The sequence below is a fragment of the Hemibagrus wyckioides genome, linkage group LG18 (genome assembly GCF_019097595.1).
Source record: "Hemibagrus wyckioides isolate EC202008001 linkage group LG18, SWU_Hwy_1.0, whole genome shotgun sequence".
Taxonomy (NCBI): domain Eukaryota; kingdom Metazoa; phylum Chordata; class Actinopteri; order Siluriformes; family Bagridae; genus Hemibagrus; species Hemibagrus wyckioides.
Genome location: NC_080727.1, coordinates 16,538,114 through 16,605,000, shown reverse-complemented (window position 1 = coordinate 16,605,000; position 66,887 = coordinate 16,538,114). Strand labels below are relative to the sequence as shown.

Genomic DNA, 66,887 nt, shown 5'->3' with positions numbered 1-66,887 from the left:
ACACATACTGTATACCCCCCATACACTGTATAAACACACACACACACACACACACACATACTGTATACCCCCCCATACACTGTATAAACACACACACACACACACACACGTACTGTATACACCCCCATACACTGTATAAACACACACACACACATATTGTATACCCCCCCATACACTGTATAAACACACACACACACACACACACACATACTGTATACCCCCATACACTGTATAAACACACACACACACACATACTGTATACCCCCATACACTGTATAAACACACACCCACACACACACACATACTGTATACCCCCCCATACACTGTATAAACACACACACACACACACACATACTGTATACCCCCATACACTGTATAAACACACACCCACACACATACTGCATACCCCCATACACGGAATAAACACACTCACAAACTGTATACCCCCCATACACTGTATAAACACACACACACATACTGTATACCCCCCATACACTGTATAAACACACACACACATACTGTATACCCCCCCATACACTGTATAAACACACGCACACATACTGTATACCCCCCATACACTGTATAAACACACACACACACAGGGGACACACACACACATACTGTATACCCCCCCATACACTATATAAACACACACACACACAGGCACACACACACACACATACTGTATACCCCCCCATACACTATATAAACACACACACACACATACTGTATACCCTCCATACACTGTATAAACACACACACACATACTGTATACCCCCCATACACTGTATAAACACACACACACACGCACACATACTGTATACCCCCCATACACTGTATAAACACACACACACACACATACTATATACCCCCCCATACACTATATAAACACATACACACACACACACACACACACACGCACACACACACATACTGTATACCCCCCATACACTGTATAAACACACACACACACACACATACTGTATACCCCCCCATACACTGTATAAACACACACACACACACATACTGTATACACCCCCATACATGGTATAAACACACATACACACACTCACATACTGTATACCCCCATACACTGTATAAACACACACACACACACACATACTGTATACCCCCATACACTGTATAAACACACACACACACACACATACTGTATACCCCCCATACACTGTATAAACACACACACACACAGGCACACACACACACATACTGTATACCCCCCCATACACTATATAAACACACACACACACAGGCACACACACACACATACTGTATACCCCCCCATACACTATATAAACACACACACACACATACTGTATACCCCCCATACACTGTATAAACACACACACACACACAGATACTATATACCCCCCCATACACTATATAAACACACACACACACACACATACTGTATACCCCCCCATACACTGTATAAACACACACACACACACATACTATATACCCCCCCATACACTATATAAACACATACACACACACACACACACACGCACACACACACATACTGTATACCCCCCCATACACTGTATAAACACACACACACACACACACACATACTGTATACCCCCCCATACACTGTATAAACACACACACACACACACATACTGTATACCCCCATACACTGTATAAACACACACACACACACACATACTGTATACCCCCCATACACTGTATAAACACACACACACACACACATACTGTATACCCCCCATACACTGTATAAACACACACACACATATTGTATACCCCCCCATACACTATATAAACACACACACACATACACACACACACGCACACACACACACACACATACTGTAAACCCCTCATACACTGTATAAACACACACACACATACTGTATACCCCCCCATACACTATATAAACACACACACACACACACATACTGTATACCCCCCCATACACGGTATAAACACACACACACACACACACATACTGTAAACCCCTCATACACTGTATAAACACACACACACATACTGTATACCCCCCCATACACTATATAAACACACACACACACACACACACATACTGTATACCCCCCATACACTGTATAAACACACACACACACATACTGTATACCCCCATACACGGTATAAACACACACACACACACACATACTGTAAACCCCTCATACACTGTATAAACACACACACACATACTGTATACCCCCCCATACACTATATAAACACACACACACACACACACATACTGTATACCCCCCATACACTGTATAAACACACACACACACACACACATACTGTAAACCCCTCATACACTGTATAAACACACACACACATACTGTATACCCCCCATACACTGTATAAACACACACACACATACTGTATACCCCCCATACACGGTATAAACACACACACACACACATACTGTAAACCCCTCATACACTGTATAAACACACACACACACATACTGTATACCCCCCATACACGGTATAAACACACACACACACACATACTGTAAACCCCCCATACACTGTATAAACACACACACACATAATGTATACCCCCCCATACACTATATAAACACACACACACACATACTGTATACCCTCCATACACTGTATAAACACACACACACACACACACACACACACACTGAATAAACACAGGTTTCTGTTATTTTCTTCTTTATTACAGTTGATTGACAGGTCTGCAGGTCGGCTTCATCTTATCGCTACTGAAGAACCTGTTGTTGGAGGAAGAGGTTATGAGGTTCTAGGGTTCGATCCTCAGCCTGTGCTTTTGTGCATAATGATTATGGATATATGAAAGATTCCTGTCACACATACGTGGGTGAGATCTGGCCACCAATTTACATTCTGATCGGAATTACTGAGAAAAACAAGATAAAGTTAAAGATGTGATGCTTCATTTGATCTTTCACCCCTTTACCAATTATCACATTAGTGTATGGCTCTCTTAGATGTACACTCTCTGTCCAGTTTAATAGAAACAGCTGTACACCTGCTCATTACCCATGCAGTTATCTAATCAGCCAATCAGGTGGCAGCAGCAGCAGCACAATGTATATTATCTTGCAGAGGCAAGTCAAGAGCTTCAGTTCTAACTGATGAGAAATACCTTGAGGAGAATGAACAGTCTTGTCTGAGCTGACAGGAACAATAAAGTAACATGAATAATCACATTTTGTAATCATGGCGAACAGAAACGCATCTCATATCGACACATTAAACCCAGAGGCTTCAGAAGACCATAATATAAAGTGTATATTGAGTAAAGTTTGTATTTCCTCATTAGGGAAGATCAACAACATGAAGAATAATTGATTCTGGTCAGTAAATGAGTAATAATCAGTATTAAAAAGTCGCATTAAATATCCACAGAAGAGAGCTCTGTATTAAATTAACCTCTGATTCTCTCTTCATGTTCGGCACATGATCCTTGATGATTTCCAGTGTAATTGTTATGTAATAATAATAATTATGTAATCATTATTTAGATGATATAAAATCGCCATAGAAACCGTAAGTGTGAGTAATCCACAGCTGCCATGTGATGCGTTATCAGTTCTGCATTTAGCATCTGAAGTTATTCATCCATGATCCCGACTCCATCTTCATCAGCCGAATCAGACAAGCAGAAGCAGACAAGCCCGATCTGTCCATCAGCCGGACACATCGGACTCTCACCAGCAGTCCCTGACCTCTGAGGACTGTTTTCTATTTCTGCAGTCTGAGCGGAGGAGAGGAGATTAGATAAGAGTGTTTGAGAAATGCTCATGTTCCTACAGGACTCCAGACGATCAGCCTTGTGGGAAAACCAGCCTTCCTTTTCCTCTTCCTCTTCCTCTCCAGCTTGAGGGCTTCAGCTTCAACAGTTCAGTACAAACAGAGCAGGGCTTTTCATCCACCTTCCTGTTACACTACATACTCCAGTCCAATCCAGTCTAATCCATAAAATGTTTAGAATAGCAGCATGGAGAGTTGGGAGAGTCATACTGCAAAAACCCGTTTGTGTTGGTCTGTAATGTGGTTTGCATGCAATCCTTTTTTTTTTTTTATCATGAAAATATCGATTTCAAATATGTATGTGTTTGTATTTATATGCATCAGCTATCATGCTAGGCTAGTTAACAAAAAGCAGACATATTAGGCTTTTTTTAATCTTTATTATAACACAGAAGTCGAGTGATCAGGTTGCAGCATTTATTTATTTAGTGTGTGTTCAGTGTATTTATTTATTTTGTTTAGTGTGGATTTCTATGTTTGACAGAACACACAGAAACTGAGATATAGCATGATAAACTGTTTGTTTTGCTTGTGAAACTGTGGACATGACAGCTTTTAGAGTTTATATTAAAGATCTTGGGCATTTTGACTCGTGAAACAAACAAATGGGTTCATTGTGTTGATCTTGTAAATACTTGAGAAGTGAAAAGTGATATCAGGTCATAGTTGTGCTGAACAATAGATACCAGTCACATGAATTTAATCAAAAAAAATAAAAAATAGCTGCAGGGCCCCAAAGGATTAATGGTGTAATATCCAGAGTTCTGTGGGCTAAAGGGTTTTAAGTGTGCAGGAGGTGAAGCAGGAGTCTGAGACCTTCTTCCAGATAATGTCTCCAGAATGGTGAGGATCCTGCACTGTGATGAGTTTTCACATTAATCTACTCTTTGGTCTGGTGTTTCAGGCCAAAGCTGAGGAACTTTCATGATGTTGTCCACCTGAGGTCATTACCAACCAGCATTAGCCACCATTTTGAAAGGAAAAAACAGACAATGGCAATCAATATGGACTTATGTCTTTTAAGCTCTCCCTGACACACATTTATCTCTGTGATAGAAGATTTAATTGATTTCTTTATTTTCCTCACATGATGTTTGTTGTTGTGTTTGATGACACATTTTTGGATTGACATTAACAACGTGCTCATGTTGGTCATGAGGAAGAAACCTTGAGAGGAACCAGTGTGAAAAGGGAAGCCATCATCATCTGGGTGACACCAGAGACTGACATTATAAATCATTATAAACACCAGAGACTGACATTATAAATCATTATAAACACAGAGAGTGGGATTATAAATCATTATAAACACAGAGTGGGATTATAAATCATTATAAACACAGAGTGGGATTCTAAATCATTATAAACACAGAGTGGGATTCTAAATCATTATAAACACAGAGAGTGGGATTATAAATCATTATAAACACAGAGTGGGATTCTAAATCATTATAAACACAGAGTGGGATTATAAATCATTTTAAACACAGAGAGTTGGATTATAAATCATTATAAACACAGAGAGTGGGATTATAAATCATTATAAACACAGAGAGTGGGATTATAAATCATTATAAACACAGAGAGTGGGATTATAAATCATTATAAACACCAGAGAGTGGGATTATAAATCATTATAAACACCAGAGAGTGGGATTATAAATCATTATAAACACCAGAGAGTGGGATTATAAATCATTATAAACACAGAGAGTGGGATTATAAATCATTATGAATATAGAGAGTGGGATTATGAATCATTATAAACACTAGAGAGTGGGATTAAAAATCATTAAAAACACTAGAGAGGGGATTATAAATCATTATAAACAAAGAGAGTGGGATTATAAATCATTATAAACAAAGAGAGTGGGATTATAAATCATTATAAACACAGAGTGGGATTATAAATCATTATAAACACAGAGTGGGATTATAAATCATTATAAACACAGAGAGTGGGATTATAAATCATTATAAACACAGAGAGTGGGATTATAAATCATTATAAACACAGAGTGGGATTATAAATCATTATAAACACAGAGTGGGATTCTAAATCATTATAAACACAGAGTGGGATTATAAATCATTTTAAACACAGAGAGTTGGATTATAAATCATTATAAACACAGAGAGTGGGATTATAAATCATTATAAACACAGAGAGTGGGATTATAAATCATTATAAACACAGAGAGTGGGATTATAAATCATTATAAACACCAGAGAGTGGGATTATAAATCATTATAAACACCAGAGAGTGGGATTATAAATCATTATAAACACCAGAGAGTGGGATTATAAATCATTATAAACACCAGAGAGTGGGATTATAAATCATTATAAACACAGAGAGTGGGATTATAAATCATTATGAATATAGAGAGTGGGATTATGAATCATTATAAACACTAGAGAGTGGGATTAAAAATCATTAAAAACACTAGAGAGGGGATTATAAATCATTATAAACAAAGAGAGTGGGATTATAAATCATTATAAACAAAGAGAGTGGGATTATAAATCATTATAAACAAAGAGAGTGGGATTATAAATCATTATAAACACCAGAGAGTGGGATTAAAAATCATTATGAATATAGAGAGTGGGATTATGAATCATTATGAACACAAAGAGTGGGATTATAAATCATTATAAACACCAGAGAGTGGGATTATAAATCATTATAAACACCAGAGAGTGGGATTAAAAATCATTATAAACACCAGAGAGGGATTATAAATCATTATAAACACCAGAGTGGGATTATAAATCATTATAAACACAGGGAGAGTAAGATTACTGTATACAGTCCAGAGTCATCTTTATGCTCTCTAAGTGGTTCTATCCACAGCAATCCCATGTATCTTCAAGATCCATGAAGAACATCATCATCAGCAGCAGTGAGAGACTCCAAGTGATGAGACTCCAAGCAGCAGAAGAGCATTGTGATGGATCGGGCAGATCAGAGAGCAGAAGTGGTCACTGGGGTCACTGGGAGCTCAGGAAACATCAAGAGCAGGAGTGAGAGAGAGAATAAAAGAGAGAGAATTCATATTCTGACGTTTCCAAGAATCAAGCTGTGTAGATTTTAGCCTACTGTATGAACACTTTCTAACTGGACCAGAGCGAACAGATACTAAACAAACATCCATCCATCCATTTTCTATACCCGCTTTATTCCTAATTAGGGTCACAGGGATCTGCTGGAGCCTATCCCAGCACACACTGGGTGAAAGGCAGGGGTACATCCTGGACAGGTCACCAGTCCATCACAGGGCCACACATATAGACAGACAACCACACACACACACTCACACTCACTCCTCTGGGCAATTTAGAATTACCAATCAACCTAATGTTTTTGGACTGTGGGATGAAACCGGAGTACCCGGAGTAAACCTACGCAGGCATGGGGAGAACATGCAAACTCCACACAGAAAGACCCCTGCCTGTTCGAACCCGGGATTCAAACCCAGTGCTAACCACTATACCACTGTGCTGCCCGACACTGAACATCTCCAGATAAACCAATCCTGTTCATGATGTTCGGCAGTAAAATAATGACCTAAGACTCACGCTTTGCCACTCAGGGTCTTAAGGTTCTTAAAGTTCCCCCCCGCTCTCACAGCACTGAATAAACTGCTGCCCCGGTTTAAGAGTGCTGAATGAATCCGTCTGCCTCAGAGGTCCTTTTACCTCAATACTGAATTAATCTTGTGACATGAAATCTAACACTGGAAACCAAAACGCAATTATTTGTTCCCCTGCTGTGGAGTCGGGATGTCAGTTGACTTAAGTGGAGATTTATTTGGCTTTATTCAGCTGCTGGAGCGACAGAACCGCTTCCTTTCTCTTCATGTGTTAAGTGGCTGTTAGACACCTTCAGACGAACAGGACTGCAGATTTAACATGACAATAAACTCGCAAGGTGTCGGAAATACTAAACAGCAAATGGGTTTTGTACGTCTGGGCTGTCGGCTCTGTGAAGTTTGTGGGGTTTTTTTTGAAATGCTAATGCTAAGGCTACACTTCATATTTTTCCTAAACGTTTCCGTAGATATTGAGTGACAGATGGTGGGTTATGTGTGAAATACTTTTGCCAGCGTCAGTTATTTTAAAATGGACCTGCTGTACGTTAGAACCTTTCATTACCATCTAACATCGCTGCTTGCCAAGTTTCCTGACAGATGCGTGACGATCAGAGATAACATTTGATAAATGGTTGAATTTTTAATTGGTGCCAAAGTGAAAAATGTTTCAACATTCGACTGCGTTTCTGTTTCCTTTTAAGGATATGCTGTGTGTGTGTGTGTGTGTTTTCCGTCACAACTTTAAAGACACATTACCACCCTAGCGATGTAGTAATATACCTATGCGCGGTAGATTAACTTGCTAACTAGTTGAAATTGTGTTCAAGTGAATTCAGCAGTTTTCGATATGGTAGGTGTGTTTACTGTCTCAGCGCAATAGCTGATCGAAGCTAATGGACGCTAATTAGCGCTTCACATGTTTGACCACTAGGTGCAAAAACATAACGCTATGGATCTATACGGTGCCGTGAGCACGCTAAACCACGACCCAGAAAAGCTAGCAAATCGGTAGAGCCTTGCTTCTGTCTCCTAAATTCTGGCTCAATTATTTTTATTATTATTGCATACTATAAAAACACATCTGTAGAATGGCACCATTATACCAATATGATTCCAAATATTGCTGCTGCTGGAATTCTGGACCTGATGTGAGCTGCATCACATGATGTCTACAGCCTGAGGCTTGGAGCTCACATATGGCCGAGCTGGGATGTGTTGATATTAGCGGGTCTATATAGACTAAATGCTCATAAATGATCTCCAGGACATTGAGGAGAAGGTTTATTGTTTGGTGCATCTGATGTGAGCAGCATTTGAAAATCCTCTTCCTCGAGATTTGACCAGAAAACATGAAGCGATGGCCTCGGCTTGGAGAGAAAACGCTGGTTGAGAAAAAAGCCTCTTTTATTCACTTCTCCTTCGAAACTGTCATGATATCCAGACATCAGCCGTCTCTGGGGATTTATGTAACAGACACATAAGATGCTTCGCCCATCTGCATGGTTTGGAAACGGAGCGTCGCCAATCTTCCCATTCCGATTCCGCCGTAAGGAGAAGCATCGTAGTGTCCTGCTAAATAAAATAAATAGAAAGCTGCATGTTGTTGTTGTTCTTATCACTTTAATCTTGAGAGCAGCATACTCACTCCCGGAGAGATGGTGTGAGATGGAGATAGCGCTCTCCGAAGAGCAATCACTCGTTGAGTCCAACTCCTGCTCCGATCTCGCCTCGGAGATCCGATCTAAAAACGCATCGAAACCCGCCTCTCTTTAGCGTTCCTTTGAGAATCCTTTCTTTTGAAAGATCAATGCTCTTTCCAGAATCAAGGTCATACAAGGTCATCACTGCAACCTCATCTGGAGGCCGTGGTATTGGATCGCTCCTCGAGGACCTGGTGATATTTAAACATTGATCCATTAAATGAATGGAATGCCATTATCATACTAGAAATATCAGAGACCTTTTCCTCCGTCTGGTTTTTAATGCAGAAAAACAATACCACAGCCCCTGTGAATAAACACCACCTTCTCATAGCCGAGTCCCGACTGCCAAAGTCTTTATTCAGTTTCATTTTATACATGAATACATGAATAATCTTTTAGATCATATGGTTCTGATCTCTTTATTATATAACAACATACATCTGTGACAAAACAGCAGTAGGTGCAATCCACACATTGTGCTTATCTTTATTTTCGATATATATTTTTTAAAATATCGTCACAAATCAAAGTATAAAGAATTCTCACTGGACATGCGCACTGCGTTCTGGACCTGCTCACAATCGCTCAAACCCCCGGGGGGTCAGCATCAGCATCCTTTTTGTGCAGTTTTGCGTCGACTCATGATTTATTAATCGTTATTAAACGCTGTTATGGTTTTAGAAGGAAACGTCAGTGTGGATGACGGCATCGTAAGAGGAGCGTCCAGCTTAACGGACGAGACACGCAGCAGAGAACCGCACTGGATTTAAAGCTTGTGTTTAAGGTCAGATAATAATAAGATGAGGAATGAGCTGCAGGACGAACAATATGCCGTTTCACACCGTCATCATACATCACAGGGTTTTAAAAAATATTTTCCCAACCTGAGAGAAAATAAAAGTGTCAGGTGTCAGTGATTGAGATGATGATGATGGTGGTGATGATGATGAAGAGGATTTCTCTGGGATTTGTTCAGCTCTGTTCTGTTAAACCGTTCTTTCGATCTTTCTATCAGCTTGGTTGAAAATAAACCATTTTCTGACATAAACCGGATTACTGTGTGAGTTTTAACAAGCGAGCCGAGATTAATTGCTTTCTTTATTCACATGAAGTTCAGACACCAGCTTTAAGATCCCAGACTTGGGGATTAGTTTACACTTTTACACACTTTCTCTTCAACGCTATTTGCATCGTGAAGTTAAAGTGCGTGAACGTTTATCTGAATAATTGCTCAATTCTCCCCTGGCGTTTTACACTTCGTGTCTTTATCTGCAGTTTTTTTGTCGATTGGAAACAGAGGCTATGTGAAGTAAGCCGATTTTCACTGACAGGAAGTCAGTCATCTGTCACTCAACCAACGTATAACCGATAAAATAATACGCATAACACGACGTGTCCAGGGTTTCCATGTGGTTTGGATTGGCTTTATAAATTATGTCTCTTTTTAATGTCTCATTTTTCCAGGACTGTGCAAACACCTGAGGAGTTCACTGACGTTGGTTCTCTTGCTGCTTTCAAAGAATCCAATTTTATCTTAGCAAAGTTCACAGAGTTCTCCTGGAATAATTAATGACATCTCTGTCCTGTTGTTCAAACAAACGTCACCTGACTCAGGACTCAAGCACAGGACGAGTCAGACTCACGTTACTCTGATCTTTTGTTTAATACGAAACAGAAATGGAGTTTAGTGAGAAAGAGAAATCTGGAGGTAAGACTCAGTCCATTGCGTCCTTGCTCAGGGTTCAGGTGAATGTTTTGTTGTTTAATAAATGAATTTATTTCCATTTGCAGACACAGAAACAGCAGGAATGTCAGTGGCCTTCATCCTGACCACACAAAACATGTCTCCTGATGTTGGAAACAATGCAACGATTTTACCAAATGAATTGAACTCTATATAATCACAATATTTTATAATATTTCAACCAATATTTCAAAACTTCCTGGTATTTACTGATGTTTTGTCCTGATCTAGATGACTCTCTCATATATTTATTTATTTTTTGTCGATATTATGGTGCAACTGTGAAGGAAATTTGGGCTGTTAGGACTTCTCTTTGTTTTTAATAATTACAGAGAAAATGTTGGACCCTATTAACAGGGCCTGGTGTGTGCTCTCTGTTCTCTTTTTACTATATACACTAAAGTGCAAAACACAGGACAGTGTTGAAGCAAATATTTACTAGATCTACCCTGCTAGATTTATCTTTAGTGTTTAGTTACATCTTAAAACGGTCATAAAGCCTCATAGCCAGGTTTAGTTTCAGTTCAGATTATGGGTCATTAACTCGTTACGATAAAACCTCTAATATCACACAGGAAAAATTTCTGACGTGACGTTTTCCACATCACAAAACTGACGCGATCTTCCTTTTATTAACACACCTGCTGTTAGCACACAGTAAATCCCCTTTCTCACGTGTGTAGCATTTTAGTAAATCGTATATCGATTAATAAGCGCATATATCGAATAATCTCTCCTCATAGAAATAAATGCCGTTGTGTGTAGAATGGCCACAGATTTATATTTCACAACTTTGTGCTTATTTGTACAGCGGAGTGAAATGCAGTGACGTAAAACAGTGTGAAAGGAACACAGAAGGATAAAAAAAATAAAATTTCGCTGTTGCGTTTGCGAACACGGAGACTAACAGGGCGCAGATTTTGGATGAAGGTGTGTTTAAAGTCCCACTGTGGCAGCGGATTTTTAAAAATTCCCATCACATCTCATCGCTGTTGTGCCTCTGCGACCGCTTTACTGCGGCGCTTCTTTCTGACCCTGAAAACAGCAACCGAGTGCAGAAATTTGGCTTAGACTCAAACAAATGAGCAAAGAAAAAAAAAAAGACAAAAGAAGGCAGTGTTACTGTATTTCAGCAAATTACGCTTGCTTACGCCGCACAAAATAGAGCCCTATATGTCAGATTTACATTTTATTTTGCGTTAAATAGACTTCAGTTTTGATCCATAACCTCACGGATGTTTGTCCGGAACATCATTCAGTGATGGTTCAATAACTGAAACATGAAACATTTCTCATTCTGTTATTTACATGTGATTATAGAGCGACTAGTTTACAATATTCACACACTGCAGCGTATTTAACAGTCCAGGATATTGTTTATAAACCGCTAGCATACTGAAGAAGCTAAATCCTAGTGGTGTTTAGCGGTGTTTTTCAGTCCCGCTCCTGCAGTTCTCCTGTCCTGCACTGCTTAACATTTTCTCTGGTCCAAGTTCATGTGCTTCAATTCATCTGCTAGTTAACTGGACGAGTTAAAGAAGGAAAAATCACTAAAGTCTCCAGGACCAGGGCGAAGACACGCTGCTTTATCCACAGGCTTGTTAGGCAATTTAATAATTACTGTGTTATTACATCAGTCAGTGTTAAGTCCAGTCTCAGAAATTCCTCAGCTCGCACACACACACGACTAAAGACTAAAGACCTTTCTGAGCTGATTCATGTCTTTTAGAGCACTGGAGCACTGCAAAGTTAAGAAGCTTTAGCGTTTATAAATGTTTAAGTGATTTCTCTAAAAGAAAAAGCACAACTTTAAGGTTTCCAAAGAAACTTTCTTCATCTTTTTTCTTTGTTTTTTTATTATTATTTTTTTTAGGGCGGCTCTGAGAATCGACTTCTTAGCTTTCATATTAAATACGGTCCGGTCCTCATCCTCCCCCTATTCTGGTTCTTTGGTTCAGTCCATAATGCTGTAATCCTTTGTAAATAAAAAAGATCAAATTATAAATAATAATATTCACATACATTAAACAAGAACTGGAATGAAAATGAAAATTGATTGTTATAAGATTTATAGAACCCACTAGCATTACTAGCATAACTATTTATTTATTTATTTATTTATTTATTTATTTATTTATTTATGTATGTATGTATGTCCAATGATGTTAAATGGCTGAAATACTGAAGTGATGGTGTTAGATTTCTTCTTAACAAGACTGTGTGTGACCTTCTGTTATGAAACTTGGAAAAAAGTATTTGATTATGATCCTTGTGTGTGTGTGTGTGTGTGTGTACACTGTACGTGTGACGAAGACTGTGATCAGCTAAACACCGAATCTGAACATGCTGAAAGGATTCGCCGGAAACTGTAAATCTCAGAACTGTAAACTGTCTATTTTAATAAAATGTCTAGAATTATCTTTAAATATTTCTAAAGGCAAAGTATGACCTCTAACAAGTTCAAATGCACCTTTATTAAAATGCATCACATTAAAAAAAAGAGCATTATTAATGTGATGTATATAAATAATCACATTATTAAATTATTAATGCGAAGTATAGAATGAATTTTTCACCTGGTTTACAGGTTCCACTGCCTATTACTGTTCTTTATTTAAAGATTAAATACACAGTAGGTGTCTGAGGTAAAAGGGGAAACTGCGGGGAACAAAAAATATATGTGAGCTGTTACTCGTCATCTGACCTTCGTTAAACACTTCAGGGTGAATACGGCGTCTGTACGGAGAAAATCAGATCCACGTTCCTGCGAGCGGTTCGTAATCATTTACAGGAATAAATGTGAATGAAATGTGTGTTTGAATGCGTGATAATGTTCTGAATGTAAGGCCAAGTAAACGAACAAAATTTTATTTTATTCTATTCCTAAGAATAAACAAAAATTCTACACTCGTATTCAAATAAAAGCTGTAACCCCACGATCAGGTGAATATTTCATTCTGTTCTGTTATATATTTCTTCTGTTTGTGCAAAATAAAGCATTAAATAAATAAATAAAATTCAGTTTCTATTCATATATATATATATATATATATATATATATATATATATATATATATATATATTTATATTTATATTTATATATGTAACAGTCTCATATTTGTAAATAATATTTCTGATAATTGTTTCTACTGGTAAGAATTCTGTTGTGTAGAGTCGCTCCTCTGTGAATAAATTATAAAATCTAATATTAATTGAGAGACGTCTATTACAGATATGATCCTCATCAATGTTATTGTGTGTGTGTGTGTGTGTGTGTGTGTTTCTGAACCTAAAACACTTTTGTGCTTCTATGATGAAGAAAAAAAAACCGATTCTAATAAAGAAAATCACACATTCTGTTTCTAAAATCTCAGGTTTGGATCGATGAAGCGCAGTCTGCGGTTTCACTACATTTAGAGGGAGGTGGTGTTGAGTTTCCACCCTGACGGCGTGCAACCCCTTTTATGCCGTGACTAAATCGATGCGGAGGCGTTATAAGGGGTAACGGATCGGACAGTAGCGGCGGGTCGGAAAATCCTATAGAGGGAAACGTTCAGTTCTCAAAGTGCTGAAATAAAACCTCGTGCTCAACAATACGGTGGCTATTTTTAGCAAGGACACGACAGAGACAGTATGAATTATTTATGATTCGGCTTGCACGTTCAGCGTCCGACCTCTGGACCACCTGAACACGACCGGTAACATTGTAAGGTCAAAAACAGACAGGTTTGTGCTGTACAAAAAAAAAAAAATCCACCAGTTGTGCTTTCCTAACAAAATCCTTCTGTGCTACAGAAAGGCGAGTGTTGAACAAATCCGGAGAGGAATCGTCCGTCGCACAGAAGACACGTGGGTCTGAGGCAGTAGTGAAGAATTTGTGCATCAGCACAGCTCACAGCTTTGTACTCCTCGTTTGGTCCACATTTCTAGACATTTCTGCCGTCCCTCAAAGGCGGTACTTGCGGAGAAGGTCGGACTGCCACATGTACTTGCGCTCTGGGAAGTGCTCTGGGATCTTGATCTTGCGGAAGTCCTGGATGCACTTCTTCAGCTCCTCTTCCACGCTCATTTTCTCTTTGGCCGGTCGTTTCTTGCTGCCGCTGGTGTCCCGTGAGCTGGCGGTGAGCGTGCGGAGGAGATCGCTCTTACGCCGCTGCTCAGATTGCTGCTGCTGCAGGAGGTGACTTCCTGGTCTTTCTTTCTTGGACGGCCGGTCGAGCGTCTGGACGTGCGATTGTCGGGTGACAGGTCCACGGATGACTGTACCCTGGGGGGAACTGGCTTCTGATTGGCTCTCGGAGGTTGAGGTGGAGAGCTCGTTGAAGGAGGTGCCGCTCTCGCCCTCGCCTTCGCCTTTGTGGCCCTTGCAGCAGCAGTCACACGGAGGCGAAGACCAGCGTGACGATCCACCTGAAACGGGACGACAAGAGCGAATATAACTCACGGGCAGCGTTCCTGAAAGAATAAAGATTTTAGAAGGAGACATTTCTCACAGCATTAATGATCGAGGATTATGGGTCATTTAAATTAGAGTCATTTCTGCTTCTGGTTCATTTTAAACTTATATAATAGTTTTTTCTATTCCTGTAAAGCTGTTTTGAGACAATGTACATTGCTAAAAGCACTATAAAAATACATTTAATTAATGTTTATAAATATGTTTTACTTCATTGGTTTAGAAGAAAAAACTTGAATGACTAGGATTTAAAATACAACAATTAAAAATAAAATGGAAAAAGTCTGGAACAGAAATCAGGTGAATGGTTTATGTTATAAAAATCACAGGCATTTCGTATTTCCAGCTTCATATGTGGATCATATGCCTGAAAAGGCTTCCAGGTGAGAATGTAGTAGTTCAGAATAATCAGAAAAGTTGGTGGGAACTTTATAAGAACATTGTAAGCAGTTAATATATACAGTCTGTCACATGGCAGCTCTCATGAATGAGTTTTATCTATCAGTCACATTCTGCCTCTTGAAATTGTGGCTATGTTAAAGCTCGTTATTACGGGTAGTTAAATGCAGAATAGGAAACAGGAAACTCTCAATAAATATCAACTAGTGAGAGAAAATAATCTGCAATGATTTTATTTCACACTTCAGTCCAGTTCTGTTTTATTCATTTGGTCTGTGAATCAGAGTCGAGGGATGTGGGGTTTTGTTGTTTTATTTTATTACAGCGCTGGAAATCGCCCTGCATTTATCATTACAGCACTCACATTATTATTATTCAAAACATCAATAAAGTGAACAAATAACAGCAATTCAGATCTAATAAAAATGTTCTCTGAATGAAAGGTTCGGGAATAAAAAGCACCAGTAGATGTGAATAAAGTATTATTTATTTAGCCAGTATTCCCCCAAAATCCAAAAATTTTTACCTTTTGAAACTAATCAGATTTTTCTCTTTGAATATAGTGTACATTAAAATAATAAGCCTAATATGTAAGGAGGTCATGGTTGTTTATTGAAAAGGAACAGGAAGGAATGGAAAGGAAAAGAAAGGAGAGGAAAGGAAAGGAAAGGAAAGGAAAGGAAAGGAAAGGAAAGGAAAGGAAAGGAACAGACAGGACAGGACAGGACAGGACAGGACAGGACAGGACAGGACAGGAAAGGAAAGGAAAGGAAAGGAAAGGAAAGGAAAGGAAAGGAAAGGAACAGACATGACAGGACAGGACAGGACAGGACAGGACAGGACAGGACAGGACAGGAAAGGAAAGGAAAGGAAAGGAAAGGAAAGGAAAGGAACAGACAGGACAGGACAGGACAGGAAAGGAAAGGAAAGGAAAGGAAAGGAAAGGAAAGGAAAGGAAAGGAACAGACAGGACAGGACAGGACAGGACAGGACAGGACAGGAAAGGAAAGGAAAGGAAAGGAACAGACAGGACAGGACAGGACAGGACAGGACAGGAAAGGAAAGGAAAGGAAAGGAAAGGAAAGGAAAGGAAAGGAACAGACAGGACAGGACAGGACAGGACAGGACAGGACAGGACAGGACAGGACAGGAAAGGAAAGGAAAGGAAAAGAAAGAAAGGAACAGACAGGACAGGACAGGACAGGACAGGAAAGGAAAGGAAAGGAAAGGAAAGGAAAGGAAAGGAAAGGAAAGGAAAGGAAAGGAAAGGAAAGGAACAGACAGGACAGGACAGGACAGGACAGGACAGGACAGGACAGGAAAGGAAAGGAAAGGAAAGGAAAGGAAAGGAAAGGAAAGGAAAGGAAAAGAAAGAAAGGAACAGACAGGACAGGACAGGACAGGAAAGGAAAGGAAAGGAAAGGAAAGGAAAGGAAAGGAAAGGAAAGGAAAGGAAAAGAAAGAAAGGAACAGACAGGACAGGACAGGACAGGACAGGACAGGACAGGAAAGGAAAGGAAAGGAAAGGGAAGGAAGAGACAGGAAAGGAAAGGAAAGGAACAGACAAGAAAGGAAAGGGAAGGGAAGGAAAGGAAAGGAAAGGAAAGGAAAGGAAAGGAAAGGAAAGGAAAGGAAAGGAAAGGAAAAGAAAAGAACAGACAAGAAAGGAAAGGAAAGGAACAAAAATTGGAGAGGAGAGGAGAGAAAATAAAAGAGGAGAGGAGAGGAAAGAAGAGGAGATGAGAGGAGAAGGGAGGAGAGGAGAGGAGAGCAGAGGAGATGAGAGGAGAGGAGTGGAGAGGAAAGAAGAGCAGAGGAGAGGAGAGAAAAGAAGAGAGGAGAGGAGAGGAGAGGAGAGGAGAGGAAAGAGGAGAGGAAAGGAAAGTAGAGGAGAGGAGAGGAAAGTAGAGGAGAGGAGAGGAGAGGAGAGGAGAGGAGAGGAGAGGAGAGAAACTCAGTACTCCTAAACCATCAGTTCAGGAAGTGATGTCAGATCAGAGCGGCGGCTCACAGCATCAGCAGAAACACAGCAGCTCTTCTTCTCTTTATCTGATTCCCAGTGTATTTACACACATCAGATTTAGATCCATCAGCATACAGACATGTTCACTTATTACATCATTAACACTGACTCTACACTTCACTGCTCACTTCACTCACACACTGGAATGCAGCGTTCACATTAACGAGGCGAAACAGTGAGGGTGTGTAAATTTGGAGCTCTTCCTCAGACTCTCTGAGCACTAAAGTCTTCTCGTCCTTACAGCAGACGTTTCCAGCACGTTCTAAAGGAGAGCGGTTCTGCAGCTCGCTCCGGTTATTCTCTCATTAGTTTGTTTTAGCTGCTCTGACACCATCTGAGGTGAAAGAAACCATTTCCAGACTAATTCACCCGCATGGTGTTCCTAATGAATCTGATTACACAGGCTGGCTCTGCACAGAACCGTCACTAAAGCCTCGTCTTTTTGTGCTTTGGCCTCCATCTGCACTGATCTGCACTATTTCACCACACTGATTCATGTCAGATTTTTAATTAGGCTACTTCAGATCATTTGCATGAATTATGCAAATGCTACTCGAGATGTCACAAATGATTCACGCCGTCTACGCCTGCTCTTTGTTGGAGCCGTTAATCGTCTATACGGATGTTTAAGAACTTAATCGCAGGCATGTAGTCTTAATTAAACATAGAATAAAAAGGTAATGGGGTGGGGACCGTGTTCACGTCTGGAGGATATTTTTGGAAACCACCTGGTGTGTGTGTGCGTGTGTGTGTGTGTGTGTGCATGTCTTTGACCCATAGTTCTGTACTGTAAACTGACTTAATGCAGTCACCAGAACACAACATCATTATCAGGAAGCTCAGGAGCACTGTGTGATCGAGGAACACACACTTTCTCCTGAGCTCTAAAACATTTCAGCAACTTCTAATGATTCAAAGTTCCTCTCCGAGTTCTTACTAGAACCATAAGAACCATCACCCCGAATCTTATACTGGATTTTCCAGACTCGTCTCAGAAAAACTCGGTCGCTGAATGTGAAAAATATAATCATAACATTTACATGAATTATTTCTGCACCATTAGTGATGATGAGAATCGACATCTGACACGTACCATACAAACTCGACTGCCTTAATCATAGAAATAATAACGTTTTTATGGCAGATGATTAATAAAATAAAAATTAATAAAATCTGTGCAATTACGTCACAAGATGATATGAAGGGGGAACGGGCTGGTGGACGTCTCTGTGTGCTGCCATGTTGGTCCGGTGTCAGGTGTGTGTTGGTGAGAGATTTCAGAGCTGAATGATCGCTCTGTTGCTGGAGGTCGCGTTTTTACGAGTGCTATAGATTGTAGCATTAAATCCTTGAACCCCGGCTACAGAATGGCCTTGGAAAGAACTTCGTCTCGTTTGTAAATCACTACAATGATTATGGATTAGAACAAACACACCTGTCAGGCAAAGCTGAGCACCGTGACTCTCAGGGTGAACACTACAGCATGGGGGAGTGACTGTTAGCTTTCACGCTGCTCTGAGATGGAACCAGCTGTTACTCAGAAGTGTCTGGTTTTCAGACGCCTTTAAATCGAGACAGAAAACGTTTCTGTTTTGGAGACAATCTTACACGTAAACCTGTGATTTTTAGCTCCCAGGAACAGCGCTGCACTTCAATTTCACTGCATTTTGATTTTTTTCCCCTTGTTTTTCTGCCTGCCGTTACATGCCGTTATTTAAGGATCCAAAACAGACAAAGAAAGGGAATGAAGACAAAACAGGAATCAGATGGAGAGACAAACAAGAGACGAGAAACAACGTGGCACTGAAAACAAAGAGACGAAACCTGCCATGATGAGACAACCACAGTTTTAGCATTTTTATATTAATGTTTACTCTCTCTCTCTCTCTCTCTCTCTCTCTCTGTCTCACAATCTCTCTCTCTGTCTCTCTCTCTTTCTCTTTGTCTCACAATCTCTCTCTCTCTCTTTTTCTCTGTCTCATAATCTCTCTCTCTCTCTCTCTTTGTCTCACAATCTCTCTCTCTGTCTCTCTCTTTCTCTTTGTCTCACAATCTCTCTCTCTCTCTTTTTCTCTGTCTCATAATTTCTCTCTCTCTCTCTTTGTCTCACAATCTCTCTCTCTCTCTCTCTCTCTCTCTCTCTCTCTCTCTGTGTGTCTCACAATCTCTCTCTCTGTCTCTCTCTCTTTCTCTGTGTCTCACAATCTCTCTCTCTCTCTCTCTCTCTCTCTCTCTCTCTCTCTCTCTCTCTCGGTCTCACAATCTCTCTCTGTTTCTCTCTCTCTCTCTCTCTCTCTCTTTCTCTGTGTCTCACAATCTCTCTCTCTCTCTCACTCTGCCTCTGCCTATCTCTCTCTCTCTGTCTCTCTCTCTCTCTCTCTCTCTCTCTGTGTCTCACAATCTCTCTCTCTGTCTCTCTCTCTCTCTCTCTTTGTCTCACAATCTCTCTCTCTCTCTTTTTCTCTGTGTCTCATAATCTCTCTCTCTCTCTCTCTTTCTCTGTGTCTCACAATCTCTCTCTCTCTCTCTCTCTCTCTCTCTCTCTCACTCTGCCTCTGCCTATCTCTCTCTGTCTCTCTCCCTCTCTCTCTCTCTCTCTCTCACTCTGCCTCTGCCTATCTCTCTCTGTCTCTCTCCCTGTCTCTCTCTCTCTCTCTCTCTCTTAGTAAGTGATGGGATTCAGGAGTCTATCCCGGGAATGAACCTGCACGGATCTGAGTTTTAATTCTGCTGATTAATTAGAGCTCGACTGCTTGCTGCTTGTTAAGGATTGAGTTTTGATGAGGAATAACTTCATCAGGTTAGATGAGTGTGAACTTCAGCACATTCTTATTCACAGGAAATTAAACTTTAATGAGACTCATGAACTCAGAGAACAACACCACTGTAACCAGGAAGACACTCATTCTTCACTTTTTACAATTAATATTTGAATGTTTTTTGCCTGAAATATCTTTGAATATGAACCTTGAACTTTCATTCGAAGAGAAAGGAAGTTATTAAAAAAATATTTCAGACATTTGACCTTGCTGTGACCTTTGAATCAACTGTAAAAGATCAGCTGATCAGGATAAATTCTACAAACATTCAATGGCTCGCTAATGAGAATCTCCTGAGGATGGAGGGATGACCTGAAAACACTGAGGCATACAAATAAATAAATAAATAAATAGATAAATAAATAAATAAATGAAGGAAGGAATAAATGAATAAAACCCATATTTAAGGCTCAGCAGTGTGGAATAATGATAACGCCTGTTGAATTGATGACTTTTAATTAATAAATTCAGATCATTTCACAGTAAATAAATGAAATTATTATTATTATATTTATAATTATATTATATTATATTATATTATATTATATTATATTATATTATATTATATTATATTATATTATATTATATTATATTATATTATTATTATATATAATATTATTATATTATAAATATAATATTATTATATTATTATTATTATACAGAGTTTTTCTTTTTAAATAAATATTTAGCTTTTCCTTCATAGCAAGAACAGCAAAAAAATTGCAAATAAAATCTGACATGAAAACGACATTAAAACTACTTCTTCTTCTTTCGGCTTTTCCCTTCAGGGGTGGCCACAGCGAATCATCTCTCTCCGGGTATCCCTATCTTCTGCATCCTCAACACTTGCACCCACTAGCTTCATATCCTCATTTATTCCATCCATATACCTCCTCTTTGTCCTTCCTCTTTGCCTCCTGCCTGGCAGCTCCATGTCCAACATTCTCCTACCGATATACTCACTCTCCGTCCTCTGAACATGTCCAAACCATCTTAATCTGGCCTCCCTAACTTTGTCCCCCAAACGTCGAAATGAGCTGTCGAAAACAACATTAAAACATTCATCCAAAAACAACAACAACCAGTCTGTCTGATCCAGGAGAATAACCAGAAATAAAAGATTTAATCGGTGCATTAGCATTTGGTTGTTTATCTATTTGTTAATGGCTTTTTCATATTTTAAGTCTGAATAAATGATCTGTCATAATTGTCCACACATTCCACACAGATTTAGGAAAATTTCCGAGCGCTGCATATATTCTGGGAGAGATGTGAAGTCATACTTTAAAATAAAAAGAAATGAGCAAATGATTTGTGACTTTTTCTTATGTTTCTAGCTTCTCCACAGAAGCTACAGTACAATGGTGAATAAATATATATTTATCCATTAGCAAATGATCCTACTGGCCATTACATCCATCTATCCATCGTCTATACCCGCTTTATTCCTAATTAGGGTCACAGGGTTCTGCTGGAGCCTATCCCAGCACACATTGAGCGAAAGGCAGGGGTATACTCTGGACAGGTCACCAGTCCCTCACAGGGCCACACATATAGACAGACAACCACACACACTTTGGCCATTATAGTATCTTCATATTTAAATAAGTAGACTTTCCTATTAGAAAACCTGTAGATTAGAAGTAAGCTTCCTAGTTACTCTGATCATTTCAGAAGGTGTTAAATTGCATTCTGGCATCAAAACAGAATTTTTAGAATTTGCTCTAATCACAGCACTTGTTCCTCCACAGCATAGCAAGAGCCTCAGACACAGAAATCATTGGTTGTCTTTTTCAAGAAAGAAGAGATAAGGAGCCTGGTGCAGATTTCTGGGCTTTATCCTGATACTCGGATTAACAACGCTAATCTCTCTTGTGTCAAGACAATATATTGATTTATGGATCTTCTCAAAGATGAAAAAGGGCAAATATCTAACATGGTGTTCGAGTGAATCACATGTTAGTGTAGCTGCTGAAAAGCCAGTAACAGATGAACCAAACTTCTATCTAAGATGTCGAGGCTTTTTCAGGAAACACTTGGATGACTTTCCCACTTTCCTGCTCAGTAACGCCCGAGTGTCGCGTCTCTGTTGTTTTCCTCGGCGTATCAGTCTAGCGCACTTCTCTGTCTGTCTTCCGTGCGATTTCTCTCCAGTGACTGCCAGCTCATTCCTGGAGTGAGACTAATCCTCAAAGCCAAACCCACAAAATGATCGCAACTGAGCCAAATGCAAATTCCAGACGTCTCACAGAATATAGATTAGAAACATTTCCTGCACATATTTCCTCCTGGTGTGTTAATGAGATTGTTGTGAAGGTGAATATCAGTGCTTTATGTAAGGACGAATATAAACCGCACAGAGCGGCGTGACAGTGATATGGCGGCGTGTCCTGATCTTATAACAACATCACACTTTTTCATGATTTCGTTCTCAGCTGACGTGTGTATTATTTAGGTGTGTGTTACTGAAATACAGTAAATTCCCACAAAAGGAAAGAGCTCCAGTTGAACTATTTAGAACACATGAATATTTTCTTTCTCTGGCTGTGTCCCAGTTACTATCATACGTCAGTACACCTGATAATTATCTCCTGCTATAGTAGGTCATTTACTGATCCATCACCATTCTTGAGGATGAGTAAATGAATGATGTGTGTCAGTGATGTGCAGTGTGTTACTGCACACGTGGGAAATGAGTGTGAACTCGGCTAAACAGAATCCTGGGGTTTTGTAGTCGGAGGTTCCACACTGCTCCTACTTTCTCCGGGGTTAACACTGAATCCTGGCTCTTCATAATCTGACGTTTCACACTCTACATTCCTAAACCCTGGATTCTTATTTGCATATTTGCATCTTAACAGTCCTGATTGGATAAATCCAGCATGCGGCCGCTTTCAATAACGAGTCGTCTCACGCTTTCACATCAGTGAGGAAAAAAGTTCAGGTCCGTGGCTCTGCACCCGAGCAGGTTCTGTTATCTTTCACAGCTTTATCCTCTTTTTTGCTTTTTTTAAGTTTGTCAGCCCTTCGTTTGTCGATATTCGACATGCGCTAATTTTTCAGCGTAGCGTATTTCCCCCTCACTAAGGCGCACACTTCCGTGATGTTGGATATTTTGCCGCCTGATTCTATCTACAGAGCCGTTTTTGTTCAGTGTTGTTCACCTACATCCTTGATACGAGGCTGACGAACTGTTCGGTGTCTGATTGGGTGTCTGTTGCTAAGCAACAAGCTGTAACATTTTAACAGCGCATGGTTTCACGCTGTACAGGTTCATCACTGCGATGAACACGCGTTTACACTGTAAAGGAGTATCAAAGATTTTCTTTTGTTTTTGCAAAAAATGTAGGATTGATGTCACAACAGAGCGCCACTACAATGTTGTAGAAGAATAAAGAAGCTATGATCCAAATATCAGCCGATTGCTGGGTCCGAGTCCTCATTAACACTGAAGAGAAGTGAAAAAGGATCAGATCCACATTTAAATCCACTTAAACTGTAAACACCAAAAGCAATGAGACCGAGCTTCCTTTTGTGGTTCACTCTAAAGTTTACTGCCTGTGAAACTACTCTAATAAAACTAACTAAATAACAATCTGGTGCTGAAATGATAGAAAAGTAAGTGCTGCTTTATCTGTAAGGTATTTCTTCATTTTTGACACAACACTGTGTCACAGTCTCATGACATTATCTTATACCGTGATTTTTATTCTCAAAATCTTTTATTTTTTTAAATCCAAGACCAAGACCAAGTCCAAGTAATAGTCATTGTTGATCTACAGGTTCAGAAACAGTCAGTATAAACACATCCTGAAAAAATGGAAAAGCAACAGATTATTGATTCTGTAATAAAATCTTTACACGCCTGGCCTTTATAAACAGTTCACTGAACCGATTTTTCAGGTTACGTGAATAATGAGAAACTCTTTACTCATGATTTATGAGCCACAGCGTGAAGAACTTTTTTTTTTCGCTGGTGTCAGCTAAAATTCAATCACTGACTGAGATTTTGGAGAATTCTTGTGTGATTGTGGCTTTTCTCGTTCCTACCGAGCCTCGTGTCGTTCTCCACGCTTAGCTGAAGCACGACTGACTTTACTGCTGTGCCATATGCCAGCCTTCAGAGAGCCTGCTGTGAGTTTCTGTGTGCTGAAGTCATCTTGATCAGACTGATCTATTTTACCAGCCATGAAACAGGAGCCATATTTTATGTTTGTGTCTTTGTTTATTACTTTATCCTTCTGGAAAATTCAACATGGGTACAATTAATGTCTAAGATGCTGATTTAAAATCTGAAGACGCTTGCGCTGCTGTTTGGGATGAAGATAAATGAAGACGTAATTTAGAGATATTTATTCTGCTATGACTTTTAGATCATTAAACCCATTCTCTTCTATTTGCTGCCATTTATATTTGATACGTTCACTTAAATAGAAACGAGTCATTTACTAACACAAAAATGATTCACGTTCCGACCGTGAACCGACTGACGTCTGTATTTAACTAGCCATGATGCTAACGACGATCAAACCTCACCTGAAAGTTGTGAATTTATTATTTATCATACGTTTCTTGGTGAGTGGATTAGCACAGAACTTTTGTTTCCCCCCTCCCTTCCTTTATTTTCTTGAAAAGGTGGAAGAAACCGCTGAGAAATCAATGTCATAGATCCCGAGAGACTCATTAAAAGTGACACGAGAATCCCAAACTTTCAGACAGGCTTCAAAATACGCAAATAAGTTTTATAGTAAAAAAAAAAAAAAAAAAAGTTTTTTATAATTCAAGTCTCAGCAATGAATCTGGTCAAAATTGTTGTTTGTTTTTTTTAAAAGCAGATTCCTACAATTATAAATCGAGCAGTTAAGAAACATCGGGATCTAATTTTATTGCGAATCTCTGCATACATTTGCATTCTCTATCCTCATTTACGTCTCTAAAGAGGAGAACGGTTTAAGGCAAGACTGTTGAGTTGGAATATAATGGGCTCCGTTTTTTTAAAAACGCAATTATGGCTGGAGAAATTGAAGGAGCGCCACATCCTCATGCCTGCGAGCAGCACGGACTGTTCTGCACACCCAGATAGTTTCACTAACTCAGAATATTACCGTTTCTAAAGATAATATGGTGTTTGAGAAATGAATTATTTATAGCGTTAAAGGACAAAATGTAAAACGGATAAACTCGAGTCATTTCTTACTAAAATATACTTTATTTGAGAGTCTGTGCTCGCTAAAAATACATCCCCTATAATAAGAACAGACTTGGGATATCTGCTCTCTGAGGCACGGACATTCTTGGAAACGCTGCTATTGGCACTGATCATCGGCTGCATTTCTCTCTGGACTGGAACACACAGTGTGGTAGGTCATTTAGTGCAACAGACTCTGGCTCTCCTCGAGTGCACGGACTTCCAGAAGTTCTCACAAAGCACCAAAGTGTCCGCTCAGTGTCTGACCCTTTCCTCCTTCAGCTTCACATCATTTCGCTTGTCATGATCTGGTTGCCTAAAATCTTCATCCATTCTCTCCAATCGAATCCTGATCTCGGTCACGGTGGATGCCGAGTGCGCTGTACAAGAACTCACCTGTGATGAGAAGATGAGCACACACACATTCACTCATTAGTGCAGCAGTATGTCTGCTGGCTTGTTTTGGGGGATTTAGGATGACACCCATTTAGGATGAAACCCACATGGATACGGACATTAATCTGAGCTTAGGATCGAACTCAGGAGCTGTGAGACAGCTCCTGTTATACCATCACTGTCTTCCCAACAAAAATCATCAGAGTTATCATTTTATACAATGTGCCATGTTCCTCTAATGGCTTTATGTGCAATTGTATACATCTCAGTACACACATTAACAATCACAGCATTACATTTCTGTGCAATCTTCTATATATTTTACACTGTACTCTATTTGTTTTTCTTATGCGTGTTGTGCTTAAATGTCCTTGTTGCTGTCTGTTTTCACACTAAATTTTATTATATTTTATTTACTGAAATAAAGTTTCTTACCTTATTTTATGTCTCAAGATGCAGTACAAAGTATAGACAGATCTTCTGTTATATACTTATATATGCATATGTGTGTGTACGTCGTCTTCTGCACACACTCTCTGTTCTTGATGAGTGTAGACTAGCTGGAGGTCCAATCTTGCGCCCTACAGAATAGTACGCTCTACTGAACTGTTGTTTATGTAACAGTAGACGAATCCATCAGGTTTACTGCCGTGAGATCGGCTCTTCTTTAGGTTCATATTTCTCTATTTGCAAACTGAAGCACTCCTGTAAGACTGCTCAAATCCCTGTTCAGAAGCGAACAGATGTTGCCATATGATAAATATGTGATGTTGCTCACACAGAGAGACAAAATGATCTTAGACAAATGTCACAGCTATGCTGTATTTTAGCCAGATGGAGATTTATAGCTTGGAGCTGAAACCATTTTTACTCCACAGGCACACAGACATTCTGTGGTTTCTTAACAGATCAGAATATCCAAAAGATGACCAGCAGAGTGAGAACTGAGTGAGAAGTGATTGGTAAATGGTAAAACGACAGCGTTATCTGACAGATGGTGCAGATAATAGATGGTGTGCTGAAGCTACAAGGAGCAGAACTTCGCTGCAGCACTAAGAACACACTTGGCCTTGCTTATGGCCCCACACACGCACACATAGCTCACTGCAGCTAACTCCTGAGTGAGAGTGCGTGAGGGTGAAAGAGCACCTCATAAGTAATAATCAAAACTAAATCCCACCCACCTGCTGGCCAGACACACCTTCCTCATAGTAAATTATTTCCAAATGAAGGCACAAAACTGACGGTCCTCCTGCTCCAGCACCAGGGACAGAATATCTCCCAGCCCATTGTCTGTTTCCACGGTTTCTCCACATCATCATCATCATCATCTCAGGGAGTGTTTTTCCTCCCCACCGTCGCCTCTGCCCTACTCATTAGGGATCTAATTCTGCACCTAGATTCATGTAATGCTGCTGGGTAGTGTAACGTCTATTGTTTTTCCTACCAACAAAACGAAATTAAGCCGCAAATGAACAGAGCCAAAAAGAAGAACCAGACAGAAACGTCATCAATATTCTTAAAATAGAAATAGGAATATCAGTGTGCATTAATAATTTAATGAACTTTGACACTGTTATATTGCTGGTGTTCAGCAGACTGGAACATTCCCCAAAAGCAAGAGGAGAACGTGAACGTGAGCACGAGTGGTTTACGAGAGAACTCCATTCCTCCATTCGATCGACTTCATCTCCTGACCTGGAGTAATTACTACCATCGTTCACCTCGTTCCACCAATGCCACAGTGAACAGAAGTTTTCTCACATGTTCTATTTACAATCTTCATTTGGTCTGCTTTTTCAGTTCCTTCATCACAGTTAAACATGTTCTGGGTGATCGTCTACAATACACTCGATTAACTCGAGCTTTTCTCCTTTCTCCAGAATCACACGTGGTAAACAGTTACGGAAACAGAATTAGATAATAACATTTTAGATACAACATTAAGGGTTTAGTATATTAGCGTCTTTTAGCAGTGGCTAAAAAAAGTGTCCTTCCTCAATTAATCCACCTATACCATCATTATGACGCCACCATGGGCGTCGCTAGTCCATTTTTAGGGGGGCTTTAGCCCCCTAACATTTCTACTCAGCCCTCCTAAAATTCTGCAATTCTCAATAAACTGTACACAAATTCGTGTTCGCCTCTGTCCCTTTAGATTTCATATGAAAACGGTCGCAGACTTCGGCTCTTCCCCGTCTTTCAGCACGTTCTTCAATCAGCAGAGCAAGGATCAGAGGACAAGTGTGTGTGTGTGTGTGTGTGATCAGGAAGACTCATATTTGGCTAGTTCAGTACTCAAATGTTATACACATCTATGCAATACAGTGGAATGCTGCAATAAGTTTACCATCCTACCCTGTTAGTCAAACCTTTATTTTATTTTATTAATTAATTTATTTATTTTTTACCATTATACCCTCATTGGGGGCTGAGCCCCCCCCAAATGAAAATTCTAGAACCCCTGGATGCCATGGCAATAGATATTAATCAACCGGTAAACGGTAAAAAAAATAAAAAAGTAAAAAAGAAATTAGACTACAGTATTTCACTTCTCACAAGGAATAGTCCATTTTATTACAGTTACTTTTCTCAAAAAAGACATTCTTGATGCCATATGCAGCAAACTGCAATCGGTTCGCTGCCTCTGACTACTCCAATTATCCAATCAAAGGACGGGAAATTGCTGACGTAATCGTATGCCTGCTAGATGGCCGCCAACTCGAAATCTGATTGGTTAATGTAACAATTTCATTGCCACTTATTTTAAGCTACAGGCGCCTGCACTATTGATTCTGAAGGCCTTAAGGCAGATTTCTTTCACTCTGGCAACACATGATGTCAGCCACTGGCTGAAATATGATTGGATAAATACTCTTATCATAAATATACACTACTGGAAGCAGCGCAACCAAGATAATTTAATAATTAGAATAATTTAATACACATTCATGGAAAAATATCTTAAATATATTAAAATGCAAGTCAGTGATTCTGTTCACTGCTGTTTAGGCCAGCAGAGAAGGCCTTGCTGGCCCAGATGGACCACCACTGTTTTTAGGATTCTCAACATGGTTTCTGTTTCTGCAAAAACAATAACAGTGTAAAAGTAAGACCATGTTACAGAGATAAATAATTGACGTATTTGCCATGTTATTATATTCTTATAAAATTCTTATAAAAGTTTGGATTTAAACAGGACACTATACACAAACTTATTAAGCTATTAACATTAATTTTAATGAGCAGTTCATATTCACTGCTACCATCATCCCGCATTTTCTTACACTATCACTATTAGTCATGTCCAAAAGAACGATAAAACCCCTTTAAATATATTATTTATAAGATGGATATAAAGTCCACATGCTTTTATTTCGCAGTTTTTATCTGTTTCTAAATTTTGCCGATTTGTGCCTTCAAACCTTTCAGAGCATCAAGTTTTAGACTAAACAACCAGAACGCCTTAACGTGACATCATGCTGTTTATTTAACCGTGTTATAACCTCAAGTGTCATAAACTGAGATTAGTGTCTTTAAATGACATTTACAACTTGTTTTCAATCACACAGCCGCATGAGCAGAATAACATCCACACACTGAGCGTGACCCCAGGTCCAGAGCATGAGTCTGGACCTAGACATCAAAGTCTAGGTGTGGTTATAATAGTGGCAGATGGATGAGGGCATAAATGGTGTGACATTGATGGAGAAGCTGATAATGCCCCTTAATCACGTAGTGACCCTGAGTCACATAGGCAGCGTGTTTCTAAAGGACATCTATAAATAGCTGAAAAAAATAAAGTGTACACATTTCCAAGGATCTCATTCAGGTAATGTGTCTGTCTGGTCCTTCTAATAATCTTGATGGAAACCAATTTAGCTACACTTTCTGTATATATAATTAGCTCTACATTAATTTCAGTGCGGTGAATGAGATCCAAAACAGCCTTTTCCCATCTCATTTGGTGCAGCCAAACTATTAATCAGCACAGACAAGGCAGGGATCCTGGGAAAAGATGAGCGGCTCACGTTAAGCTGAAGAGGTTCTGCAGGTGGCAGCCATTTTCACCCCGAGTTCCCATAAAGTCCAAGCTTCATTTCAACACCGGTTCATTGCACCGCATTATCTCCAGGACTGATACAAGCTTCTTTGCTTCAATGATTCAGACATGTAATATCTTCATGTTTTTAATGGGAAAGCTTTTGTTTTTTGGGGCGGGTCAATGCCTAGGCCTTTTTTCTTTGAATGCTATAATTTCTCGATTTTTATTTCCATATGCTGATGACACACTGGATGTCTTATCATTCTTACGAAGCTAAGACAAAACAAAAAAAGCTAATTGACAATATTTCTCTACCACTGGGTCAGACTCAGACTCATGTACTCAAGTAAACAGAAGTCAGACTGCTCAGGTACACAGCTGCAGTATGCTGAGCGAACTCCAGAGGCTCTTGCATGTGCTCAGGTTGGCAAGGATGTGCTAAAAAAGACAGAGAATTCTGTATTTACTCTGGGAGCCAAGACATTATACAGGAAACTGCTGTGCTGCTCATTAGCTGGAAGGCTGAGAGTTTTGCTGGCTGGAATGTTGTTAGTGTGTCAGACCCAGACCTTGGACAGGCCACTAACCAGCTCGCTCGGATAATACTGTAAGACCAGCAGATCTCTGGGTTGAGGTGACTGACTTGCCCATTAGACTGACGATGTACCCTGATGTACCCTGGTTAGATCGAGTCCTCTTTACTATTTTAGAAGCTTGACCTTCTACCTGGTAAGTGTAAAGAACTGATTCTAGCAGCAAAGGACATGCTCAATATTCTTATGTGAATGAGGAACTGGTTCTCCGTTCCCTCTAGGCTGTTCTCAAGGGATGCCTTCAAAGGCAAGGAACTCCTTGTCTACCATAACTTCATAACACGGAGTTCAGGAACAGGAAAGAGATGGGTACACCTCTCAAGATGTCTTGATGCTGTCCTTTTAATAGGAGCTTCTTCTGATCTAAAGCCCTAGATAAAGCTATAAAAGTTGGGGTGTTTTTAAATTTTTTTTTCCAATTTGGCTTCGAGTTTGCTCTCAAGGAGCTTTGATAGAACTTGACAAGCATTGTGTGTTATACTGTCAGATACAGAAGCTATAGCAAATTTGATCATTCCCAGGGAATGTAACTGTAACTAAGGTCTGGAATACAGAAAGGGTGAAGACCAGTCCAGACGTCATCACTAGGTATTTGTCAACTTGGAAAAGAACTGGGCCGCACATGCTGTACATGCTCTAGAGCCAAGGGAACTAGGGCCATTTGGTACTTATACCTGACAGTGACAGTAACCCTATAGTCTATATGTGACCTTGATGATCACATATACTTACTTGATGACCATGATCTACAATCTTTCTTCTCTGTTGAAAGTTAAAAAAGTTAAAAATTCTACAGTAAAGTGAAGATTATTACTGATGTACAGGAAATGCACCATCATCATCATCACCACACTATCTGCTATGGTGAAGATGTCACCACTGACAGCAAACACAACCTTCAGGCCATCTAGCCTTCACACCACTGATTTCTCCACAGTCTACCTCAAAACACCTGTGGCTGCAGCAGACAAGTAGCAGGCTGCTAGCAATCGTTCCTCTCTGCATGTGAGCACAACATTAGTGAGAGACAGATGGACGAAGCGAGGAAAGGAAAACGGGTATCGGCAGCGCGTGCTGGAGAAAAGGAGGGGGCAGCAAATGAAGAGGAGTGGGTGGAAATAAATAATGATAGACAGCAGGGGAGGAGGACGACCGTCAGTGCCAAATGAGGCCATGGCCGCATGTATAATTGCCTCTATTAGCGCCATCGCTCTAGCGCTTGAGTGCTGCTCCCTTTTGCTCTGCAGCTCATAAAAAAACAGGATAGCCTTGGATTTTAAAAGAATCACAGATGTGGTCCTCGTTCATCCATGATTGATCTTCTTTTGGAGTTTATGAAGTGAGGAACATGTCACCAGGCTCCAGTAACTACAATAAGAGAACACTATGCAGATTTTTGTTGTGTTATTGGTGATCCCCACCACCTCGTCTGCAATTTCTACAAAACACATCTTTAAACACTATTTCCTGACAAACACAAACAAGGTTTTGTTCATAAGTTTGTCAGTGAATTAGAGCAGGGGTCCCCAACCTGTTTTGTACCATGTACCAGCTTGATACCGGACCATTTTACCATGGCCCGGGGGTCAGGGTGGGGGGGGAGTGGGTGACATTTGTATTTGAGTCATTTTAGCGTGGGTTAGCTTTCAGACTTACTTATGTGCGGGAAAACCCCTCAAGTGAGTAAAATGCGGGAGTGTGGTGTGGTTGGAAGTGGCAATTTTTCGAAATAAATGATCCACGGCCCGGTACTGGTCTGTGGCCCGGTGGTTGGGGACCCCTCGACTAGAGGTCCTAGTGTCGCATCATCTTAGTGCTGAAAGTCTTATTGTACCTAATCTTAGTGCTTACTACGGCTGAGAGTGATATTATTACCCAGCAAAATCTTGGAATTCATCTGAACTTACAACATAATAACCAGAGTGGTCAAAAAGCCACGATGATTTATGACACACATAAAGTTCTTCCTCCTAACTGTAATGTCTGATACTAATGGCAGTTTGGGTCAATTAGGACTATATACCTGCCTCAGGTATATGTAAATGTATCTATAAATAATCTCATACATCATAAGAGGATTAAATGCAAAGCAATACACAAAAAAAGAGGAAACACAATCAAGTTACTATGAAATTCCTGGTCCAAGAACATCTACACACTGAGTGAGAGTTCTGCATCCCTTCAAGTTCATAAGTCAGTAATCACTCCTGTACTTTGATACAAGCCACGCATTCATACTCAGTATAAATAGAGTGAATCCACCCACCCAGGGATATTTGTGGTCTTCGTGGCAGATATCCTCCTCCACTGTTACCAGATCCCTTTTAGCAAAGACAGGTAGTGCCAACGTTTAAAAATACTCCTGGCTACCAGCCACTCATCAAGAGAATACTCGTACAGGTAAGTGAAAGGTATTTTATAGGAATTAGAAATGTTACACGGGACAAAGTGAAAGGCACTAATCATCCTAATCACAAATCTCCTTCCTGTTCCAATTCAGTCAGCAAAATATTCTTTTCGATGTAAATTGTCAAGAAATAAGGACAGGGAGAGAAGTATGATCATTATAAGGAAGATCTGGACTGTTCTGTCTGGCAGTCCCACCGAGAGAGCTGATATAAAGAGCTGTAACCTCCAGCGTTGGAACATTAACATTAACAGGAAATTATCTGCCCGCTTTTGTTCAGTGATCGCTCCTTCAGGAGTGTGACTCTGTGGAGCAGTAAAAAAAAAAAAAGAGGCTGGAGTGACCTGCAGAGTACAAAGAAGGTTGATGAGTTCTACCAGTCGTGTCCAGAGCTGAGTATTGATGAGTTAATAAACACCAAATATCACACAGATCTGTATTCAGACTCGAAATATGCCTGGTCCATTAATACTGAACCATTAATATAGACTTGAGCAATGGTTCGAGAGTTGAGAGCTCTGATCTAGTCATCTCCAACTTTATTATCAAATTATCTCATGTGTTGGAAGAGCAATATTTAATATGCAAATTCACATATCAGGGGCATAACACCACCATCATTTCAGCCTCTAACAATATGCACTATAACACCATACAAACCGTTACTCCCTGCAGACAAATATTTTCACAGCACATGCATAAATACAAGGCTGTTCAATAAGACTGGTTAAATCTCACTGGCTGTACAGTAACACATACAACATTTCAGTACAAAGCAGTAAGGAGTTCTAGCTTCTAACAGCCTAAGAACCACAAGAACCACAGTAACTCCTTGTTTTCCGAACTGGAAACTGCACAGAATCACATCAACATTCTCGTCAAGAGTTAGGAAACTTCTCCTATATGTACAGTAGGTTGAGTAAATTCACATTTTGTTCTAGGTTCAAGGGCCACTTGCCTTGAGCTAGTCAACAAAAACGGTTCTTATAGTCATTTCAGTCCATTTAGTAAACCATAACATTATTAAACTAACAGTAAACTGTGCAGTTAGGTGCATTATATACGACACAGAACAGACAGGAGGTGAATGTTTGACTCCAAAAGGTATCACAGAATACTGAGGAAACGAGTTGATGAAATTAATGCTGAAAAGCTGACTCCCATGAGTGTTGAGAAACTTCTCTGTAACCTTTTAAAAGAGAACTTGTTTTCTAAACACAATCATCTGGAAAGGAGTCTGGGATACTTGCACTGAATGTAAAAAAAAATAATGGAGGACAAATAGATATTTTGAGCCACAGAAAAGACAACAAGGTGCCTTCTTTAAAGTTGCAGAATTGATTTTATTTACACTTTGTCATACAGAGCTGGTGATTTAGATAAAACTGTAAAAAACAAACAAACCAAAAAAAAAACCCCAGACATTGCATTGTCTCTGCATTCTCATTTAAAGACTTTATAATTCACAGAGCTCAACTTCACCTGCACTCTTTAAACCCCAGAGACGCGATACAGGAATGTTGCTTTTTATACACGAGTGCATGTTTTCATTAATCTTCTACAGCAGAAACTAAAGTTTTCAGAACGCTCCAGAGGCCAGGACACATGGAGCTGACAGGATTAGATGTTCTGTAATTACCTCTGCTGAATTACATGCTGAATGTAAAAATTATGCTCTCGCTGAACTTCAGTGTGATGAGTCTTGTCGGTTGTCAGGTGTCAGGAACACTGTGGAGGTGGAAGACATTTCCCTTCAGCCGATTCACATCGAACACAGCGCTGATATCTCATATCGACTATATTTATATCTTATTATTATCTCATTATTATCTTATTATCTCGTTATTAACTGTACGTATAATTGCTGGATAGAAAAGGCAGTTACACTTACGGTTGGCCGAGGCTCTCTGCGTGTTAAAGAGTGTGTTAAATACATAGTAATGGATTTTATTTAGCATTAGAGATGGAAAGATTTGACTTTTTCCTTGATACTGATACTGAACCCTTCAGTATCAACCAATACCGATACCAACCCGTCTTAAAAAACGACTCAGCTATAAGAATAATCTCTTTTCTATTTTCTACTTTTAACTCTCTACTTTTAAAACATATACAATAAAAAAAGCATTTCACTACATTTCCTACTGTGAACGATTGTGTAAGTAACAAATAAAATTCTTTTATAAATATAATAAAATCAGTCCTAACAAAAGAAAAAAATGGATTTCCAAAAATACATTTCTTTTCCTAATAAATTCCACAGGATCTGGTATCCAACACGGCCATCGGGTCAGTGCCATTTCTAATTAGCATATTCACTAAACATATTTACATAGCATATTAGTTCAATTACAGACATTCCTACATTAAATAAAATCAGCTTGTTGTTACAGTTGCTTAATAAAATCCATCAGCTCAGTATTCAGGGCAGAGAAGATGATTTGTTCCATGAAAAAAGACTGTCTCGGGAATACAGAATAAATGAATGGAAATCTGAACAACGTCAGCAAAAAAATAAATAAATGTTATAAATGTGACTAACGCAGGAAAACCAGGAAGACCTGATCCACACATCTGAGGGCTTAAAGAAAAGGAGAAAGGAGTCTTTTCTTTCTATCGTGACAAATCCTCATATAAAAGCGTGAAAGAGAGCGAGGGGTAGCTCAGGACGAGTCAGGTCTGCTCTGTTGATTCTCTGACATGACGGTGATGTGTTTTAGACAGATGTTTACAGACTGTTTCATCATTCTTGATTTCTCTGAGGTCACTTTCTCGCTATCAGTTGCTTTGCCTGGTCCATGTAGGAGTCAGAGTGAGTCATCTTCGTCTTCTAGTCACGGTCCAGTTCCCTTTTACGAAAATGTAACCAGACCTGAATAAGTTGTGTCTTACTAAATAAGGTCTACATACAACCTTCAGTTGGAAACAAAACGTCATAACCTGCCATGCAAACAGTTATAACCTCACATCCGTGCAGGAGGAACCACTGCCAGGAGCTACACACACCAGAGTTTGGTACTAATGGACCAGGGTTCTGTACTAATGGACCGGGGTTTGGTACTAATGGACCAGGGTTCAGTATTAATGTACTGTACCACAATTTGATACAAATGGACCAGGGTTCCGTACAAATGCACCAGGGTTCAGTACTAATGGACCAGGGTTTGGTACTAATGGACCAGGGTTTCTTACTAATGGACCAGGGTTTCATACCAATGGACCAGGGTTCAGTACTAATGGACCAGGGTTCAGTATTAATGGAGCAGGGTTCAGTACTAATGGACCAGTGTTCGGTACTAATGGATCAGGATTCAGTACTAATGCACCAGGGTTTCTTACTAATGGACCAGGGTTCAGTACTAATGGACCAGGTTTTGGTACTAATGGACCAGGGTTTGGTACTAATGGACCAGGGTTTGGTACTAATGGACCAGGGTTTCTTACTAATGGACCAGGGTTCGGTACTAATGGACAAGGGTTCAGTACTAATGGACCAGGGTTCGGTACTAATGGACCAGGGTTTGGTACTATAGGACCAGGGTTTGGTACTAATGGACCAGGGTTTGGTACTAATGGAGCTAGTTATTATTTACTTCCAATCAAGCCCAACTGTGGTGAGTTTATTTTTTATCATAAATGTATCCGTTATCCATGTCTGTTTGGTTTAAGTGACTTTATATAAGAACACTTTTTGCACCACATTTTGCCATATTTCTAACCAATAAATAAACCTTTGCTCTGCCCCGGCCCTCCTCACAAGCCCTTTAGCAAATGTTGCCCTTTTTTCAGCTTCAATTTGTGAACTGAAGCAAAAGTTGATATTCTGTTAGTCAAATGGAAATAATAAGTGAGAAATTGTCCAAAGAATAACTGCTTCCAAGAAGAGAGCAGAAATAATGAGATACTGTTTATTTTTATAATGGAAGTGTTATGCCTTTAGGGAGCTTTTTAAAGAGTCCTCTGGTTGAAAGGTTCAGGTTCTGCCAGATTTGGATGAGGAGAAATGATACGAGAGAGCTCATGTGTGCAACCTGGTCATGGTTTTTTTTTTTTTTTTTTAACTTCATTTGAGTTATTTGAGCTCTGACAGCCACATTACAGCAGCACCATGTCCTCAAGCAATACTGTGTCTGGATGTAAAACCCTACACTTGCCCAGCATCTGAGGCATTCAAGCATGTCTACACAATCATGTCCTATTTATGCAATATGCAAATTATAATCCTCTGTGTCATTATTTCTGCTATTTTCATTATAACAACCTTTCAGTTTACTGGGTGGGTTTGCAAGAACTACAGAGACAAAGAAATCAAAAGCCTATCAGACATGAAGCGTTCACACTGACACGCCGCGACTGAACATGCTTCTTGCCTCAGGCTGCCGCAAGATACGATACGATTTAGAGTCATAAGCCGGCATTTTGATACACATCAGTGTGAAATATGATTTTTTTTTTTTTTGTTACACACCAGTCGTTTCTCATGGTTAGATAATAATCGCTTTATGATTGTTGGCTTATTAATGTCACACCAGTGTAAGAGAGCCAGTGTGATCAGTTCACCTTTCTGCTGGTCACTGCGCCTCATGAGCTGTATGAGAAATGCCACAATTACCCTCTTTCCACTGCAGTCAGAACCGTACATAAGCACACTGTATTCTCTGAAACTGAACCTCGCCTGAGATTTAAAGTTGCAAATCACAATAGGGGAAAATGCCTCAGCAGCTTCCTCCACAGACTTCCAAATGTGATTAAAATTCCATTTGAAACAGGGAAGCGGCTCTCCGCTAATGGTGTGTGGATAAGAAGATGAACTGAGTAACTCCACCAGAGCTCCACCAGATCATTGATGGACCATCAAAAGTTTTTGGCAAATCCGATTTGTTAACCCGCTCTCCTCATCAAAACAAGAATCTGTGGACATTTCAGGTAAAATAGCTATTCAAACTATCAAAAATAAATAATGCCGAGAACTCACTAGCATCCGAGGCAAACTCTGGTTTGTTATCTTGGATTACATCATGTGTTTTGGCAAGTTCATTTCTCAGTTCCAGCTGCACTATTAGCACCAAATGTACAGAGTTGTTTGCACCTGGTTTCAGGACACATCTGGTCCAAATTACCTTGAGTCTGTTAAAGCTGTACCTAATAAAGTGGACAATTATAATATGACTATTTCCAAAACTGAGTTGAACAAATTCTTCTTGGCATATCTGGAAATGAAAATGCTTCAATTATTTACAGATATCTGCATTTTCTCATTAGCCCTGCACTCTGACTGTGATTTCCTCCGTTTCACGGTGGCTTTAAAATTCTGCATTTCAAGCTGAGCGCAATTTGTAGACAATCCCACTGGCCCAACCGGCCCTCAGTGTGGTGTCTGATCTCATTTCATAAATATCATTTTAAAGACGTTCTAAAGATTTTGAGACCCTTACACAGATCTGTCCTGGATATCGTGTCGGTCCAGTTGTCCCATTTACAGCGTTTGGCAGATGCACTTAGCCAAAGCAACTATATCTCATTTTATACAACTGAGCAATTGAGGATTGAGAGCCTCACTCAAGGGCCCAGAAGTGGACACTTGGTGGACGAGTGATTTAAACTCACAACCTTCCAATCAGTAGTCCAACACCGTAACCACTAAGCTACCATATTCCCACGTCCCATATGTAGTAATATTAAAATTAAAAAAAAATGTTAGTTGCTCGTGTTACTGTAATGTGGCCCAAATACATGTAGCTATTTATAACAACTTTTTAGTAACAGACTCCATATTTCTTTCAGAGATTCTGAGTCAGGAAGCAGCGTATTGATCTAGTCAGCTAACAGATACCATGCCAGATACTAAGATGAAGCACTTTCTCATTAAATAACTCTTCCATGAAGTTTGTGCGTCTCTTCTTTTCGCTCTCTCCTTCGCCTCTCAGTAAATGAACACGGTTTCGAGAGAATACAGCAGATGGTTAAGGAAAATTCTCATAATGTTCTATACCACCACTGAGACTGCAGTATTTGCCATGTGTTAAGGATGAGGTTTCGGGGGTTAGATTGTGGATATGGATATTTTCTGAGGAGCACAGGTATTTGATGTGGGCTATAAATGACTATGTAGGACGTATTCAATTCATTTCAATAAAACTCAGTGCTTATGTGGCTGGAACTTACACATTATTTATGGTATTACTGGAGATAGAATTGGTTCTCTTTATTATATCTGGAGTGGGTGACTGCAGAACACCTGCCTGAGGGAACTGTAGAGTTTATCTTGTAGGTGAAGGATAATGAGAAGAGTCTGAGTATAATTTTAGACCTTTTCATAAACATCCTTAAGACTGAGATGTTGTCTAATGTCATAGCCCTTTTACTGAGCTGCTGATTTCAGAAATGCAGGTTGCTCTTCAGACCACGCTGCACCTGATCCACCATGTCAGGTTCTTGTCTAGGAAACTGACAGAACTCACCTGCCTAATTACCTGATATTATAGGTGAGTGGTCACCAATGATTCGTGGTCAAACATGATCTACTCTGCTCTGTGCATTAAGGACGAGAAAGAGAAATGCTCATGGTATCAGGGTCAAAGGTACCACCAGGTACCTCTTTTCTCCTAAATTTGGGACAGTGTAAAACCGAAGGGTGTGAAATACCAAGCTGAAATCAAGAAACAGCAGTGATCTTTGCAGTTCTCGTGATTGCTCAGTGTTGGTAATTAAGTTGTTGATACCTAAGGAAGGGTCTATGTTTCTGGAATTTTAAGTTGCTTAGACACATGAAACTGAATGCCTTAAGAATCATTGAGTATCTTTCTATTTTACTCTTTGTAACCATAGGGGTGGTGATAATGCCACAATGTCATGAGTAACTAATCCACATTAGGACCAAGTGGAAAGTGTTTGTTGCTGTACTATGGTACAGGACGCAGCAATAAAGGTCTGCAAAAATACCATCAGTGCAGACTTCCAGGAGCAGTATGTGGTTGCCCATGAGGCATTGCTACAGTAGGTTCTGTCTAGAGGCAGTGATTATGTCCACCCGGTGAGCCAGTGTCTCTATTTAGACAAAAGTATCCTCCATGTCTTTCCTGTCTACCACATGAACAAGTGGTCTGAGGATCAGATGGCTACTGTCTGGTTTAAATAATGCAGTACTGCAAGGTCGAGTAGTTTAAAAAAAAAGCTGTGATATGACCTTTGGGTTTAGTCAGAAGGTCAAGGTTATCTGGCCAACAAAACATGCAAGGCAAGCTTATAATCAGAGGATGCAGTTCTTTCACTGTTCCTGCTGAAAAAAGTCACCTATTTCAGAATGGTAACTCAGGTAAGCTCTGAAGGAGGAGCTTTATGGGACTCCAGCACAAAAGGTAGAGCCAACGCCTGTCTCTTGGGGAATTGTGGCGGATGGATGCTTAAGTTTGTGTAAATGGAACATGTCTAGAAGAAGATTTTGTGTTTTGAGGCTCAGGCAATGCACTGGATAAGGTCAATGAGATAAACGTCAGGAGGATGACAAATGAAGACATTCTCAGCACATCACTAACTGTCTGTTTCTGTCCAGTGGTGTCCTTTCAGTCGCTGTTTTCACCTTGGGAAAGAAATCTATGTGACAGAAGAAAGAAAATCTAGTATTACCTCACAGAGACAGGTGGATTTGGAGAACACCATCCCAGCTGATTCGACTCTACTGATGTAAAGCTGTGCAGAGATAAGTTTGTAAATCTGTAGCACAGATTCCCATGCTATGATGAGGGCAAGTTACGATGTCTGACTGTGTAATCTTTCAGAACTTTGAAGCCTGGCATTCTAACTCCAGTCCTGGAAACACACCAGCGTGTAGGGTTTCAGTTTACTAACTGCCAATACATCTGACTCATGTAGGGCTTGAAAATGAGCTGATGATCTGTGAATCCAGTGTGTTAGGAATCACAAACCACAAAAAATTTGAACATGACTTTGTCCTACGCCCTTCAAAGGCTCCACTGTTCACACTTACAACTCTGAAATGTCCCCAGTTATAGGAGACGACCGCCTGATAATGAGCTCTTTAAAATTAGTATCCCGCTTTAATACTGAACAGATGGACAGACAGCAAAATTCCGTAAATGAACAGAAACAAACGAATATAAATGCACAAGATACAGACTGTCCCTGAGGCAATAAATACTTCATTAATCTTAGAGATAATGAAACACTATTTTCAGCTGTTTAATTCATTTAACTTAAAATTTATGATTATTAAATATAATGACTGATGATTAGACTTCTGCCACCATGGCCATTGTTTTCATTTTAGCATAAAAACTTTTCTTCACTTCTTCGGAACGACCCAACAAATTCCCGCCAGCGTAGATCACCTTTAACGGCACATGGCATATATAATGGCTTGTACTTTATGTTGTACTGTATTTTCATAAATTCAGAGAGTGCATGGCACAGCTCATTTGCATGTAGCGACGCCCACATAACTCCATATAAGGTAAAGTGCACAGGCAGCTGAGAGCATGAAATGAGTCATCTGGGTAAAGGATGAAAAACTCAAGTGGAAAAGTGAAAGTTATTTAAACTCAATTGTATGCCAATAATAATAATAATAATAATAATAATAATAATAATAATAATAATAATAATAAGCACTAAATCTTCCATTAGTTAAGGCGTTTGTTTCCACTGTATGGTTCTCTGCAGACAGACTGCCCTGTCCTCTGTTCATACACTACATTTCTTTTATTATAACTCAATTAGTAGTTTAATTTGTATTGATTTATGTGTTATGTGTCTGCTCACTTTCTTTATATATTTATTTATTATTCTTTAATTAAAGCCAATGCAATAATTACACTGGTTTTCACTAAATGTTCTGGATGAAGCTCTTAGTCTAACATGAGCTAGCATGAGGATGTGTTTCTGATCGAGGCTCTGAAGCTCTTCTAGAAGTCTCTCAGGATAAAGATGAATGCTGGAAATATCATAAAAATAAACGGTTTAAATTCCACAGTACAATCCAAACATTATGTTCATACAGATTATATGATTACGTGTACTTTCAGACACTCCGAGCAGAAGGATATGAATTTACAGGAGAAATCTGTTCCTTTCCAGCTTGATAAATGAGGCCCATTGTCATCATTTGAAGTGAGTTTTGTGTCTAAATAATCACAGCTCATGCTTGTTGTGTGTCTCAGTACTGCATTTTGTTCAGTTTTGTTTTTTTGAGTAGGAGGCAGGACGCATCAAGGTTAAACAACATGGTATAATCATGTTTTCCCACACATACCAGAACAAATCCCACCTCATGAGCTATGAAATCCAAACAGACATTTGAAAAAGCAGCAAGAGAAAAACAGCAGGTATATCATTATTTTTTGCTTCTAACACATTCTATAACCTCATCCTCGCTGGCGTATATGTAGCAGATTGTTTGTTCTGTATAAGGAAAACATTCCAGCAAAAAAGTTGTCATTTTTATTAAAATCAAATACTAGTAATAAAGAAGCCCTAAATTATTCTAGAAAGAACCATCAAACATGGATTCACTATGTTCCTTTCTAAGGAACCACTGGAGTTCCATATAGAGCGCATATGACAGATCCATTTCCATAGGTTCTATAAAGAACCGTTTCTTTTAAGAGTGCATACACAGCCCTTGCATGCACTATATACCCGAGATTCTTCCTCATTCTACAGAATGTAAAAAAAAACACTCTTCTGATCTGTCATGTCCGACAGAAAAGAGATCGTTCTTTTGGATCTTGAAGAACTCAGACCTCTTTCACATATGCCGTGTTTATTCTGTTTGAGAAAAACCCTGGAGTGTTTTCCTCATGGGTGTGTTTTTTTTTTATGCAAGTGAGAACACAGCATACGCACTCTGGTGTGGACCAAAATAACCTCTCCCATGACCGTCTTAGAGAACTGCTCTCCGTCTGGTTCTAATTAAACTCTAGCATGGTTAGATTCCTGACAAAATATGTGAACCATGGATGCCTATGTTACGTTTATGGCATTTAGCAGGCACCCTCATCAAGAGGGACTTACAGTACATTCATCTCATTTATACAGCAGAGAAGTTGAGGGTTAATCAGGGACCCAGCAATAGCAGCTTGGTGTTCCTGGGCATTTAATTCACAACCTTCTGATCAGTAACGCAACACCTTAACCACTGAGCTACACTTCCACTACACCATCAGCTTTGGGTTACAGGAGACATGTTCTTGTGGATGTGTGAAGCTAAACCGAGCCAAAGGATACAGGTGTATGTGGACTGGAATGATAAAATATCTAAGTAGTATTCCTACATTTTTGATGCTCTTGTACGTTCTCTAGTGCGATCTCTACTCACACTTAGATCTCTACTCACATGATGGTTTATTTAGTTTTTTCCATCGCTGTATTGCTGACCATTGGATTAAGGATAATTAGATGCAGTGAGAAAACAACACATTTAGCTTGGATTTGGACTCAATAACAGAACTAATAGGTGTGAAAGTGCACCAAGAGTAACTCCTGTATCTCTGTAGTAACACTATAACGACTCTGGACTGCTATATAGGTGGAATATAACGAAGCAATGAGCCACTGAGCTCAGTGAGACCATTCCTTCTTGGACTGAATCTCATTTAAGCTTTTTTTTTTTTTCCCCATTTAATGTCTTGCAAGCCAATTAGGTAAAGCCGTGTTTGAGCACGGGCAGCTGTGTGCTTTCTGTCTGACTTCACAAGCAGAGAAAACAATTTGGCTCTGTGACACAGTTCAAAGAGAAACTGAGACGCTCACAGATGGGAAGAGGGCTCACACATGAAAAGATTCAACACCGTAAGAAAGGCAGAGAGAAAATAATAAAAGGAAAAGAAGATAACAAAGCTGGAGGTGATTATACAGGGTAAGTCCAGCATCATAAAAGAAAAAAAAAACACAAGACAACAAAATAAAAGCTTTAATTTCGAGGCATTGTTCAATGTGTTCTCATCCTCTCCTCCATTTCGACTTCCTAGGCTAGAATTATTCATTATTCTTCCGAGCTCAGATTTACCATGGTCTGTAAATAATATTAAGCATACAATAACCCTCTGATGTGGGACATTCCATATTATGGACGGAATTATTGGCACTCTTTATAGATATTTTGGACGTTTATATGCACATGAAACATCAGGTCCATCAGCATGTTCATTCTGAATATCATTAATATTCATTCAGAATATTTTGAATGGTGTTATATTTCAAAAGCTCGCCCATGCTGATGAATCAGTCGGACTGTCCGATACGCTAACACTGGCAGACACATCATGACAACAGCCACATGATTAAAGAAGAGCTTTGCAGAACTGTCAGACTATAACTTTACTTAATCGGCTAAAATGAGGTTCAGGGCTGATGGATTTTGATAACTGTAGGCCATGTTTACCAAAAGTCACAGCCGCCTGCAAAGCGTCTTGCATATTAACTCCACAGACCTCCACTTAGCGTGTGAAAGAGGCAGTTCACGCAATTATCCCTCCACCTCCAAGGCATGCAGATCACTGCTAAAGATGGCACAATTAAGAAGGGTTTCGTGGCCTAATAGGAGAAGTGACTGTTTTTTTAATGCTGGAAAATTCCATGGCTCAAAGCTCTGACCATCATATGGCTGCTGGATTACTTTTCAACAACTTATTGAGCCATTTGATCCTAACCTTCACTTTAAATGCACCTTATTAATATTAAGAGGTAAATTGGACCTCGGTAGATGGGATAACAGCAGCCCTGTTTAACGTCTGCCATTCTTAGCATAAAAACATTATGATAAAACAATGAAGGTTTGTTTCATATTCCCAAATGTTCATGGTCAATTTTATCTTCATGGACAGCAATGAACCAGCATAATATTATTTTCAGAAGACAAGTGAGGGTCAAAACCAAGAGACACAGAACACGGAAATATGTCAAAAATATCGATAGAAAACATGGGATAATGTAATAAGCCAAAGACACATCTGGATATAAAAAGACAAACTAATCAACGACTAAACACTGAATCCCTGCAAACCGACGACAGGAAAAGGGGCGGAGACAAGACGAAAACCAAATAACAGAACAATCAGACACAATCATGTGAACTCAACATGAACAAATTGTACGTCGAAATAAAATCACATGCGGCACACGTCCCTCGTAACCAAACATAATAAATAAATCTTATTACAGATGAGCAGCTTTCTGCTCGCTGGATTACTGGCTGACCCTGCGCTCTGACCCCAACCTCCAAGGATGGGATATGCGAAGAAAGAATTTCACTGTGCTGTAATGTATATGTGACAAATAAAGGCTGTTTCATTCATTTCATTTCATTTCCAGTTCCAAAAACATGCTTAATTCTGGATTCTTGCTGATTGTAGCTGGAATGAGATAATAATGATTCAGTGTGTTTCTGTTAGATGTCAGTGTAGTGTATGCGCGTAATAACTGCCTGAGTGCAAACTGGTGTAACTGCTGAACCAGCTTCTGCTCTCAGCATCAAGATATTTATCAAGGTCTCAAGCACAGCAACCACCGCTCTCACGTCATGCGATATTGTCCTGTAATCATGTCTCCACCCACTTCTGACGTTAGCTGAATGCAGAGGTTATTATACGTAATAAAAAACTACTTTCGGACTACACACTCAGTGGGATGGTTGGGTTTGGGTAGAAGATGGGAAGCGGTACATTTGTGTCTGAGTAAAAAGAAGAACTATCTTCAGTCATGAGTCCGGCTCTATGCTTTTATTTGTCCTTGACATAAAAATGACTCCATGTCTAATCAGCAGTCCAGCTATGATGACCATAAACAGCTAAATGGTGACTGCAGTTAATTAGTTAATTCATGTATGTGGTGTGATTAGGTGAGGATTTTATTTTATACACAACCCCCAGGTTAATGTGTTCACCTGTTCTATGTAAAGCCTGTATTTAGGATGTGGATGTATACCTGCTTGTTTCTTTTCGTTGTTGCGAAGTCTTTCCGAATTTCCTTATGTTACTGAGCAGTTTTCCGATTTTCTGTTTTTATTTTGTTATCCATTTTGATAATGGATTGTTCTTTCATGATGTTGCCTTCCAGGACTTTCACCCCAGCTATGGAGATGGACTGTCCAAAATAAAATACAGGCACAAAATACACAGCTGTGTTCTCCACACATTAAACTCTTGGCTCTTGATCTAAAATGAGTGTCTAGATCCTTCGTAGGAAATCTCCAAATATAAATTACTGAACAGAGCAGGACATGCATACACTTAAATAACCTGGAACCAGCGTGGATTAAAATAAAGAGACAAAAAAATCAGTTCTGAGACAAATCAAATCTTTTGTGCTTTTGAACAGGATTTGTTTTTATGCTACTGTAGTTACTTTTTCCAATACTGGGTTATACAGTAAAATATTAATTACATAGAAGTCAGAATTTTTATATAGTGGCACAGGAATATTTCTGGAGTGGCATTTCTATTACACTAACACAGTTCTCTTTATGAAAAATCTTGCTCTGGTGTAGAGAACAACTCGTTCATTTATTTTCTTTCCAGGGAAACTGTCACCGTTTTGTCTCTCGCTCTCCTGTTCCTCCGTATTAGATTTTCTTTTCAATGCTTTTAAAACCTATAGCAACTTTTTTTTTTTTAATGGCAAATGAAATTTGTCTGTGATGGAAGTGACAGAAATGACTGAAGTGACTTGCTGTGCTGTGGAAACAGACTCTGGTTACCATTTTCATCATAAAGGGAAGCACATGGAGCTGATAATGACATAAAGACTAAGAAAAACAAAGCAGCGTTGTTGCTGGAAGGTAGGAAATGATTGCTGTGACATTGAAAGAGAAAATGAAATGCTTTTACGATTCGGGCTGGAGACACCACTGCAGGTCCTCCGAATGTCAAACACAGTGATGGATTGTCAGCTGTTGCAACCATACAACAAGGTGGTAAACAGAATTGCGTGCTGGAGAATGAATCTCCTCTGCAGAACAATGAAAAGGAGAGAAGAAGAATGGGTGATGGAAAAGAGCAGTGAAGCATCACTGACGTCACTTCATCAGCTCTGGATTTAAAACACGCCTATTTCTAATAAACACGACTCCAGATTATTTGGGGAGATTAAATTAAATAAAAAAAACAAAACACTTTGACTGCCTGAGCTGCGAGTGATGTGCAGGATTAACAGAAATCTGTTATAGCTGAAGTAAATGTTCTGGGTGGGATATACTGCCTCAGGAGATTAGCACATTATGCCAGAGCTAAAACATTTAGGACTATAAATGTCTTATGGTGCGACTCGCAACGACAAAACAAAAGGAGATGAGGTTTATTTTCACTCAAAAAGCTGTAAGTCTTATGGGAACAATGACCGTAGCAACTAAATGAGGGGCGTGTCCAGGAAAGTGACGAAGTTTAACTTTATGCAAATACAGAGTGACTGACGTGATCCTTGACACTCTGCTTCTCCTTTATCTCATGATATGATGCAGATATACACTGTTGAATTTTATACACATACACCTCCACAATCTCCCTCCAGATTGCTTCATTTTAGCAGCAAGAAAACCGATTTGGAATGCTTGTTGCTCCACCCACTGATAAACGTTATTGCCATGGCAACCACTAGTAGGAACGCCTACTGACGACTTCACAATACAGTGGCTGGAGACTTGCAGAGATAAAATCACTGTATGTGTGAACGCAGCTTAATGCTCTGTAGTGAATGTACACCCTGATGTTAGAGTTAGACTGAGGTCCTGGGCTCAGGTCAGCCAACCAAGACCAAACTGCAATCATCCAATCTGAAGTCTATCACACCATTTATTGATTTCTTTGTGTCATGTCTTATTTTAAAGATAAAATAATTAAAGGAAAAGCAGCAACTTTACCACAGAAAAGCCACATCAGCATTTCTCAGTACTGTGTTTATCATTTATCATCATCTAACACACATGTTCCAGCCCTGGTCTACTATACTACCTGGTCTACTACTATTAGTCATGACTGTAGTGCCGCTGATCCGATCTGATATGAGATTCTGGTTTTGATGGATGATGTTGACAGATTTATTTGCCTCATGGCCTTAACATGTCACCTAGGCCTCAACATGAACTAACGGAAAAGTGAGATAAATTACATACATATAATAATAATAATTGATAATAAATGAGTTTATTGTTGTCGTGTTTTGCATGCATTTATTTATAGCTGATAAGCAAATATAATTGATTGATTTAATTAACAAAGACATGGACAGCGTTGTAATAGACACCGAATAGTCTGGTCACGTGAGGTAACAAGTGAAAAGTGAAAACCTCAGGAGGAGTGAGGATGGTGAGCGTTCCTCCATTTTACCTTGTGGTACAGCCACAATGGACACAACATGGCATTAGCTGCTCGCGGAGCGGAGTGATGGAGTGTTTTACAGCATGAAATATTATGAGAGCCATTACAAAAGCCATCATCTTTCGCCACTTCAGCACGATAATGACTGAGATAAAGATCAGGAGAGAGGGGCCTTCTTTCAGATGAAGGGTTTCACTTTGCACATAATATCATTATATAATTTAATGAGTGTGTGTGTGTGTGTCTGTGTGTGTGTGTGTGTGTGTGTGTGTGTGTGCAATCAAAGTTGACTCTAGCAATATCAGGAAAAAGACTGAGATACGAGAATTCCTTTTCTCTATGTGTGAGACTGAACACCATATAGAATATAGCTGAGCACATCTCTCTTACTGGCCCACTGATGATGAAATATGGGTGATGTCATTTAGTGTAACATCATAGACTCTCCAACTCAAAGAGCTGCAATCTGGAAAACTTTCTCTGTGTAATATCTTATGTAGAGTCTCTAATATTCATTTCTGTGGATATTTCAAACGGTGGTGACAAGCACAGGTTCTCAGACAGACAGACAGACAGACAGACAGACAGACAGACAGATAGATAGATAGATAGATAGATAGATAGATAGATAGATAGATAGATAGATAGATAGATAGGTTTCTTATGTGATATCTCCATTATATGAAATGCTTTACACACCAGGTGCGCTTCCGGTGGTACTTGAGGCATGTATAAAGTTTGAGAAAGTTTATTTTTTCTTCTGCACTAAACAACAGTAAGTTGAACTTACGGTAAAACACGTATTCGGTGTAGCTGGACCACATCTTGTCGTCGGCGTGCTGGCTGACCACGGAGGCGGTGAGGGACGAGTTGCACGCCACCATGTGGAAGCCACACTCGGACAGCACGTCGAAGGCGCGCTCGAGCTGCTTAAACTTGAGATAGAAGCGCGACGTGTAGCGCTCGGGAGTGCGGTCCGGGTCGCGGCTCTCGTTCAGCGTCTCGCCGAACACCTCCTTGGCCAGCGCAATGCGACCGCACACCATGATCCGCGGCACGCGCCGGAACTTGGCGTCCGCCTGGCTCTCACGGCCCGCCGTGCACGAGCCGCGGTAGCCCACCGTGAGGAAGCCGCTCTTCCGGTCGGCGGGCACGAGGGAGGGCGGCGGGCACGCGCGTTGGTCGCTTCCCAGCGAGCCGTCCTCATAGTCGCTGTGCGCGCACTCGTCCGGACTGGGCTTCACCTCCTCGGGCGTTAACAACTTCACCAGGTCCGGCAGCTGGAAGTACTCCGCCTCTTTCCTCAGGCGAGCTTTCTCAGGAAAATGATCAGGCAGCACCACCTGTCTGTCCCGCAGGAAGTCCAGCACGTAGCGGAACAGGAAGCCGTCACGGTCTATGAAATACCGACCCTTGGGGTCTCGCGCGAGATCGGGGACCGCGCTGCTTTTTGGCGAGAATATTTTGCCCAGTAGGGAACCGGGATGGCTCACGAGTGTGGCGTGGCGCGTGTAGTACACCTGACCCCCCACGTTGAGCTCGAGAACGTCTGGAAAGCAGTTCAGGGCGCATGATGGCTCTTTGGTAGCGGGCTGAGTCCTACAGTTCCCGCTCAAAGACATAGTTTCAGTCATCAGGATAGGAATAATAATAATAATAATAATAATAATAATAATAATAATAATAATAATAATATAAAAGTTTCTTCCAACAAGATGTCACATGAATTCGATCTTCATCATGAGAATCTTCATCATCAAGAAAGCAGTTGCAGTTGACTCAAATCTGACTCCTCCCAGAAATATTTAGTTTTAAATAAAATGTCTGCTCTTACGCTCAAATCGAGGTGAAGGTAAAATGGATCACAGAGCTGAGAAAAAGCAATAGCTTCATGAGAGCTTTAGTAGAGCTTGAAGAGAGCTTGAGGAGAGCTTCACGGACGCCTGAGCACAAAATGAGGAAGGTATTGCGCCTCTGTGTCTGATTTTCCAAACAACAGACTCGCTCGCTCGTGCACTCAACGACACAGGAAACATCCGTAAGTAAAGGTAAAAAAAACAACACCAACAATAAGTCCAGTTAATTATAACTCCTCCAAACGACTGATGAAACTTTTGAGCAGAAACCAGTATGCTGGCGACACGCCGGTGATGGAACTTAAAGACAGAGCTCGGTGTACTCACGGTGTGTCCGGAGGAGCGAGAGGCAGCATCATTACTCCTGCTCTGTTCGACATGATGCTTCTCATGTGGATTAGCAGATTCCCTCTATCGCCCTCTCTCTCTCTCTCTCTCTCTCTCTCTTCTTCCGACCCACGGACGTGCCCGCGCCCACCGTGGAGAAGCGCGAGAGCGCGCATCGAGCTCCCTTTTCCCGCTCAGGGTGGTGCCAGTCTAAAAAAAATAGAAAAGTAGAAAGGAAAGGGGGAAAAAGCCTCAGCTGATGTTGCCTCAGCGGTTTAGGAGGGAGGGAAAAAAACATAATGGCTTATGAAGAATTACATCATCTTAAAGGAGTAGGCGCGCGGACCGGATGCAGTCTCACACGTACGAGCCCGAATCTCTGATCTTTACTTGCTCTGATATTTATTTATTTATTTGTTTGTTTGTTTGTTTATTTATTTTAAATGTGTTTTGTAAATTTAGTGGACGTCCAGTTTAGATCACACTCGTTTAGCTTTTGGAGTGTTGCCTTTTTTAGATTTTTTTCCCCCCTTAATGTTCCTTTTTCGAACTGATTTTTATTCCTCTCGGCTCTGCGTAATGCTGAATTTTGGAAAGTTGTCCAATTCGCAGAAGCAGCAGCAGTGAAACGAGCCGCTTTCCATTTCAGCACCACGGACAGAGACATTTTTTTTCTATCTTTATCTTTTGCTCCTTTCCTCAGAGTGTGTATGACAGTGTAGCGATAGTCAGTGGCACCTCGTCCATATACTGGCAGCTTCAGCAGATCCCTTACCATATATATACATCATCATTAATCTTCATAAAGTCCTCATTCACAACTCCATACATTTTTAATTCAATTGAATATTATGTTCACTGCTCCATTTAACTCTACAAAATTATTATTGCACCAAGTGCAGTTCCAAACATGGGAACTGGAACAAGTGCTAATAAATAGAGGCCCATTGGGACAGGAATCACGCTGCCCCATGATCACTCTACAGACATTTTCAGTAGAAGAGAAAAGAACAGGACAGTTAATAACAGGGTTAACTTGACTTTATAACAAATTATCACTAATTTGATATATTCTGAGGCCACCAAGATCATTGTGCACACAGTGTGTTTATGGAATGATGCACAGAACCATTTCTATTGTAATATACATTTCAAAGAGTGGGAGAGGGAGAGACAGAGAGTAAAATATCCTTTGGCAGCAGTTTATATACAGTTTTAGGGGAACCTCATCCTCATCTGGGTGACACCAAATCATTATAAACACCAGGGAGTGGGATTATAAATCATTATATACACAGAGAGTGGGATTATAAATCATTATAAACACAGAGAGTGGGATTTTTAATCATTATAAACACTAGAGAGTGGGATTATAAATCATTATAAACACTAGAGAGTGGGATTATAAATCATTATAAACACTAGAGAGTGGGATTATAAATCATTATAAACACTAGAGAGTGGGATTATAAATCATTATAAACACAGAGAGAGGGATTATAAATCATTATAAACACCAGAGAGTGGGATTATAAATCATTATAAACACAGAGAGTGGGATTATAAATCATTATAAACACAGAGAGAGGGATTATAAATCATTATAAACACCAGAGAGTGGGATTTTTAATCATTATAAACACCAGAGAGTGGGATTATAAATCATTATAAACACAGAGAGTGGGATTATAAATCATTATAAACACTAGAGAGTGGGATTATAAATCATTATAAACACTAGAGAGTGGGATTATAAATCATTATAAACACAGAGTGGGATTATAAATCATTATAAACACCAGAGAGTGTGAAATCATTACTCTTCTAGAAACGTGTTGGAAAATTGTTCAGTTTAAGCATCAGAGTCATTTTTATTTCAGTAGTGTTCAAGTCTAAAATATACAGATGAAGTTATCCACTGTGTAATGGATATATATGTCTAATATTGTGTAACATCCACTAAAATAAAGTAACATCCACACACTGTAAAAAATGATTTTGGTGGGTGGTAAATACTACCCTTGCAAATAGTCTATCATTTACCTATTATGTTAGTCAGCAAGTGTAATTATATAATAATGAGTAAAATTCACCCACACTACTTAATTATTTATAGTAATACCTGCAACCTGAAAAAACATCGTAATATATACCCAAAAATATTGGCCCTGTTGTTAGCATGAACTATTTAAGACACGTTCGTTGGGTATCCCAAGAAGCTCAAGAATACTTTTGAAGTATTTCAGAAACTTCTTTTGGAGCTTGATGGAGGCAAGTGTCTCAAGAAGGTTCACAGCCTCAAAATTAAGCTCATGGAATAGAGTGTTTCCTTGCTTTGTGTTGGGGACAGTTACCCAAGTCAAAGTACACTGTTATTCATTTTTTTATTATTTTATGTTGATGTCAAAATGTTTTGAAATGTATGTCACTGTATACATACAAAAGCATGTATTGAAGCATTAGTGTCTTAGGTGACAGTAATTGGTAAATTTCAAATTAACACACAGGGTAGCTTAGTGGTTAGCATGTTCGCCTCACACCTCCAGCGTCCTGGGTTTGAGTCTCGCTCCCACACACTGTGTGTGTGGAGTTTGCATGTTCTCCCTGTGCTTGGTGTGTTCGCTCTGGTTTCTGCCCACAGTCCCGAAGGCATGCTTCTAGACTGATTGGAGTTTCTAAATTGCCTGTATTGAGTGTGTGGGTGTGCCCTGCGATGCAATGAGTAGTTTGTTTGTTTTTAATAGATTTTACCTAATTTCATTTGCCATGTTATAGCTGATTTATTTAGGTACTCTTTATGAAAAATATGGGGGGAAATGTACCCAAACAAACTGAATGCAAATTGTTACCTCACATTTTTTGGGTAGATTTTATAGGTAGTTTTTTGGCACAGAGATGTAAGCAGTAGATATGCCTATATGTCCTGTACGTTGCGAGGTGTGGCCTCCATAGATCGGACTTGTTTGTCCAGCACATCCCACAGATGCTCGATTGGATTGAGATCTGGGGAATTTGGAGGCAAAGTCAACATCTCAAACTGCTTGTTGTGATCATCAAACCATTCCTGAACCATTCCTATTTTTGCTTTGTGGCACGGCACATTATCCTACTGAAAGAGGCCACAGCCATCAGGGAATACATAGGGTGTAAATGGTCTGCAACAATGCTTAGGTAGGTGCTACGTGGATGGCAGGACCCAAGGTTTCCCAGCAGAACATTGCCCAAAGCATGACACTGCCTCAGCCGGCTTGCCTTTTTCTGTGCATCCTGGTGCCATGTGTTCCCCATGTAAATGAAGTACACGCACCCATCCACATGATTTAAAAGAAAATGTGATTCATCAAAACAGGCCACCTTCATGCATTGCTCCATGGTCCAGTTCTGATGCTTACATGCACATTGTTGGTGCTTTCATTCGTGCACAGGAGTCAGCTTGGGCACCCTGACTGGTATGCGGCTATGCAACCCCATATGCAACAAACCGTGATGCACTGTGTAACCTGACACCTGTCTATCAGAACCAGCATTAACCTCTTCAGCAATTTGAGCAACAGTAGCTCGTCTGTTGGATCAGACCACTAGCCAGTCTTCGCTCCCCACGTGCATCACTGAGCCTTGGCCGCCCATGACCCTGTCGCCAGTTCACCACTGTTCCTTCCTTGCACCACTTTTGATAGATACTGACCACTGCAGACCAGGAACACCCCACAAGAGCTGCAGTTTTGGAGATGCTCTAAACCAGTCGTCTACCCATCACAATTTGGCCCTGCGTCAAACTCGCTCAAATGCTTACACTTGCCCATTTTTCCTGCTTCTAACACATCAACTTTGAGGACAGAATGTTCACTTGCTGCCTAATATATCCCATATATGTACAGTATCTCACAAAAGTGAGTACACCCCTCACATCTTTGTAAATATTTTATTATATCTTTTCATGTGACAACACTGAAGAAATGACACTCTGCTACAATGTAAAGTAGTGAGTGTACAGCCTGTATAACAGTGTAAATTTGCTGTCCCCTCAAAATAACTCAACACACAGCCATTAATGTTTAAACCGTTGGCAATGAAAGTGAGTACACCCCTAAGTGGAAATGTCCAGATTTCCACTTAGCGCAAGCTTGCAGCACAAGGTCTCTAACATCCACCAGCTCTGTGTTGTCATCATGGAGGAGTGGAAGAGGACTCCAGTGGCAACCTGTGAAGCTCTGGTGAACTCCATGCCCAAGTGGGTTAAGGCAGTGCTGAAAATAATGGTGGCCACACAAAATATTGACACTTTGGGCCCAATTTGGACATTTCCACTTAGGGGTGTAGTCACTTTTGTTGCCAACGGTTTAGACATTAATGGCTGTGTGTTGAGTTATTTTGAGGGGACAGCAAATTTACACTGTTATACAGGCTGTACACTCACTACTTTATATTGTAGCAGAGTGTTATTTCTTCAGTGTTGTCACATGAAAAGATATAATAAAATTTTTACAAAAATGTGAGCGGTGTACTCACTTTTGTGAGATGCTGTATGTATATATGTATGTATTTATGTATATTTATTACTGGACACACACACACACAGATCCACAAGGCTCCCACGAGAGTTTCAGCCTGTGCACAAATCACTGTTGTGCATTAAAGGGTCTAGCTGAGGCTTGTCAAAGCTGAGGCAAATGAAGTTTCTCTGCAGCTCTCTCTCTCTCTCCCTCTCTCTGTCTGTCTCTTTCTCTCTCTTTTTATTTAAATAGGTCAGAGGTACATTATCGCATGCTTTGTTAATGCTGAAGCAATGCACCATTTGGTAGAAATGGAAAAAGAGTACGCATACCCCTAACTGCTGTTCCTTTATGAGCCATTAAGGTCTAATAACAATCACAGCAGCACATGGTGTATACAGCAGGGTCAGGCACCGTCTTCCAGAGCATTCAGCATTCAAATCTGTCAGACTGTGCTGTGTATTAACACAAAGAATAACACAATATGCTCCAAAAGCAGTAAAAGAAAACAGAAATGGTGGATTACATCATGCTTGTTCAAGTACAATATGCTTTGCAGATAACACAACACAGAATTTCTGGTTAATTAAAGAAAGCTAATGTGACAGTTAAGCCAAAGTCCTATTTATGATTTGACCATCATGTGGCTCACAGCGTGATCATTTTAGCTGAGATCATTTCCAAACAGGCTTCAAATTTACTGCCTCTCCATCAGCAAGCCCTCTAAAACATGCAGTCCCAGCCTGGGACTTCCAGCATTCACTGCATGAATATTTTTCAACCTGTCTATCACACATCTGAAGGAGTCTGGACTTTGAATGTCTGGGTTACTCCAGAACTTTCTTTCTAGTTGGTGCAGGGATGAAGCTGCCCTCGTCATCTCCGCTCACAGTATAAACAACCTTCGTTTTTCAGGAAAGTGACTCTGACGGTTTGAAAGTTTGTTTTGATGAGTGATGAATCTTCAGGCCTGTTGCAAGGAGAAAGCGTTGCCAAGCGCCGTCTCGACTCCAGCACGGGGAGGTGCCATGTTCACTCTGACCTCCATGGGGATTTACTACATCAGCTTTGTTTGTTTTGGTTTTTATCCCCTCTCACAGTCATTTAGTTCCTGACCCTGATAAACCTACTGCAGTACTTTTTAACTGTTGCTGGGATCGTAGCAGCAGCCTTTCATTAGAACAAATGGAACAATGAATCAGAATTCGAGCACGAGTGTGAGGAAAAACAATTCCTCCCTTCATGTCAATAATGTATAATAACACGCCTTCACTTCATTCTGTATGCTGAAGAATTTGTTTCCTGGAACACAAATGGAACACTACAAATCATGAGAACCACATCCACGGCGTACAGGATTTTTACATACTTACAGCACAGCCTTTTCTTCTTTTATATCTTTAATTTGGGGTATGTGAAAGATATTTTTAGTCTAATATGTTCAATGAAAGAACAGTCTTCCATTCCTGGTGCTGTTTATTGAGAATTGCATGCTAGGATCTTGAAATCCCGTTTTCCCTTTTCGTCTGACTGACTCCTTTTGAGCAAAGCTGAAAATAAATAATTTGCAGGAAGAGGCTGCGGGAAGCCTCCATGTTGCATGGGTTGGGTGTATAATTGAGTCAGAGTATGAGGCGCTAAGGGCTTCTGCTCCTGCCAGCTGTGATTCCATTAGAAGCTGCCATGCCTCTGTGGAACACTGTCCTCATGATTTCTCATTTCACACACACACACACACACACACTTGGCTCCGACTGGCACTCCTCCACTGTGGGTGTGTGGTTTTTAATTCCAGGGGTGTAGGCGTGCTCTTCCTCTTAGGTGCTGCTTTTGCCATTTGGCACAAAATGACAGGTAATTGTTTGTTTTAAACACACACACACACACACACACACACACACACACTTTTCCCTCATCAGCAAAATGTCACTTAACAGAACAGAACATTTTGCTCTCAGGTTACAGTCACATATAGAAATATGTTTGTTCCAATAAATTTGAGCACATATGTAAACACTAAAGTGCAAATAAAACTGGACACACAGTAAACTGTATATCCATGGCAGAGTGGTTACAAAAGGCCAACCCACAGGCCGGAAGCTACCCCATAAAGTGTGTAGTCCTGCCCTTTGAATGAGTCTAATGAGTTTCTGAGGCTATCTGTGCTTGCTACCTGATGTAAAAAATGGACATGTATATAAATAAATGCATAAAATTAAATAAATAAATCATTTCCACAGGCAGAATGAATGGTGTGTAATACAACAACGCGTGATTAAAGCGAACACTTTTTTTCTGGAAGGTAATTTTTCCTGCACAGAGAATTCATCGACCTGGATTGGGATCACGCTCCGTTATTCAATTCTCCTTCATTAAAGCGGATAAAGAGCTTGAGCTGTGTTTCTGTGGAGAAATTGAATTAGAATGCAGCGATAAGTAAAGGGCTCCTGTTCATGTCAAAATTCATGCCCATATGCCAAATCAGTGAGATCAGTCTGTCATGGCTGATGTTTCATCTAGTCTGTGTGAACGATCTAACTGCATTAGCTTTATTTTAAATGTACATGTAATTATATGAACTGCATCAAATTTATATGAAGCATAAGAAACGTAGATAATATCCTTTGTTCATATTTGTTATCTCACACTCCTGATAAGATACTGTTTAAAATATCCTCATATGTTAGTCCTCACACACACACACACACACATATACACACACATGCTCTCCCTACAGTTGTACAGTCTCTCTCTCTCTCTCTCTCTCTCTCTCTCTCTCCCTGAGGCGGATGAGTGTGCTTTCTGTAAATCCTTCCTCATCCTTCTTGAACCGATTTCTATGTAACGTTTTTTTTTTTATCAGAAACAGATCAGTACTGCTGCATCGTCACCTTCATGCTCTTACTTGCAGCTTTGCTTCCTGCCTTCGTCTTGTCGCTGCTTTGTTACACAACCTATGAAGAACTAATGAACGCATGTCATGAGAAATCCCCCATGTTTACAAGTTCTCCAGGAAGTTATTAAAGATCCTTCCCTTAATTACAGCACGCAATAAACAACAGGATCATATAAACCTCTGGGCGTTAACTTCTTAACATGCAGGGCATCACAGCACTACACACACCTTTAACATTGATTAGACCCTTTGGAAAGTGTTTATTACCATATCACAATGTTTCTTAGCAAAGGAAAGGTTATCTAATATTTCTCACTGTTTCTAGACGTATTTACTCACTTCAAGTTTTCAATATATCCTGCTGGCTGATCATTTTGCTTCTTGTTAGAAATAAACGCCTGGAAAAACCCCCCAGAAATGATCTGCTAACAGAAGACAATTTTAATGTTTGAAATGATTAAACAAATCTACAAATAGGATTAATGATCGGATTATATTAATTTAAAAGGAGATCTCGCCGATGTTCAAGATCTCACCTAAGTTCTGCACAGATGTGAGAACTTTACCCTGAAAATCATATCAGTATGGAAAATAAAACCCATTAGAGTCTTATTCTAACACTAACACACTCAGGTCTAACTCTAACTCTCGCACTTTCACTAAGTGCTTCATCCTGGTCTGGGTTTTGGATCTGGCTGCTATCCCGGGAACGCTGAGTGTGAAACGGGAATCGACCCTGGACTAGACTCTGCTCTCTGTCATATAATGTATCACTGTATTAATGTGTGTATATAAATAACCTGTGACCACAGTCGTGTACAGCAGATCCTAACCGTTATGGAGAAGCAGAACTGATTAAATAAACCTCAAGCAGCATGAGCTAAAAGTGCTGACCAGTGAGATCTGCTCTAAATGTAAGGCCAAGAGAGAGAAGAAAAACTCTGCATCTGTTGGGTGGTGCAGCTGAAGTGCTCTGATTATCTGCTTTTTCTCCTTCTGGTACATAATTTACCGTATTGTATGCACAATTGAGTTTAATGCGGCCACAAGATGCTAAATTGAGGTTATGAAACAATATCGTCCACGCTCTGCGCCTAGTATTTTGAGTTCTCATTACTCTGTGCTCTTCTTTAAAGAACAAAGGAAGCTTATCCATTAGGTATGTAACCAAATACAAATACATTACTTGGAATGATCAGATGATGTGTTACAGATACCCATACAGGGAAGGATATACATGCAGTAGTGGGTTTTATTTCATTGTTTGTTTGCTTAGTATCTTTTTTTTTTTTTTACTTATTATTTATTTATTAAATATTTACAGGGCATAATGCTTGAGGCGAAAGGCATGTATCGAAAAAAAAAAAAGGCAGGAAGGTTTTACTTCCATATGGTCACGAGTCAAAGGTCAGATATGTCGCTTGCGGTTCAAGCAAAGACCATCATAAACTACAGCGTTTATTCATTCACCCTTTGTAACTGCCTGCTCAGGGTCACTGAGGTCTACATGATGCTACTGGTTTATTTACATTTGGGAAATGTTTGAGAAAAATATGAGAGGGAGGTATATATGTATATATACAGATAAAAATAATAACTGCGTCAGGATTAGATTAGTCTTTTGAAAGATTTCGGCTGAAATCATGGAGCATGAATTCACACAGCACACCAGCATTCCTGTGTGTTCCACAAGGTTTAGGAGTGCGTTTATGGGGATTTTTGACCATTCCACTAGAAGCGCATTTGTGAGGTCAGGCACTGATGTTGGACGAAAAGACCTGGCTCGCAGTCTCCACTCTAATTCATTCTAAAGATGTTCTATCTGGTTGAGGTCAGGACTCTGTGCAGGCCAGTCAAGTTCCTCCACACCAAACTCGCTCATCCATGTCTTTATGGACCTTGCTTTGTGCACTGGTGTGAGCTCATGTTGGAACAGGAAGGGGTCATCCCCAAACTGTTCCCACAAAGTTGGGAGCATGAAATTGTCCAAAATGCTGAAGCATTAAGAGTTCCTTTCACTGGAACTAAGGGGCCGAGCCAAACCCCTGAAAAACAACACCTGAATTCAATGATTTGGAGGGGTGTCCCAAAACTTTTGGTAATATAGTGTATGTGCCACCCCTGTCCACAGATTAACCTGTTAGCCATCTACCTACTGTAGTCATAGCTCCATTTAAGTAAGCATATAGTCCATAATTTGTCATAAAATATTCTATTTCATGAAAGTAGTCTGTGATGAAGACTCCTGCAGGATGATATTAAAGCTCAGAAGGAACTGTGGGGATTTTTTTTGTGTTGTTGTTGTTGTTGTTTGTGACGTTACAGGAGTCAAATTATTTATTTAAACATTCACTGAAAGCTTTATTATTATTTATATCTTTATGGTCTGAATTTGGTGTGTTTAGAAAAAGGGGAAAACATGTCGCAGGATCTGAATTTCACCTCCTTATTTTACATGTTTGTTGTAAAGCGCTCACACGTGTAGAGGGCGCGCGTCACACGAAAAAAACCCCCCACCATTTTATTCCGCCTTCAGTTCCTTAAACAGCCACATGACCCGGAAGTCAATAATATCTGTCTTGACACGTAGGTAGCTAGCCGAGCTGGCTGTGTTCTTCAGTGTTCTGCACCAACTGTTAAAGGTAAACATTTACGTCGTGTAAAGCGCTTAAAGTCTATATTTATATGTTATTCTTTTTGTTCTACGCTTGATTAAATTCCTCTCTTCTTCTTCCTCTTATTAAAGTCGCCGGTGTTTCTACTGTGAAGCAATAACAGAAACTTAGCCAGACATTTAGCCATGTTAGCTATTCTCTTAAAACTAAGTTTTATTGCCGCGCTCAGTGTTTATTTATTTTTTTTCCCCCCTGAAGCTTATCTTTTAGCTTCAGGTTCGTGATGTTGCATTAGCTGAACTTGCTAAGCTAACAGGTAATTAGTAATAGTCATTATTTGATCTAAACATCAACGAGTTGTTTTCCGTTCATGACATAAGATGTTGGATTTAATAATAAAAGCTCTGACGTAACAACCCCAGCTCTGACGTAATAACCCCAGCTCCCTGCTCAGCTCATCATTTAATAGACAACGCTTCACAGTGGAAATACTGAGCTAATGGGATAAATGCCTGCCATGTTTGGCTGCATGATTTAACAGAATGGTCACTTAACAATTCTTGTGGTCAGTTACACGACATGTAGAATAGAAATTTGTCACATATACATTACAGCACAATGAAATTCTTTCTTCGCATATCCAATCCTTGGGGTCAGAGCGCAGGGTCAGGCATGATACAGCACCCCTGGAGCAGATAGGGTTAAGGGCCCAACAGTGGCAGCTTGGCAGTGCTGGGGTTTAAACCCCTGATCTTCTGGTCAGCGACCCAGAGTCTTGACCACTTGAGCCACCACCACCACCAGTATTACGAGATCTCATTAGGTTTACTCTCAAACTGCCAGTGATTCTGTAGAACTACATTAAAAAATGTACAGATGTGATTATTATTATTATTATTATTATTATTAAACTAATGTATAATGATTGCTTAATATTTAATAATTAACATTTTTATTTCTATGCATGTAAGCAGTATATATTATTACAGACAGCTCAGTTGTGATGTGGCACGAATAAAAGACATGCCTCTTAGTGTAATGGTTTAAAGTGAGATTTAGACGAGTCAGATCCTGTTCTCAGTTACATTTTAGCAGCGATAAACCTTCTCTCTCTATCTCTCTATCTCTGTCTCTCTCTCTGACTGTCTCTGTGTCTGTCTCTCTCTCTGTCTCTCTCTCTCTCTCTTTCCCTATCTCTCTCCCTCTCTCTGTATCTTTCTGTCTCCCTCCCCCTCTCTCTATCTTTCTCTCTCTTTCTCTCTCTGTCTGTTTCTCTCTCTATCTCTCTGTCTGTCTGTCTGTTTCTCTCTCTCTTTTTCTCTCTCTCTCTCTAAAAACAAAGCTTCAAGTTAGAGAGAACTTAGAATATGTGAACTCCTCTGTCCTGAACCCTATAACTCTTCAAAATCACTGACCCTGGAGACTCCTTCCATAAACATTAAATAAACGCCTCCTAACAAAAATTACCCCCGCATTAAAGACTGTAGATATGATGACATTACAGTGTTTCAGAAAAGTCTAGTCTCGGGATTTGTTGAAAGGGAAGATTTCCCTCAAGAGCAAAAATGTTTATTCCCACATTTGTGTAATATTTAATAGCCCTTAAGCTACAAGTTACAATTTGTTCATCATTGCCGTATTTGTGCCACTGGGGAAAATATTTCTCCCTCAGTTTAAGATCTCCAAAAATATCAGCGACTCGAGTGAAACTGAGATCACAACACAGACTGGTAGAAAATATATCTGGCAGAAATCTGGCACATTCAGAAGGGGGACGCAAACTTATGAGCAGATATCATGTTGATTGTTCCACTTTTCCTATGCTATTTGCCTGGTTTTCTTAGAAGTAGTAAATGACAGGGTTGCCAGTCACTGTTTTAACACTAATTCAGGTTATTCTTGGGATGAGGTGCTAACACGATATGTTCATTTAAAGTAAATTGAGTTTCAGTGAATCACAGTTGAGCCTGTGGCAAAAAAAAAGAAAAGTGTGTGTGATGTACATTGTACACCAACTTGCCTTAATCCGTATTTGTGTGTGTGTGTGTTTTCCCTTCAGGGCCGCTCACCATGTCCGGGTTTGAGAGTTTCAACACAGACTTCTACCAGTCTCCTTACAGTGTAGACGACCAGAACCAAGGCACTTACAACTACGGCAATGCAGAAGATCCATACAACAAGTAAAAAACTAACTAAAGTTATTAATAATAAACTAATGTATTAGTGTTTATAACAGCATTAATAACATAAGTATGTGTAGTATGTTGCAAATGAAAACAAATACTTAAAAGATTAAATCAAACTGTGAAAATTATTTAGAGGGTAAACAAGTGTGAAAGGAAGGAGCTGGTTGGTTAGTTAGCTGGTTGGTTAGTTGGTTGGTTGGTTGGATGGATGGTTGGTTGGATGGTTGGTTGGTTGGTTAGTTGGTTGGTTGGTTGGTTGGTTGGTTAGTTAGCTGGTTGGTTGGTTGGTTAGTTGGATGGTTGGTTGGTTGGTTGGTTGGTGACAGGATTGGGATGTTTTGCACTCAGGGATATTACACATCGTGCAGTTCCAGAGTTTCCAGTTGTACCGTTTAAATGCTGCATTATTGTTTGGCTTTGTTTCCATGACTAAAATGAGTGTGAGATAATTAAGACAGAATATTTTCAAAGATGAATACAGAAACGTAGAGACTCCTGCTGTGTCTCTCCGCACAGTGTCATTTATCATAACCAGTTTCACCATTTCCACTCATATGAAGGTTTGTAGCAGACCTTTCACACCAGATCAGCTGCCTGACCCCAAACCACAGAGGAGCAGAGAAGAATAAATAAACACTAACCCTACTTTTACACACTGATAGCAATGATGTCCTTTATAGTTCATGGGTCATCGTTAAATTCACACATCAAAATTTGTTATGGATCTAAAAATAAGATCACGTGTAATGTATAGTGTGTCATGTGGACGTGTCGGTGTAAGCAGCTCATTCCTGGCATTAGGCAGAAACAGGCCAGTGTTGGAAAGCCGAGTGTGTCTGTTACTGTAAGTCTGATGTGTTCTACCCCCAGGCAGTACGGTCAGTACGACTATTCCCAGCAGATAGGCTATGGCGCGCCGCCCATGATGCAGCCTCAGCAGCCTTACACAGGACAGATCTATCAGCCCACGCCTGCCTTCACACCGACTTCCTCACAGTCCATGTACAGCAGCAGCTTTGAGGATGAGCCGCCACTGCTGGAGGGTAAAACACACACACACACACATACACACATCTCTGCAAAGGAGGAAGGGAAAGCTGACAAAGAGCTGCTATTCTTGGCCAAGATCAAATTTTTGTGATGTCATGACAGTCGCTGCTCTTTTCAGGTCAGATTTCTAACAACTAAACATAAACCTTCATAAATAATAAGAAGGCTGTGAGACCCAACAAACCTACACGCCATATACACTAATCAGGCATAACCTTATGACCACCTGCCTAATATTGTGTTGGTCCCCCTTTTGCTGCCAAAACAGCCCTGACCCGTTATGCACTGTGTATTCTGACACCTTTCTATCAGAACCAGCATTAACTTCTTCAGCAATTTGAGCAACAGTAGCTCGTCTGTTGGATCGGATCACATGGGTCAGCCTTCACTCCCCACGTACATCAATGAGCCTTGGCTGCCCATGACCCTGTCACCGGTTCACCACTGTTCCTTCCTTGAACCACTTTCGATAGATACTGACCACTGCAGACCAGGAACACCCCACAAGAGCTGCAGTTTTGGAGATGGTCTGATCCAGTCGTCTAGCCATCACAATTTGGCCCTTCATCAATCTCGCTCAAATCCTTATGCTTGCCCATTTTTCCTGCTTCTAACATCAGCTTTGAGGACAAAATGTTCACTTGCTGCCTAATATATAAATAAATAGTAAATATATAATTTAGTAAATATAATAATGATAACTGTGTTAGGAAGGAACTTAATCATTTATCACTAATGATTTATTGTATTGTATGATTGATTGATTGATATGTGACCTGATGCTCACAGGTGATAATTACTGATTATGTTAAAAAAAAAAAAATAAAGGGGGAGAATGAAGTAATAGAGATGGTAGAGTGTATGCAGGGAAAAGCAACATCTGGAGAAGATTTTATGTTGTGTTGAAAACGTTTTACTCTGTAACCATAACAGTAACAAAAAGGGGGCTTTTTAAACATTTAAGACTATATATAGAATTAATTGAATAAGACAGGTTAATATTAACTAATATAAGAACTGGAGCGTCCTGCACAGAACCCTGACTCTGACTCAACCCCACTGAACACCTTTGGGATGAACTGGAACTGGAGTCTCGTCAACATCCCAACATCAGAGTCTGATCTCACTAATGCTCTTGTAGCTGAATGAACACACGTCCCTACAGATACTGTACGCTCCAGGATCTAGTGGAAAGCCTTCACAGATGTGGAGTTCATTATAACAGAAATGGGATGTTCAGCAGGTACATATAGGTGTGATGTTCAGTGTAAGAATGCTGTCACCTCAGGTTATATTTACTGATATCTTTGGTCCTTGCAGAGTTGGGAATCAACTTTGACCACATCTGGCAGAAGACGCTAACGGTGCTGCATCCCATGAAGGCAGCAGATGGCAGCATAATGAATGAAACGGATCTGGCCGGTCCCATGGTGTTCTGCCTGGCCTTCGGGGCTACGCTGCTGCTCGTAAGTGTTAGAGTCTTACACTGGAGCGAGAGTGAGCATGCCTTATTTCACAATTTGGTTCAAATTGGTTACAAAGAAGAAAGTTCTAGTTATGTAGCAGCAGTGTGTGTATGTGTATATATATATATAATATATATATTTAAAAAACTGGGTGGCTTTAAAGAGCATCTGTGTTCCTGTGTGTGTAGACGGGTAAGATCCAGTTCGGCTACGTGTACGGGATTAGCGCCATCGGCTGCCTGGGCATGTACTGCCTCCTGAACCTCATGAGCATGACGGGCGTCTCGTTCGGCTGCGTAGCCAGCGTCCTGGGGTACTGTCTGCTACCCATGATTCTCCTCTCCAGCTTCGGCGTGCTCTTCTCCTTACAGTGAGTAATACATGTAAAAACTTGCTGTTACTGTATCTTGATGAAGCGTGCGTCACTTTCACATCACGTAAATCTCACCATGTATGAGGTGAACGGATGACCTGCACTCAGGTTGGGTGATATGACTGTTAGAATCAATATTGTGATATTTGTGTCATGATACACAGGATATTACTTTCACTTTTCCTTTTTATTTCATGTTACTATTTGACAGATTATTAACATAATTATATGCTTCATTCAATCAGCCAGAAATGTAATTTGGTTAATTCTCTCGAGTTCACTCGTGTTACATGATTGAGTGCTCTTTTAGATTATTAGCAGATTATTAGTCTGTATGTACTGTCCAGTGTGAGTCTTACACTTCTTACATAAATCTGAGTTTAGAGTAAATTACTTTATAACAATAAATTCTTTATTAAAGCCTTCGTTTAGCCGTTTTAAGCAGCAGCAGTGTGTTTAAAGCGATCTGTTTGTGTCTGTCCGTGTATGTAAAATGTTCATATGAAAAGAGTTTCTATTCTAATCCGCCATCCCTGTCTGGATTTCAGGGGCTTGCTGGGGATCATTTTAACGGCCGCCATCATCGGCTGGTGCAGCTTTTCTGCCTCCAAGATCTTCATATCTGCCCTGGCGATGGATGGCCAGCAGCTGCTGGTGGCTTACCCCTGCGCTCTGCTCTATGGAGTTTTCGCCCTCATCTCCGTATTCTGAACTTTACAGGACAAGGCGCACCGACACACTTTTAATCTTAACCAACAGCCACTTTGGAACAAAGTGCGCAGACCAAGCCACGATCCGGCCAGGCCAAGAACCTCCTCACAAATTTAGCACATTCCCTCTTTAAACAGTTATTCTCTCTCTCTGTCTCTCTCTCTCTTTCTCTCTCTCTCTGTCTCTCTCTCTGTCTGTGTCTCTCGCTTTCTCTGTCTCTGTCTCTCTCTCTCTCTCTCTCTCTCTCTCTCTCTCTCTCTCTCTCTCTGTCTCTCTCTCCTCTCTCTCTCTCTCTCTCTCTCTCTCTCTCTCTCTCTCTGTGTTTGCTTTAAGATGAGCTGCCTGTCCAGTCTTTAGTTTTATCATTTCAAAAACGACGTATTTGTATTTTTCTTTTTTG

General features: G+C 40.0%; 2 protein-coding genes across 2 annotated transcripts; one reads left to right on the top strand and one right to left on the bottom strand.

Annotated features, from left to right (window-relative positions):
- Positions 1 to 13,951: 13,951 nt before the first annotated feature.
- On the bottom strand, positions 13,952 to 51,026 carry kctd16b (potassium channel tetramerization domain containing 16b). The gene is made up of 2 exons (XM_058414716.1): positions 49,305 to 51,026; positions 13,952 to 15,272 (listed from the first exon to the last, which is right to left on the bottom strand). Exons 1-2 carry the CDS (start codon positions 50,146 to 50,148, stop codon positions 14,809 to 14,811), a joined length of 1,308 nt encoding a protein of 435 aa, XP_058270699.1. The 5' UTR covers positions 50,149 to 51,026; the 3' UTR covers positions 13,952 to 14,808.
- A 9,595-nt stretch (positions 51,027 to 60,621) lies between these two features.
- Positions 60,622 to 66,754, top strand: yipf5 (Yip1 domain family, member 5). Its single transcript, XM_058416072.1, has 6 exons — positions 60,622 to 60,728; positions 62,761 to 62,881; positions 63,758 to 63,930; positions 65,258 to 65,403; positions 65,592 to 65,773; positions 66,325 to 66,754. Exons 2-6 carry the CDS (start codon positions 62,772 to 62,774, stop codon positions 66,485 to 66,487), a joined length of 774 nt encoding a protein of 257 aa, XP_058272055.1. The 5' UTR covers positions 60,622 to 60,728; positions 62,761 to 62,771; the 3' UTR covers positions 66,488 to 66,754.
- The last annotated feature ends 133 nt before the right edge of the window (positions 66,755 to 66,887 follow it).

What these genes read in the sequence shown, in the direction of transcription:
- kctd16b (XM_058414716.1), bottom strand. Translation starts at nt 50,148, where the DNA reads ATGACTGAAACTATGTCTTTGAGCGGGAACTGTAGGACTCAGCCCGCT. An exon ending in CACCGAATACGTGTTTTACC is followed by an intron (nt 15,273 to 49,304) that starts GTAAGTTCAACT and finishes GTCCCGTTTCAG; the next exon opens with GTGGATCGTCACGCTGGTCT.
- yipf5 (XM_058416072.1), top strand. Translation starts at nt 62,772, where the DNA reads ATGTCCGGGTTTGAGAGTTTCAACACAGACTTCTACCAGTCTCCTTAC. An exon ending in TGAGCCGCCACTGCTGGAGG is followed by an intron (nt 63,931 to 65,257) that starts GTAAAACACACA and finishes TGGTCCTTGCAG; the next exon opens with AGTTGGGAATCAACTTTGAC. An exon ending in GGCGTGCTCTTCTCCTTACA is followed by an intron (nt 65,774 to 66,324) that starts GTGAGTAATACA and finishes TCTGGATTTCAG; the next exon opens with GGGCTTGCTGGGGATCATTT.